Genomic DNA, 72,089 nt, shown 5'->3' on the forward strand with positions numbered 1-72,089 from the left:
TACAGTTTTAGTTAATTTAAATTATGTCTACAACTCGCGAAAACCGAAGAAAATATCATTTAAGAGTAAGATTAACACAGCACAGCACTAAAAAAATTACCAATTAATTGGTATTAATATAACTGATGTTATTGCTTTTTCGTTAATATTTTAGATATAATTGCGATTAAATGTTAATTCTTTGACTGCCATTTAGGTCACCGGTGATAATGTTAGGCACTTAGTAACAGAAATCAACATAATTGCATCAGTGCGCCGCGTAGGTCACCAGTGACCTACACGGCAGTCAAAGGGTTAAACAACATTTGTACAGAATAATGTGTGTTGTCTGGGTTCAAATTATAATCGTTTTCATTTGTGTTAATTTTTTACTTTAACACGTTGACCGCTAGTTGCCTGTAGGTCACCAGTGGCCTACAGGCGACGATTTTCTTACTTAGACACCGGAAGATCTAGTAGACTACGAGAAAGGCGAATCTGAAGATACTGAGAAATAATCTGTTTCTAAGATACCTAAGAAGGCCATGTTAGGCTATCCAGACGATTAGTAACAGAAATCGACATTATTACTTCAGTGCGCTACGTAGGGCACCCGTGACCTACCTGGGTAATGTGTTGAGCAATTTGGCTTTTTTGAAGAAGACGTACTGTCCAATGATAGCAGGTGTTGTATTCAGACAGGACGCCGCACGAGGTCACATGCGCCACAGAGGATTTCGTGTTAGGCATCCTCAGCTCTTTCCAGGAATTTCACCTTTTTCATTTCCTCAACCTAGTCGCTGGTAGCCAAAGAGGCTATTCCACTTGGACGGGTAGGTGAGCTCACGGGCTCAACCTGAGTAAATTTCTAACACAAGCTCAGCCAAAGCAGTGCTTCGTCGAATCTTCCACCGGATCGGAATCGCGACCCACTGAGAAGATCCGGCGAAAATAGTGACCAGTAATTGGAGAGCCTAAAAGCACCGAGAGTGGATCGGGAGGATCCTATAAGTTTAGGACTACATCGACTTTGCGTTGCCCCATCATCTGAGAGGGTTATCGTGACGCGCCGCTTTTTCAAAGAAGCGTTCTGACGCTGTCTTCAGATACGTACGTATCGGTTCTAATTCGAAGTCACCGTGAAGAACCTTCTCATATTCCACGGTGCTCCGGCTATCTTTCAGAAACTGGATTGGATTACGTAGAGAGTTTATGTACTTGCGGGCCCCGTGAGCGAAAACTACACTTGCGTATGTCCTTACGGAACATATTATGCAAGCTTTGTATGGTGTTTAGTGTCACCTTGTTGTGAAAATGTTACTATTAAACCATGTTCCCAAGTGACTTTAAACAAAAGATGGGGCGTTAAAACTAAAATTCTCGTCAATCGAATCTTATGTGCTTTGCGATTTGCAAAACCAATTTGCTTGTGATGGTAACACACATTCGGTTAACCAGAACAGAGGTCATCCCTTCCTAGAAAATATTTATTTAATAGCATATAGGTACGCTCTAACCTCTATTTCTAGAGGATTGATTTTCATTGCTCTTCCACTAGCCTATCATTTCATTAAGTTATTGAATCAGCAATCAACAGCGAAGGCAAGCTGATCGCTTCATACAAGGACATTGACCTTAGCCGATTCATTGAGCTATTTGTGTTACATTACGTGCTGTGCAAAAACGTTAGTAAAAGCTTTATTTGTTTTATTGATGGATGAATCAGTCGATCTGGTGTTAATTAGCTACCGGGGCCGGGGCACTTTGAGACATGAGGTCGAAATTTTAATTGTATAATGGCTGTCTCAAGGATATTGAAATGTATGACTGCTCGCGGCAGATATAAACAGGGTGGTACCTTACCATACCAGGCCTCTAATATTCCCAATAAAAGAACAATAATATATCTAATGTTAGCACATCAGAAAGCTTCAGTGTGTACCCTTGTCTTTGTGTATCGGAGGCTTCCTTTACGTCAGCTGTTATAAAGCTTACCTTAGAAATGTTACAATTTCCAAATAAGATTTCCAGACGATTGATATGAATATTTCTAACAATTATGACCTTCAGCTTTAGCTTCGTATTTAGAAGTTGTGCACAATTTGTAAAATATTAATTTTTTGAATCTAATTTAGAGAGAACACTTACACTAGTGTTGTTTGTATGTTGCAATTACATTATATTTATCTATTTTATTATATTTAAGTGGGTATGATAATTTTATTATTTTGCCAAAATGATCATTGGCATTTTGTGCTGTATTTTTAATAAAACTATGGAAGCAAATTTACAAAACAATATTTACAAAGATTTTCGTTGTTTTATTTTCATTCGTATTTCCCGACATTACAAAGTCGGAAATCCAAATATTTCAAATACATAATATGTTAGGATAATATTTCTTAAAATAAATCTCCTCTCTCCTGACTTACAATCTTCAGGATTGAAGCCTCAAGGTACCTTCTGTGATTTCGTGACTGCGTTTTTATTGTAGTAGAAAGGGGGAAGAGGTTGACCGAAGAAGACATGGATGGAGTGTGTCAATGACGATATGTGAGAGAGAGGAGTGAGTGTTGACGGCTGATAGAAGAGAATAGAAGAGAAAAGTCAGCTGTGCCGACCCCACCTAGTGGGATAAGGTGAAGAAAAAGAAGAAGATTTTTATTGTAGTAGATCGTTCAATAGAGCTTATTCTCACCTGATATTAAGTGATTAACGAAGCCCATAGATATCACATCGGGAATAATAACCATGGTCAAGTCACACACGGTTTTCTGCCCCCAAACTAAGATTCCCTGTCCCATACAAACCAGACTGATATACATATTTATATACGCTTAAATATATACATATATAAATACCAAACATCCAGATAAAGAGTAAACAAGCCTGTTCATTAGTTAGGATGGTGGTACCTACCCGTGCGGACACAAGACCATCAGTGACAGTATTGGTTAAAATGTAGAAAATTCTAGATGGTTGTGGATGGCCTTTAGCTCGTTTAAGAATCGATGTATGGAACCCCAGAAGCATTTGGCTTGGTTGATTAGAACGCTATATTCCTTTAGTCTGACAAGCACATGTCGCACGTGGGTCATATGAAGATTAAGTGACTCGGAAAAAAATAATAAATCGTCCATGAACCCGTAGCAGAAGTCGTTTAAGCCTGTGAGCACCTCATCAATAAACCGCTGAAAAGTTTGAGCTGCGTTTCTTAGACCAAATACCATGCAAGTACGGGAACTCAAACATGCCAATGAGTGCGGTGATAGCTGTTTTGGGTTTGTCGGAGGGATTTACGGGAATTTGATTGTATGCTTTAATAAGATAATTTTTTGAAAAGATAGTGCATCCGGAAAGCTGTTGAGTAAAGTCCTGAATAGGCATGATGGCGCACAGGGTTATTGATCGGGCACAGTACGAACGTTTAGTGCACGGTAGTCGCCACAGAAGCATTAAAAAAGTCAAGATAAAAACATGTCTGTAATTAGTAGGACAATTAAGCAAAACTATTTCTTTAACGAACCTAAATAAATTAACGACGAGTACGCTATCTATTTGAAGCGTTTTTGCCACAGCGCTAATCGAGTAAAATGGAAATTACGGAATCATTTAACGGTAGATAATAACAATACCTACTAGTCTACGTCAATGAATAATGGATAACGTTTATGTACAATTCAAACAATATTACAACTTAAGAAACTGATGTAAATATTATAATATCTTTACCTATAGAAACAACTTCAAATCCGATATAGAAAAGTCCAAATATGGGGGTGAGCTGGAATTCGTTATCTATACTAATTTAAAAATCTATAGTGGTTTTTACGGATGTTCCATTATAACTACTGAACCATGCATCCGATTGACTTGAAACTTGGTATCCATGTAGAAAATACATGTACTTAATGGATAGGCTAATATTTATATGAGTGTTGGACTCCCTACACCAGTTGCAGGGGCGTTAATGATGAGAGTCTTTGTGGGGGTGAGAAACAATAATGTTAATTTTAAATGCCCAGCGAAGCGGACGTGTGCAGCTAGTAGCGTATAAAAGCTGTAGTTTTCCATTTACACATAAACGAAGATCTTTACTCTGTTGACTGTCGTTTTGTATCCAAACAAATCTAGGGTCGATAAAACAACATCTCAAGACAAATTATCAGTACACGTTGCTTTTTTTTTTTTAACCCTGGGGAATCCATTTACGTATACCCGGTCCGGGGGGTAACGAACCGGGTTATGTCGGACTCCGGCGCCTCCTGAGAGGAAGAGGGGGACGAGGAGGGCCAAGGTCCTCCACCTCCCCGAATTCCTCGCAGGAGACTACGCCTTGAAAAAGGCGCGCGAAGCACTTGCCCCGCAGAACGACTACCGACTAAACCCCATCGAGATCCACCACACCGGCTACACCAGACCTACGGTACCGCAGTGCGCGCCGAAAGTCCGCCTTCGCCGGTACCCGTCCTGATGATAAGACGGGATTTCATCTCCGAGAAAATCCCGAAGGAAGTACATGCTGCTCTCGGAAATTTTCGAAATGACTAATCGATAAATTGTAAGCGAATACATATAAGTCGATATAAAAATCACATCGATAAATTCTCATAATGATTTTCATATAATACTCGTTCTTGAAGTACGAAGGAAATTAGGTTCTAAACGAAAAGGTTTAAAGGTGAAAATGCCACTGAAGAAATATTCTCGTAACGCTAAATATTTTCGAACAGGCTTGAAAACGCACGGATTTATATTACGTATGCTATTCGCATTAAAATGGTTTATGGTTCACAGTGCGTATGTTTCTGACTACTTTGAATGGCATAACAAGTGACGTTTATGGGTTTTATGGGAAACTGACGAACAGATTTCAACAGAATAGTACTTTTTTTGTTTTTTTTATTGCTTAAATGGATGGACGAGCTCACAGCCCACCTGGTGTTAAGTGGTTACTGAAGCCCATAGACATCTACAACGTAAATGTGCCACCCACCACCAGATATAAGTTCTAAGGTGTCAGTATAGTTACAACAGCTACCCCACCCTTCAAACCGAAACGCATTACTGCTTCACGGCGGAAATAGGCGGGGTGATGGTACCTACCCGTGCGGTAGAGGTCCTACCACCTAAAAATTATGTGTTCATGTTTGACAGAGAAACTTTTTGACAGATTCAGCTGTCAGTGAATATTGAATAGCAGTAGTTTGCCAGTTTTAAAAATACCCAATCCGTGTTCATATTTTTGTGCAACAGAAAAAATAGCGATTATTGTTCATTTAAATTGTTAACCGAAATCATAACTTTCAGATTTAATTAAATTATTTTCTCAATTCACCACAATGCTTAATGAATCAGAAAAAAAACTATTCAAGAGCGCCTAAAATGATTTAAAAAATAATGTAATCACATTGTCTTGTGATAATATTATTAGGTATATTCAGAGAACATAATCTTAATTTCAAGTTACAATTAATTTCAAATTACCACCAAAAAAAATTTTATTTATGATAACCAATTTTTATACTTTTACATAAAATTATTATACTGTAACAAGAAATACAACTCATAACTTTAATTTAGCTGTGAATAAAGTTGTATTTTCTTTGCATCATACTCGTACTTATACGATACCATCGTCTCGTTTAACCATCGCACCGCCCGCCATCGGAGTAGAGTTCATCCATACTACCTGGAGCCACTGCGTTCATCGACAGTGCGTTTCCAGAGATTTTTTTTGCCACGTACCATCCGGGTTTGGAATGAGCTCCACGGTGTTTCCCGAGCGCTATGACATGTCCTTCTTCAAACGAGGCTTGTGGAGAGTATTAAGCGGTAGGCAGCGGCTTGGCTTTGCTCCTGGCATTGCAAACGTCCATGAGCAACGGTAACCACTCACCACCAGATAGGCCGTATGCTCGTCTGCCTATAGCCATAAAAAAAACAACATTTTGGTCAAAAGACAAATTCGGCTAGCGCTCCAAGAAAATATCAATCCGTATGTTCCCATGTTCCCATGTACCTATATGTATATATATACAGAACTGTGGGCATTTCCGATGTCGTTGGTTAATTCTAACACTGGGACTGCCCATTTATCACCAAACGTCGAGGACAAATAAGCGTACGAAAGCTGCCCTCAATGGCCTCAAGATGTAGTCTCCGCACTAATGAGCGCCCATCATTCAGCAGGCCTCCGGGATAAACGTTGACAAATCTATAAAAGACACACTCATTATGATTTATAAGTGAAGAGTGTGTTTTGCTTGAATGAAACATATTTACGGTTAAGTGCACGTTCTTTTCGATAATAAGCGAATGGATGTTTGTAATAAATTCACTTATTACACGTGTGACTGATGAGGTCATCTTCTATTGGAGTCTCGTCTTATTGTTCTATATTTCAGTATCGCAATTGGCTTCTTGTGATGCCGTTGTTGTCAGTGTTGAGTTTATAAAAATCTTCAATTACTAAATGTATATGTAAAGATTCTGTTCCAACCAGACTCAAACGAGACTTGTGCACTGCTGGAGTCCATGGGCGACGGTAACTACTCACCATCAGGTGGACCGTATTTTTTTTTTTTATTGCTTAGGTAGGTGGACGAGCTCACAGCCCACCTGGTGTTAAGTGGTTACTGGAGCCCATAGACATCTACAATGTAAATGCGCCACCCACCTTGAGATATAAGTTCTAAGGTCTCAGTATAGTTACAACGGCTACCCCACCCTTCAAACCGAAACGCATTACTGCTTCACGGCAGAAATAGGCGGGGTGGTGGTACCTACCCGTGCGGACTCACAAGAGGTCCTACCACCACCGTATGCTCGTCTGCCTACAAGGGCAATAAAAAAAAACATATACATTATTAACCAACTTACATACGCCTTAGAGGAGAGGGTTCCGCATAAAACTGAGTCGTTTTCTACATTTTGCGAATTAATCACGGGCTCTTGGGCCCCACAGCCGCATCAAGCCCCATGTAAACACGTTAGGCGTATGCGAAACGAATCAAATCGATTCGGCCGTGTAAACATGCGCTACATTTCTTAGGGAAACGGCTTGTACAATTAAATCAGATTGGAAACGCGGGTAGTTTAATGAATAATATATTACCTACATTTAGTTAAATTGAAATGGGAATAAAAGACAAAAAAAGATAATTTTACTGGTGGTAGGACCTCATGTGAGTCCGCACGGGTAGGTATAACCACCCTGCCTATTTCTGCCGTGAAGCAGTGATGCGTTTCGATTTGCAGAGTGGGGTAGCCGTTGTAACTACACTAAGACTTAGAACTTATATCTCAAGGTGGGTGGCGCATTTACGTTGTAGATGTCTATGGGCTCCAGTAACCACTTAACACCAGGTGGGCTGTGAGCTCGTCTACCCATCTAAGTAATAAAAAAAACTAAAGAATTTTGTTACATTTTGTTATTTTTTAAATACATCTTAATGGCGATACGATTTGTAAATGAAATTGAGGGAGTTCATGTAGAGTCCCTTCTTTATTTCGCCGTAAAGTCGTGTTTTATGTAATTAACACCAAAGTTGGAACAATAGAAATTTTATTGTTGTAGTGGCATAAACAATTCTAAGTTATTATATTATATTAGTTACTTAATATTAAACACATAATAAATATTTTTTTACGTTTTAAATTTTCGGCGGTAAAAAGGTCCCGTGTCACAGACTATATTCTTTTTTTCCACCTCTCGTGCGTTCCGACTTACGCATCATAAAAAGGTGCGTTCTTAAACACCACAAAATGTTTGATGTTTTTCAAAATCAGTCGCTCTGTGAAGCTATTATAAAGCGATCGAAACAAACAAAATTTAACCAGCTTATTGAACTGATAGGTATACGAATATGTATTCACCGTTCCAACTAGCCGTAGCTATGCGACGCAATCAGGGTTAATACCACTAAATCATTCATCTAAACCTAGCTAGGGAGACGCAAGCACGTTCGCGAAATGACGTCATAATGTTAAAAACTTTCATATCTTCGAGTTTCAATTAACATACTAGAATTACTTATCTATATATTAATACGTGAAGCAAAAACTTTGTATCCCTTTTTACGAAAATTGCGCGGACGGAGGAGTATGAAATTTCCCACACTTAAAGAGAATATAGAGAAGAAGTGCACAATGCTATTTTTTTTTTAAATAATGCATAAAAGATACATTAAATCAATAAAGAAAACATTACACACACTACATACCATGTATTTGACGCACACACGCATGCATACTATTTATTGTCAAGCTTTTGTTCTTGACGTCTGCTGTCAAATTGAGAATAGATTAAATATTGTTTGTCTTTGTTAATATTTTTATAGTGTAGTCTTGGCAAAATTTGTGATAATAGAAGTATAAAATACAATCATAATAGTGTACAAACTTACAATTCCAATTAATTATAGTCGACTCTAGTTTAATTAGATTTGTGACGTTTTAAATTATAGGGCATTATTTACTATGTTTTCTTTGATGGCCCAAACTATTTTACGGACCATTTCGATGCCATATGGGCATCGACAGGTGGCACTCTCCGGGGCCTGTGGAACCACATGGCCTCGGATTTACTGAGCGCCACGTCGAGGCCCAATCTCCTGATTTTGCCGACGACATGCGCTACCCCAGCGGTGGCAAGACGAGCAGACTCAGCAAAGCTCCCTCCCCGGGCCACGACCAGCGTGTCGTCTGCGTAACATATTACGCTTAGGCCCGGGAGGAGGGCACCCCTCAGCACCCAGTCATACCCGATATTCCACAAAAGAGGGCCGAGTACCGACCCCTGTGGAACACCGCGCACGACCGGGAACCGATGTACGACCCCATCGTGTCCGGTACACGTGACCGATCTGTCCTCCAAGTAGGAGCCGACCAGCCGGCGAAGGTAGAGGGGCACTCCGTGTCTTTCCAGCGCCCCCCCTATCACGGACCAGGGCAGGGTGTTAAACGCATTGGCGATGTCGAGCGACACCGCCAAGGCCACCCCACCCCCACAGACGGCCTCCTCCGAGAGGGCCCGCACGCGAAGGATCGCGTCCACCGTTGAGCGGCCCTCTCGGAAGCCATACTGCTCCGCCGACAGATCGGGTCCCACCCCGATCAGATGCTGGATGATGCGGGCTGCCAGAATGCGTTCCAGCAGTTTGCCCACCTCATCCAACAACACGATGGGACGGTACCCGGCGGCAGTATCCGCCGGGCGCCCCTCCTTTCTCAATAGCACAAGTCTGCCCGTCCTCCACGATGAAGGAAACCGTCCCGACTCGAGGCAGGAGTTATAAAGCCTCAAGAGTCGGTCCCCTAGGGCACCAAGAGCCAAGGCCCAAACCCGGCCATGGACGCCGTCCGGGCCAGGTGCAGTGTCCTTTGCGCACATTTTGCGTACTGCCACACGGAGCTCCGCCCCTGTTATATGGGGCACCTCAGCAGGGGCGTCGCCGTCGTATTCCGGCGGCGCGCCCATAGCGGGAGCGACAAATCCCCCCTGCTCCTGCGGGAACAGCGCCGAGACGATGTCCCGCAGCTGCTGAGGCTGGAGACGCTCCGTGATTGGGGGGGGCCATGGGCGCATTTTATTGCGCACCATGTGATAGGGTCGCCCCCACGGATCCTCATCCAGCGTCTCCAGGAGACTCTCCATGTGTTGGTCCTTGGCTCTTCTGATGGCCAGCTGCAACGCCCTCTGTGCGACGCGAAATGCGCCGTACAGCTGGGCCTCTACCACCGCGAACGCCACCGGATCGTTGCGCCGCGGCAAGCGACGGCGGCGATGCCTCGCGCACTGGCGCCTTGCCCGAACGCACTCCACGCGGAGTTGCGCGATTTCGGGCGACCACCAGTACAACAAATAGAGTACTCTATTCAACAAATAGAGGCCGGTCACGTTCGCCCACCTCTCCAACAGCCTACCACGAGCGTCCGAGCGGGGGGAGCCCCATGCGACAGACTTCGCGTTGAGGTCCCCCGCGAGAATCACTGGACGAGGAGCGAGGCGGCGAGCAATCGCCCCGATCCCGTCCAGGAAATGCCCGAACTCGACAGTAGGCCTATTCGGAGAGAAGTACGCCCCGATCACGACGGTCCCTTCCAGCTGCACCGCGACGAACCCTTGGCCCCTGGTCACCATCGCCAAGGGGGGGATCGTCGCGTCTCTTCTTATGACTATGGCCGCCAGGCCGCCTTCGTCCCCGAACCAGCAATCATTTGCCGGGGGAACGAAGTACGGCTCGGCGACCACAGCCACGTCTATGGACCACTCCGCCATGCTCTGAGACAGCATGTCCTGAGCTCTGGCGGAGTGGTTCAGGTTTCCTTGGAGGAAGCGATAGGTGCGGTCCATTACTGTTGAACCACATCCATCGCCCCCTCCTCTTCACCGCTGCCCCCACCCTCCGGCACCGGCGCCGCAGCGGGGATTGCAACATTGGCCAGTGCTCCTCTGGCCAACCTTCTCTTCTGCCGGCGCCTTGATTTTCGGCGCCGGTTGCGTTCAGTATTAACACCGGACGGGAAGCAAGCCTTGCCTCCCGCCCGGTGGTTTGCCCTACGCCCAGCCGCAGCGCACAGAGCGCAGTGCGGGGCGGCCGTGCAGGACGCCGCTTTATGACCCGGTTGGCCGCAGCGGAAACATAGACCGCTGCGGTCAACTAAGCTGGTGCACCTAGCGAGGCCGTGCCCGGTGCTAAAGCACCGGAGGCATCGCCAGGCACGTGGTTCTTGGAGACGCACGTGGGCCGCTATCCAGCCCACGCGCAGTCTCCCCGGATCCCCCATTGACCTTCCCGGCGGAGGAGTAGCCAAGGAAGTGGCAGCCTCCACAGGGCAGCGCGCCCACGCTGACCTAGCTCCGGAGTATCCTGAGCGAAGTTCGCCCACGGTCACGCTCTCCAAGGCACATCCACCTTGGGCGGCTATCGCAGCTGCCACCTCCTCCTTGGTGGCGCAGTCGTCCAGGCCGGTGATCCTGATCTCGGCCATCCTCACCGGCCTGTGCACGCGCACCTCATTCTCCGGCAGCGCCACGCGGAGCGTCGCCACTAGTCTGTCTGCGACACCAGAACTATCCGCACCGGGACACTCCAGCAGCTTCGCTCCATTGGCGGTATGCCGGAAGCGGAGGCCTTCCTCTGCCCCGATTTCTGCTAAGTTGACGGCCTGGGCCATCACCTCATTATAGGTGAGGCCCTTTTCGGCGGCGGCTGGCAGCAACGTCACTACGACGGCAGCCGACCGCGCTGCGCGCGTCTTCTTCTTCTTGGCGTTCTGCTTCTTGTTGGTGGCCGGTGCTCGACTCTCGCGAGGAGCAGCCACGGCCACCAGCTCTGTGCTTCGGGCTGCAGCGGTCAGCGCTCGACCCCCTCTGGGAGCTGCCAGAGCCTCTGTCTGTTGCCTACCTTTCTTGCCCCGCTTCACCACTTCCGTCCAACCCTCGTCCATGCTTGACGGGGGAGGAGGAAGGGGACGGGGCTGGGATTTCAGGGCAGGATTTTGGGCACCCGTACCCCTGTTATTTTGATTGCGGCCTCCACGTCGTGCCAACCTTGTGGATGAGGTGGGGGTGGAGGTCGGCCGGGCGGCCTGGCCCCGCGGGACGGCGGCGTTTGTTGACGCCGGGACACAGTCTCCGGAGCCATTGGAGGAGCGGAGTATCTTCTCGAGGCTGGCAAAGTGCTTGCCAACCTCAACCGCCACCGCCCGCGAAATGCAGGCCACCATTTCCTCTCTGCTTGGGAGGGAGTGGTCTACTTCTTCCGTCCCAGCAGCCATGTTGTATGGCCTCTGTGACCCCGCAGCACGTGAGGGCGAAAGAGGCGGCTCTGCAGGCCTGGGCCGCGGTAGCGCTGGCCACTCATCCACCATCCTCGCCAGTGGCGAACGGATGTCCTCAGCCCGCGCTGGCGTAGGGTTTAGCTTTCCTCTACGTGCAGATGCAGGGGCGGCCGATATCCGCGGAGGTGGCGCAGGCCTTAGCTCAACCCTTCGTGGAGGGCGAGGGATCGCAGGAGTAGGCGCCAGCGAAACAGGGGCCTCGGAGGTGGGCTCTGGCATGGGTGCCACCGCACTCATCGCGGACCGCAAGTGCACAGTAGTATCCATCGCCCCCGCGGGGGGCCCAGGGCATGGCAGCGCGGGCCTCGGCAACAGGGGAGTCCCTCCCCGCAATGCCGGGGTGTCTCCCGGGATGTGACTCTCTCTGGAGTCAAACTGAGAGACGTGACCTTTGCTCTCCACCTCTCGGCTCGCTACCAAGTCATGGAGCTTGGACATGGTGGGGATCAGCCTCGTTTTAACCATGGCGGCTGCCTCCCGGAGTCTTTTCCGGTAACTGCTGCCTGGCTCGGCGCCCTTGGCAGCCACAGTCGACAGCAGCTTACCCAAATTAACAAGCGCAAGGTCGAGGTCCCGGAACGTCTCGTCCCCGCTAGCCAGGGACGCAGCCGACGTCGACATCGACTCCACCGACGTCGCCGGTGACACCGCGCCCCTCCTCCTTACTGGTGCCCACTGGGGAGCAGGCATCGCGTCTTCCGACGCAGCAGCAGACCCCGAAACCACCGGAGTCACCTCCTCGATGGCCATCGTCTTTTCCGGCACCTCAGTGCCGGAGGATGACGCGCTGCCGTCATTTGAAGATGGCAATGGGGTTTTTCTTCGCCCCCTCTTTTTCCCCACCGATGGTCTGGTGGGGTTGATTGCACCCGAGTCGCTGGCGAGCGCAGAGCGCATCGAGCCGGCGATCGGGGAGCGCCTCGGTTCGACGGGAATTCCGCTGCCCGTCGCACAGCCTCCTTCATCCTGACAATTGTTGCCCCCCCCAGAATACGTGGGGCAGCGTGCTTCCACTGAGGTGGAAGCACGGAGGGATTCTCCGCCCGACTCGCGGGCGGTACCCTCCTGGGGTACTAACTTTGCACAATTGTCCATCATGTCTATGAATTCCTTTTTTATTAACCAGGGGTTTGGTCCCCTGGGATCTACGACACCCTCGGGACTGGAAACCCTCCAGCCATACATCCCATCGCCGGGTGTCGAGCTTGGGATTGGGGCATTTTTGAAGAGGTTTGCATCCTCGCGGCTTCGACCAGTAAAGGCAGAAGCCCCCGTTCCCCATGACTGGGGTTTACGGTTTGGCCGACGGTGGCCGGAGCCTATCCATCGCCCACAACGCGGTGCGGAGCCACGCCGGCGAACCGGTACCTCCCATATCTGGAAGGCTTTCCCCTGTAGCCGAAGCCGGGGACATGGCAACCCGCAGCCGGAAGACACAAAAGTGCCACTGGCTCATCAGGCTCCCGAGAGCCAATCCCTCATCCCCAGAATGGCACCCTTTGCCAGTGCAAAGGGCGTGGAGAGGGTCCCTCGCTCTCTCTTAAGGTAGCCCCCACAGAATGCAGAGGCGTCCGAGGAGAGCTGGGTGCAGTTCTCTTTGTCGCGGCGTCCCACACAGATTCCTCTGCACGCGATTTTAGGGACGCACGCTTAAGCCCCACCGCCACGACAAGGCGGAACTGCATTCGGTGGGGGTGTTCCTAGTCTATAATAAAATTCAAAGATTGCTAAATATTAACGTAGTATTTTGTAGAAAAATTCAAGGACTAAACAAATATGACCGCCGTCAAACCGGGAAATATTATAATCCATTTTTAATTTCATTTTTTGACAGTTAGACCAGTTTTCGACCCACCTAGATAGAAATAAAATTGTAAATGATGCCACCCATCCTGAGAGATGGATTCAATCGAAGGAGTCTTTAGCCCATATAGCGGCAGTTTGCAATCATTACTCTAGTGCCCTTTTCGTAAGCGCGAGGTCAAAATAGGTGCACATGTCCTTACGAATCCATCAGATTAAATAACCCTTGCGTTATACGCCTTCAACTACAACACTAGGAGCAGACTTAGGGACACCAGTAACCATACTCGTCGAACTCGGCAAAGAGTTCGACGTACAACCTAACCTAAGTAAGCATCAGTCCACTGAGTCGCGGGATCTTCTCAGCGGGTCGCGACTTCGATCCGGTAGTAGATTCATTCACGAAGCAGCTGCCCTTGAGTTGTTAGGTCTCCTTTGGAGGCGCCCGGACTTGCTGTTAGCAAATCCCACCCCTCCTGGCTGAGCCTTTTCTCGCCCAACTGTCCTGGTGAAACTGAGGAGGCCTCCGGGCCGCCAGTAATAAAAAACTACTAAAAGAATAGGTACAAACAACAGGTTCATTGAAAATACTGGGGACAATGCCCCCTCATACTGTCACGTCCACACCCTGCACCTTAATCACAATATTATAAACAATTCGCGATAGGATTGTGACACTCAATCGTCTGATGTGAAAGCACACCAATACCACTAAATTAAAGTTGGAGACCAAAATAATGTGGTACAACACTCAGAGAACACTTCTGCTCATACTCTGGTATCATAGTCGTTTTCGCTTATACCTATAAAAAGAGTTAGAGCGGTACTATACATATAAGGGCCCACCGCACATACATATAAGGTAAGTACTAAACGTTGAAAAAGAATAAAAAATATTGTAACTCTAGATCTGGTAGGCCCGTAAACCCGTTTTTTATTTTATTTTATTTTTATTGCTTAGGTGGGTGGACGCTCACAGCCCGCCTGATGTTAAGTGGTTACTGGAGCCCATGGACATCTACAACGTAAATGCGCCACCCACCTTGAGATATAAGTTCTAAGATCTCAATATAGTTACAACGGCTGCTCCACCCTTCAAACCGAAACGCATTACTGCTTCACGACAGAAATAGGCAGGGCGGTGGTATCTACCCGCGCGGACTCACAAGAGGTCCTACAACCAGTAAACTCACCAGTTTACTCAAATACACAAAAAAAAGTTGAATTATAAATATATTTTATTTTATAATAATATATACTCGTATGGAACAGTAAAAGTTTATTCAGACATGTTTGAAAACTCTTGAAAACTTAAGAAAATACATAGTATGATATTTTCATTCTTAATGTCACGTATATTCAATTCTAGACGTAAAATTCTTTCTACTTATTTTTATTTTAGCATGTAGGTCAGATGATAAAATATAAGCAATATAAAGTATCTGATATTTGTCTTTAATGATAATATAAATTTCACTTTGATCAAAGTGTTAAATATTTATTAGAACGCGAAAGGAATTTAATATTTAAATGACGATAATTTCTCACAAGGATGATCTGCTAAAGAGCAGGATGTTATTGTCATAATATTTTTTAAGCATATATTGCATTTGGAATACTTCATATGAATAAACAACAAAAGACTTAATTGCGTTTTCTGTGATATAAATAAAAAAACAAGTCTTAAAGCCCTTAATCTTTTTTAAAATTAATATTGAAAGTTAAACAGTAAACAGTATTAACTAGAGGTCCCGCAGTAGTCGAAATTCGACTATAATTAATTGAAATTGTAAGTTTGTACACTATTATGATTGTATTTTATACTTCTATAATCACAAATTTCACCAAGACTATACTATAAAAATATTAACAAAGACAAACAATATTTAATCTATTCTCAATTTGACAACAGACGTCAAGAACAAAAGTTTGACAATGAATAGTATGCATGCGTGTGTGCGTCAAATACATGGTATGTAGTGTGTGTAATGTTTTCTTTTTGATTTAATGTATCTTTTATGCATTATTTTAAAAAAATATTAGCATTGTGCACTTCTTCTCTATATTCTCTATAAGTGTGGAAAATTTCATATTTCTCCGTCCGCGCAATTTTCGTAAAAAGGGATACAAAGTTTTTACTTCACGTATTAATATATAGATAAACTAAAAAAAACTAAACTCTCTTTTTACTGAATGACAGACTTCACTCCATGATACTGAAGAAAAATATTTTTTAATAACTAAAGAGTTTAAAATAATAAAGGTTTTTCTTAATACATATTTTTCGCTCTTCCTTCATTTGCGTTTTCACTATTTGTGGATTAAAAAAATACGACCCAAATCCTATATTCGCCAATAAAGATTTAATGATTGTGTACCTAATCGATATAATATTACATTGATAAAAAATTCCAATATCTAGATATGAAACCGAGTATCCTTTGTAAGCACGTCGTGAAATGGACTAATAAAAAGGTAACATAGACCTTATTGCAACTGCGCCTAAAGTGTGTTTTTAATTTGTCGCTAAGAAGTATCCCTATAATTCCCTATAACCCCTTTAATATAATATGTATGTCAATTACCATTTCATATCCACGGTTTCTGTATTCACGGCATATTTACGGAACATATATCGCGTATATAAAGAGCTTTTCCAAACTCTTTGGTTATTTCGCAAAATACTAAACCTCTTTGATAAACAATCACAAATAATATAACAATAAACAAAAAAAAAACGTGTGCAGCCGTGAGACCTCGTTAAGAACGAAATTCTTAACTTACGATGCTCTTTTTGAGGGTGAGCTTATTACCATTTCACTATTGTCTCTAATGCGCTCTATTATTAGCGTGATTATCATGAGTGTGCACGCATTCTTTGTATTCCAATGGGCTTGGGATTCATTGCTGTTCTTCCAGGTGCACGTGCAAACAATAATAATATAGAGGTGCGTCTTTAATACCACTCTTCTTCCGTTGAGCTCGACCCGTCCTTGTGAAGCCGGAAAGGCCTTCAGGAACCCAAACAAAACTAGACGAGCCGAGTACAATCGGAGCTCCACAGCGCGTCGTAGCTTGTGATGCCAATTTTAGACTTACAATGAGTTTTTTTTTGTGTACCTACTTAAGCTGATGGTTTTGAGGGACCTTTTCGGCGTGACCCTAACAAGTAGTTGAGCTCACAGGGCTCAAATCTGATGACGTTGCTAATTCTAAGCAAGAGCAGTGCTTCACAGAAACACGACCCATTGAGAAGATCCGGCGAGAAACTCGGTGAGCACGTGATCATAGCAATCCTTAGGATTATGCATGTAGCTTGTAGGCGACTGATTCAAAAACGATCAACACAGTATTGTACATACGAAAAAGCGTCATGTTTTTTGAATCATAAAGATGTAATTCAATTGACTGTAAGTAATGTTTTTCTTGATGACGCTCGAGCATTGGGCACAAGTATTTCACTAAGCCCGTCCACTGTGAGCGCGATCGCAATGAAAACCAACAACTGACGCAACACGGGCCAAACGTTAAAGACGTGATCATTCGAAGCGTCTAGGTCCTATCACGGTACACGAATTTGCACTCGGCTTATACGCCCACATACATGGTTCGTTTAGCATAGCTTTTACACAGCTTTTTGTGGACTAACTAGACGAAGAAATAGAATCGATTCCTTGTGACCAACAGTTACGGTCGTTTTAGGGGCTATCTATAGGCTTTTGCTATTTTTATTTTTTATTGCTTATATGGGTGGATGATCTCACGGCCCACCTTATGTAAACTGTTTACTGGAGCCCATAGACTCCTACAACGTAAATGCCGCCACCCATCTTGAGATCTAAGTTCCAAGGTCTCCGTTTTTACAGTACGACAGCCTCACCCTTCAAACCGAAACGCATTACTGCTTCACGACAGAAATAAGCAGGGTAGTGGTACCCACACGTGCGGACCCACAATACAACTAGTTCAACGGAAATGAATATTCCAGAAACCAAAAATAAACGTGCCATTTGTAAAACAATAATTAAATAAAACAGCCTACATAAAAAGCCGTCGTGAAGTGGAGGAACCACTGAGAAAATATTCGACGCAACGCCGCAGTCCCGTGCCAATAGAGTTTTACGATACCTCCTTATCTTGAGGTATAAGACGAATCAGACATTTACAATTCAAATATATTATACGCCTCTCGTAACCGTTTGTACACGCTGTTCCCTCAGAGGCTAGTTTCGTAATAAAGTATCTATCTATAACAAAATTTGATATTTTTTTGGAACATAAATAACATTACATCACGAAGTCACCTCACTCGATACGAAAACTTTAGGCATCCTCTACATTAGGCCTCCATAGAGACTTCATTCGTCTGGCAATCTACAACAATTAAAAAAATATATAGTTAAGCCTGTAAGGGTAACGCCATCTATCGTCGAATAGCAGAAACGAATATCAAAAGAGCTAGTAAAATCGAGAACGCTCGAGAAGTGCAATGCCATCTATTATCAAATAGCGGAAACACGTATCGAAACGACTGGGCCTTATCTACGATGCTCTCGATAATTCTAGGGATGTCGTATCGATTTTATAAGCGTTGCAGAGATGACACGAAGGCAGTTGGTAATCGGATCTACTTAATGCGAAACAGCGAACGGATCACCTGAAGCAAAGCGGAAGAAGTGAATTACAAATTGTTAAGTGTTCAGTAAGTGTTCTAAATGTTAAATAGAGTTTTAATTTGTAATTCGGTGGAAGTTTAATTTATACCGAACCCCAGCGCGTAACAATATAATATCTTAATCAATCTGAAGTAAAGGATTGCCTTTAATGGTGTAGTAGTTATTAATCCTGGGTACTTTATCACCGGTTACTCGTTCTCTTCCGAGGCGAAGTCCAAAATTTTGTTGTAGCTATATTTTGATAGTCCGGGTCTAGAAGCGCTTGTTTTTATATCTTAGGTATAATTAAGCAGGTATACAATATAAAATCATTCTTCATTTAATTTGTTCCTATTAAACATTCTACTGATTATCTAAATTTGGTTTTAATGCAAATAAGCATTTACATTCTTTAACAAGTATTTCTATTTCACAGTCAATTTAAATTCAGTTTTATAATCAATTAATAGTAATACTTAATTACTCTGCTTCTCCTTCGTGGTTATACTCTTGGCACTTGTGGTGAACATTCTGACACCGCGCCCGTTACGCATACAATGAGGCAATTCGTTACAGCTTTGATTAGGTCAGTCCACATCACAGGAAATCGGCAGTACCGTCTGACTTCTTTTAACACCTTGTCCTGCACTACCGGGCGTTCGATTGAAATTAATCCACACCTATAAAGTCCGTCCAGGACATATCTTAAGAGAGAAATACGAGAAATGGACTAAAATAATTACAGAGTGGTACCCACGTGATGGCTGTAGGAAAAAAGGAAGACAGCCAAAACGTTGGGAAGACGAAATAAAGAGTGTAGCCGGCCCGCATTGGAGTCGAATGGCCAAAAATAGAGAACATTGGCAATCTTTAGAGGAGGCCTTTGTAAAGAGACAAGCTGTTTTGAAAACCACACCGAACGCCGAACGGGATACTTGATTATAAGTTGTATTTAAATTTAATTTATTATTAAGTAATTTATTAATTTAGTAATTAGTAAGTAAAACAGCAATAAAGGCTTATTATTATTATTATGGGTTATGGATAAAAAAAAATTCTCAGCTAATGCTAGTAAATGTGAACCTAGCGCGGGCTTACGCCAAGTGAGTTCATTGAGTTCATTGTTCATGGTTCATTGTGTAGTGTTGTAGGGGTTTGAGTAGTGGATGTAAGGAATCGTCGCACTATGGAACAGGTGTCGATTATTACAGATTTTTGTAAAGCAATGTATGAATATTTATTAAGATCAAGTTCTGAGAGCGATGTTATTATTATATTATTATTATTATATAAAGTTCGTCGCTAGGTTTCAAGCATTTCATTTGTGAAACAGCTGACACGAGGTCTCCCGCTGAAGATTTATGGACGACGAAAGCCGATTCCATTCGAAATGCAACGCCGGAGGTAAACTAGCAGATTTCTCAAAAACTTACCTAACAAAAGTTAGGGGCGGGTGATTGAATGTGCTAGCATTTTATCTGAGCAGCAATTTATGGGGGAGGCGGCCCAATTGATAGGGTGCTAACCGTTGCCCAAGGGGCTGATAAGGATTATGGTCTTAGCGGAATGGCCGAAGGTTTTTCTTGACGCAAAAACTTTACGAAAGTAAGTTCGCGTCACGATCCAATGGCCTATGATAAGGGTTGAGTGATTGAAATTGTTTTTTGATTTGTACGAAGGGATCTTGACTCGTTAAAAGAGTCAAAGGTAACAGTCACACAGAATGTAGTGAACTCTTAGATTATAAGTTAGAACACACTTCATTCCACATCGTTGATCACGTAGGACTTGAAGGGTCAGATGACATTGAACTACTGAAGAACATTCAGAAGGGCACAGAATTGATTTCCTTGATCAAAAATCCCGTATTAGGCTTCTACTTGATCTACTGTCTTGACTATCTAATTTTGTCAGTTGTTTATAAAATTGAAATACAGAAATAAATATTTAATTGCTTAAATTTGGCTAAATCAGTTTCTAGCCGCTACATTTTATTTATTTATTTATTTCTAGTAGCTTAGATCAGGCTATAGGTATCATAACGTGAATACCACCAATCGCGATGAATGATAATGGCTGAAAAGTATATCGTTGTCCCAAACATCAAACATTCGAGGCAGAAATAGGCAGGACCGTGGTACCCACCCGAGCGAGCTTCTAATTCGCCCTACAACCAACAGCGTCTCTGTTTTACTTTCTTAGGCATAAATTAAGCAATCTGACTATTAGGAATTTTCTATAAATCACGAAATTTAAAAATGAAGGCGTCGTGGCCTAGAAAATAAGACGTACGGTGCATTCGTATGTAGCGATGCACCGGTGTTCGAATCCCGCAATCGGGTACCAATTTTTCTAATGAAATACGTACTTAACAAATGTTCACGATTGACTTCCACGGTAAAGGAATAGCATCGTGTAATAAAAATCAAATCCGCAAAATTTGAGTGAGTCAGCACGGCTGGTACCACCGCCCCGCCTATTTCTGCCGTGAAGCAGTGATAAAAAAAAAGGAAATTGTTCAATACCCCCGTCGTTTCCATTATAAAGCATAACATTCGCAAATAATATGAACATATTATAAATACTAAAAAGAGCAGGAGGGCGGGCAGTACGATTAAAATTTGAATAACAAAAGATGCAACATCACAGATTAATAAGAGTTCTGCAGCCATTGTCCTGTTTTGTTTTTTACGTTATGCTGTCTGGTTCTAATATTGCTGCGAGATATTACGGAGCTGTGCTTTCGAAAAATATTTTCATTTATTTATTTGTCTTTACAAATTGTGGGCATAAGCTCATCCCCCACTTGCTATTCACAACATGATAGACACCCACCTTGGTACATGAGGTCTCAACTGTCTACTGTCTCAACTGTATAATAAAATCGCGGTCCCATTATTGTACTTTTGCCCATTGTACCAATCATTGGATCAATGTTTTGTGATCATCATTTGGTTTATTTTTATTATTATTGCTAAAAAAAAAATTATTTAAAATTTCTGAAACTATTCTTCATTTAATAACTTTAAATTTACACGACTTTGGGCTCGAACATGACATTCGTGTGAGTTAACATAACATTGATGACCACGATCACTCTGCCAAGAGTACATACGACTGAAAAATAGAAAATTACCTGGTGGTAGGTGTGAGTCCGCACGGGTAGGTACCACCACCATGCGTTTCGGTTTGAAGGGTGGGGAGCTGTTGTAACTGTACTGAGACCTTAGAACTTGTATCTCAAGGTGGGCGGCGGCATTTACGTTATACATGTCTATGGACTCCGGTAACCACTTAACACCAGGTGGGCTGTGAGCTAGTCCACCCATCTATGCAATCAAAATAAATAAAAGAAGAATATTACATTTGTGTACAATAAAGCGTAATCACGATTAAACTCTCCGAGAGAATGACAACAACGTAATTGATGTAATTAACATTTACAATCAAAACTAATTTGATTACGCTAGGAATAATTTCGGGGAGGAAAAAAAACATAAAATATTTTAAGAAGCCATCTCCCAAATTGCTTCGCGCTACGGATGACCAGTTAATATCGCCTTTTTTAATCTACCCCCGGATCATCTTTCAGAATGACTAATCAGGAACTTAAGGAAGATATTTTGATTACATTACTCGTTTTCAAGATATTAATACTGGCTATTTGATTTAGTTGTTTTTTTTTATTATGAAAGATGCTCAGTTTAGCTGTTTTTTGTAAAAAACTTGAAATATGTTAATAAGTGCTCAGAAACCACGAAGCTTCACTTTTTTTTATTGCCTAGATTGGTGGACGAGCTCACAGCCCACCTGGTGTTAAGTGGCTTCACGGCAGAAATAGGCAGGGTGATGGTACCTACCCGCGTGAACTCACAAGAGGTCCTACCACCAGTAAAAACCACATGTAAATAAAATTGCTTTTTTATTATAATACTTATATGTACCATTTTTTAAACTTTTATTAACGTTAAGATAATTTGATATGGAAATAGTGCAATAGTGCTTTTTAACAGAAGACCTCAATCTACGTATGCTATTATTCTAACACTTACAAGGTTGGCAGCCACATCAGATCACCCTTTGCAGTATCTCCGACGAAGCTGGAGGAATGGCGAACCATGCCTGTTTGTTCCATCTACACCTATGAGACGAGGCTCTGGAGCAGAATGTTCCAAATCCCATGCATTCGAACCATAGCATTTATGCTTCCCAATTCAAATTTAAGTTTTCCTATTTTATTCTTCGAATTAGGTCTTGGTCTTTTTTGCCTCTTTAGGCATACGTCCCCCCTAATTAAGTAATTATCCTCGCTCAGGGACATCAGCAATGCCAAGGGCACAGCCAAGCCGCTGCTTACTGATGTTTAAATTTAGAGAAATCCTTACACTCTCAACTCACGACTCAACCTACTCCGAATAGACATGTCAAGCGTACCATCATGGTCCTTAAGTCAAAGATAAAGGCGTTCACGATGCTTAGAAGCTATTAGCACGAGTAACGAAAGAGATAGGCGAACGTGCACACTGAACCTATCACAACGAGTATGCCACCACTAACCATGAGATATGAGATCAAAATCTCACTTGCGTTACTTAACCGCTGCCGTACCCTTTAAATAGGAATCAACGATTGCTTCGCAGTTGAAATATGATAATGCTTCTGGATGATTTTACCTACCTAAGGATCTCTCATTTTGCCCTACCACCATTTACGCAAATACAATCCACAAAATGCCTTTATATTCTTATTACAGGCAAAGTTGAGGCCCATCTTTTACCGAACAAGCTCTAAGCCTCGTTCCGCGGGATACCTTAAAAGTTAAATTGGATAAGAGTCTTAAGAAATATTTCGGGATTTGCTTTATTTATTGGTAATCTCGCATTTGTTCTACGAAACTTACGTAAAAGTATGTTTTTTTTCTGGAGTTGGAACTTACGACGAAACTGCTCGGTCATACTTAAAATTCAATTAAGGAAATGCTTCGGAACGCACTTACCAACTTCTCGAATATTCTCGAGTACTCAAGATTAATAAATTTACGTATTTACTAGTGGTACCTAGGTCGTTTTGTAAATATGAACCTGGTATTATCCTACCTCTCTGCTGTTGCGAGGAATGTTTTTGTTATGTATGCATGTATATCGCATTATTAGTATTCATCATTCATCATCATTATTATTAGTATTCATCGCATTATCATCGCATTATTAGTATTCATCATCATTAGTATAAATCGGATCTTCATCTGGGGTCAGAGCTTGGGAAGAATAGGAAGTTTAAGGAGTCAACACTACAAGCAGGCGCCACCTCTAAGGTTGCCGACTGTCTTGAGCGATCGTTGACAACCACCGACGCTGGTCTCCGCAGTACGGTGACTCACCATCCTGCCATTACTTACATTGTTATTGTTCTTCTTCTTCTTCCAGTGCCTCTTCAATCCTGAAGGTTGGCCGTTAGCTTCCTGTATTCATTTCTGTCAGCAGCCAGCCGGAACAGCTGTTCAACGGAGGCAATACCGGTCCACTCCCGGATATTACATTAGTATATTACATTATAAACAAGAAGGTAGATGTAAAAATCAGCCTGCTTTGAATTTCCGGATTTAATTTGTGCACGCAACGGCTTTCAAACCTAGCATAAAGAAGGAAGGAATACCTTAAGAAACGGCAGTTATATTATGGCAAAAACGGGTCTGCGCTTTGGTTGAAGGCGTTGTTTTTGCATGTAGAATAATATAGGAAAAACTATCTTAATAAATCTACTTTGGATCCAAATAAAAGACACCAAGTTTGAATTCTGTTGGTTAATGAACCGAATTATTGTCTAGAAATCCATTTCAGATACCAGACAATAGAAGCGATTAATTGTAATGAAAGTGACATTAATTTAGACGGAAAATTGAGCAAAAAAGTAAAATTACATGCCTGTCTTTGGGGTGTAAGAGAACTAGTAATTTGTTTTTAAGTCAATTATGTCATCAACTATCTTGAAATACCTTAATAATAAGATGAGACAGATTTTTTATTTATTTATTTATTTATTTATTTGGGAAACAAACAGTACAATACAAAACATAAATATTTAAAAAATATATAGCTAAAACAATAACCAAATATGTTTCCACAATCAAAATCACATATAAGTAGACAGTGAACAAGAAGAGAAATTTAGAAATTTAAATTACAAAAAAACAAAAGCAACACAATACGCACATATCATTTTATACATTAACTTACACTATAAATAACTTACACTATTAATAAGCCATTTTCATTTTAAAACCTGACGCTATATTTTCATCCTGAAAGAATTTTAGCATACTTCAGAAAATTTGATCCCTGGCTCTAGGATTTGAACATCAGGGTAGCGGTATGATTTTATACTTACCACAGACGCAAAATATTTAATTTCAATATTAAAGAAAATTGAACAAAAGGAGATATTATCTGCGAAACCATAAAAATAACTTAAGAAAGTCCCGAAGAATAATTCAAACAAAAAACAAAGATTTATTGAACAATCGTAAATAGCATTCATATTTTTCTGCCGCCCTTAACGAAATCCATCAATTCTCATCGGTTGATATGATACTGTTAGGACGGGGTTAAGCAAAAAAGATTCAATCAGAAAGAAAATTTTTTTTTTTTCCAAAAGAGGTACGTCAAGTTTTGTTTGGTAGGATAAAGAGAGCCAAATAACGGATTGATGCAAGTTTGGAGAGAGAAGAATGTTGAGCTGTAGACGAGATTTATGTTGATAACTAAGCTTTGTTTGAGGCAGAACGAAGTGGATCGAGTCAGACCTACGTTTATAATTATTATTGCAGTCGTAACCATTCTCAAATAGAACTTCTTGAACTCGCTCTATAGCAATGTGCTGATAATATAATTTAACACCGGCATATCGTATCTACCTATACAATATTAATACGTGAAGCAAAAACTTTGTATCCCTTTTTACGAAAATTGCGCGGACGGAGGAGTATGAAATTTTCCACACTTATAGAGAATATAGAGAGCAAGTGCACAATGCTAATATTTTTTTAAAATAATGCATAAAAGATACATTAAATCAATAAAGAAAACATTACACACACTATATACCATGTATTTGACGCACACATGCATGCATACTATTTACTGTCAAACTTTTGTTCTTGACGTCTGTAGTCAAATTGAGAATAGATTAAATATTGTTCGTCTTTATTAATGTTTTTTTTTAATGTACTCTTGGCAAAATTTGTGATTATAGAAGTATAAAATACAATCATAATAGTGTACAAACTTACAATTCCAATTAATTATAGTCGAATTTCGACTACTGCGGGACTTCTAGTTCTTTTTAAATGTTATTCAGTCTTGCTATAAATTCGATCAACACGAAAAAAATATGTATACGCGTGAATGAAGTCATCTGCCTCGAGACGAGAAATTTAAGTCTGAAACATTGCATATAGTGTAAAGACTTTTCAATTCTTCAAATAGAACGCATTATTGTTTGGCAGCAACAATAGGCACGGTCTTAGGGCCAGTTAAGTTAACCCAAGTGCACCTAAGTTACATACATCTATGCAACAACAACAACAACAACAAGGACACTTGTACTACCGCCCTGCATATTTCTGCCGTGAAGCAGTAATACGTTTCGGTTTGAAGGGTGGGGCAGCCATTGTAACTATGCTGAGATCTTAGAACTCATATCTCAAGGTGGGTGGCGGCATTTACGTTGTAGATGTCTATGGGCTCCAGTAACTACCTAAAACCAGGTAAGTTCGTCCACCCAACTAAGTAATATCTATTTTATCTTTACATCTATCTACTCATACCTCGTTATAGTAGATTGTTCATTTAACAAAAGCAATGTCTGCGGCGGGCGATGTATGAATCGTGCATAAATTCAAACAGAAAATTTAATGGGCCATTCCTATGTTAGTTCCCCGATGTATACTCCATATATATATATTGAGACATATTGAGCACATAAGTAACTCAAAGCGTGCTTAGGAGAAGAATTCATGCCGATTGCTACAATAAAAATATTTTAGTTGTATGGGTATGAGTTGGGTATAAAGCCTTTGTTCTATCTACCTGCCTATAAAAACGTATTTTTATAGGTACGTAGCCTATAAAAACACTTGATAATCATTTGACACAATTTTTTAACACAATAGGGATGCGACTTCGATTTTTTGCAGCAAAGATACATAAAAATATCTTTATTACCGACGCGCCGTTTGTCTTTTTTCTTATTTCATCGAATTAACAAAGTGCTTGTTGGTTCACTCCTGCATAACAAGACCGTTTTATTTGTGTTTTTAACACAAAACATATAGCATTTGTTACGTAAATTTTCTACGTAACGTAACGAATAACGCAAAAGTACGTTAGTTACAAATAGCTTCTGTCGTGTTTGACAGGATGAAATAATATTGTGAGGGGAACTTGATTCGTGAGTATTGTGTGCGGAATGTAACTATTAGCAGACAAACTAATAGCTCACATTATAATGGACATATTAGGTAAGTAAGTACTGAATATTGGACATCTAAAACCAGCATTGAATGATACTACGGGCCTGCTTGGAAAGTAATCCTGGGCTTTAGTGGGCAGACACGAAGCAAGTTATAACTTGATGAACATGCCTTTACTCCTTATAAAATAAGGCTGACCTCATTGTATCCATCCATGATGGGTACTTAGTTTTTTTATTACGTAGACGAGAGGCCCACGGACCACTCAGTGGCAAGTGGCTATCGGAGCCCATAGACATCATCGCCACGTGAGTGCCGCAACCCACCTAGAGACTTAAGATAAAGCTTTATAAAGAGGAAGAGATAGACCTAAGAAGAAATGGATGGATTGCGTGAAAGACGATATGTGAAGAGGGGAGTGAGTAAAGAAATGGTATATGATAGAGGAGTATGGAAGGAGAAAACATGTTGCGCCGACCCCAGGTGACTGGGGGAAGGGCAGGAGAATGATGATGAAAGCCCGCGCGGTTATGTGCCGCGATTTATGTGGTGAAGGAATAACATCGGGTAATAAAAATCAAACCCGCAAAATTATAATTTGAGTAATTACTAGTGGTATAACGTCTTGTGAATCCGCACGGGTAGGTACCACCACTATTTATACGGTAAAGAAGTAATGCGTTTCAGTTTGAAGGGTGTGACACCCGTTGTGCTGTTAAAACCGGGACCTTACAACTCATGTCTCGAGGTGATTAGCGGCATTTACGTTGTAGATGTCTATGGGCTCCGGTTACCACTTAAGACCAGTTAGGCCGTGAGCTAGTCCAACCATCTAAGCTACAAAAAGAAATTCTCAGATTTTTCTACCTATCGAATTTCTATACGTCCCAAAACAGATTAAAAATTCCATCCTGTGTTTCGCGAGACCAGTATTTATAATTTGCTTACTATACGTAATGCAGTTGGTAGCTACATAAAGAAACTTACAGTCGTATACCATTGAACCTTTATTAAATGATAATAATATGTAATTGATTAGATCTATCATTTTATGATTTTAACGTATTATGAATGTAATTATGAAGAATGTCTTTATGACTATAATTTATGAATGTTATATTATAAATTAACATTTTAGTAATCTTCAATTAATTCAATATATTTATTTTTAATTAGCACACTTTTTATTCAAGTAAGAACATGCTGGAATGTTAAAATTTTACAATTCCATTATTAATGTCTCTGGCAAAAAATAATTTGAATTGAATTTACCGCACCGCCCGCCATCGGAGTAGAGTTCATCCATACTACCTGGAGCCACTACGTTCATCCACAGTGCGTTTCCAGAGATCTTTTTTGCCACGTACCATCCGGCTTTGGAATGAGCTTCCCTCCACGGTGTTTCCCGAGCGCTATGACTTGTCCTTCTTCACACGAGGCTTGTGGCGAGAATTAAACGGTAGGCAGCGGCTTGGTTCTGCTCGTGGCATTGCAGACATCCATGAGCGACGATGGACAACGGACACTAAGGCATGGCTCTTTCTCTTCTCCATTGTACGAAATATCCTGGGTCTGCATAGGCTTGGGATATACGCAGCTGTGTCCAGTCGACATATCACAGTGGACCATAACGGCATCATTCACATCCCCACCATTAGGATAGATCCAGTATTGACCTGATTGTAGAATAAACGGATCCAAGGATACGTTCATGTTCAGCTAATAATTTGTGTATGCAAAATCGAAATCGGCCTATTTGTTATATTGCTGTAGGTGAAGTGAATAAACTGGTGGTAGGACCTGTTGTGAGTCCGCACGGGTAGGTACCACCACCCACTCACCGTCCACTCACCATTAAATGGGCCGTATGCTCATCTGCCTATACGACAATAAAAAAATAAAATAAAAATTGAATTGAAACTCTTGCTGAGACGTTTGGGTAAAGGGCAATGTAAACCGACGGCTCGTAACAGCTGAACATAACAAAACCTTTGATCCCAACGCGATTGAATTTCACTATCACAAAAGGAACGTTGTACGCACAAAACCTTAAAGGGACGAAACGAGAGGTGTCAATATGGGATCGCAAAACCTAACACCTCATCGTATGGTAATCATAAATTGGTCCGCATTAGCTAAAACCCCTGTTTCGTATTCAGAACGCGAGGCCCTCCGGTCGAGGGTTCAGACCCTGTCAGGCCCACATTAACTGCTGCCCGTGAATTATGTGCTTCTATCAAAATATCTTCGGCTGAATGTGAAAGTATAAGATAGTCTAATCTGCGTATTTCGAATTCAGGTGACATGTTCGCTGATTATCGGGTTAGTTTTTGGAAATGGTGTTATAGGGTTTTGGTAAGCTCACACTTATAGGTGCCACCCTGTTAATTTCTGCTAAACACCAGGTAAACCTAGAGCTCTTTCACACATATAAACAAAAAAATAATTAAGACTAATATACATAATATTCTAAATGCTGTGTGTGCAATGCAAATGGTGCCAAACACCGTATGGTAAGTCCAAGGTATAGTTATGCCAATTAATTTGCAGATCTTCCTATAAAGTCAATGTGAGTAATTATATAAGTGCCAGAATCAACGCTCAAACAAATAACATGGACCGAATAATGATAATAATAATAATAATAATGGCGGTACGCAAGGAATGGCGGCGTCTGGTGAAGCGCACCACCACCCGAAATGATGACCACGAGTACACTGCCAAGAGTGCCAAGAGTGCAAACGAGTAAGAAGGCTTATAATACGTCCCAGTAGTGACAGGTGGACCAAAACTTGTCATTAGTGCTGCGTCTTGTGTGATCTCTGGTCGTACTGGCAAAACGATTTGCTTGTATATTTTATTCTCAATGTACATAACTGCGCATAAAGCTTAATATACAAATACATTATTATAATTAGTAAATAGCTTTAATATCGTTAGGGTTGAGCGGAGACGTTAATAAAAAAAAAACACGTGAACATCGATATATTTTATTAATACGTGAAGCAAAAACTTTGTATCCCTTTTTACGAAAATTGCGCGGACGGAGGAGCATGAAATTTTCCACACTTATAGAGAATATAGAGAAAAAGTGCACAATGCTAATTTTTTTTTAAATAATGCATAAAAGATACACTAAATCAATAAAAAAAACATTACACACACTACACACCATGTATTTGACGCACACACGCATGCACACTATTTATTGTGAAACTTTTGTTCTTGACGTCTGTTGTCAAATTGAGAATACCTAGATTAAATATTGTTTGTCTTTGTCAATATTATTTATAATGTAGTCTTGGCGAAATTTGTGATTATACAAGTATAAAATACAATCATAATAGTGTACAAACTTACAATTCCAATTAATTATAGTCGAATTTCGACTACTGCGGGACCTCTAGTAAATTCAATTCGTCAACATCGACTTCATATCTTAAAGTAGATGACATTCATATTGATTGTTATTGGCTACTTAACATCATGTTTATCGAAAATTCGTTAAAGATTATAAAAAAGTTGGTAGGAATTTACACAAGTCGCAAATCAATCACCCGCTGTACAAATAATGTAGTTGTAAACACGTAATATGTAGAGCAGGAAACAACAAATATATCTCTATCAAAAGATTTAATTACGAATTTGAAGTCGTCGTGGCCTAAAGGATAAGACGTCCGGTGCATTCGTATGTAGCGATGCACCGGTGTTCGAATCCCGCAGGCGGGTACCAATTTTTCTAATGAAATACGTACTTAACAAATGTTCACGATTGACTTACACGGTGAAGGAATAACATCGTGTAATAAAAATCAAATCCGCAAAATTATAACTTGCGTAATTACTGGAAAAGAGGCAGGCAACAAAAAAGATGGGATGATGATATCAGGCAGGTTGCGGGCATAACATGGAGTAGAGTAGCCAGAGAGAGATCAGAATGGAGTAGGTTAGAGGAGGCCTTTGCCAACTGGCAAACGGACTTACAGAGAGTAAACAAGCACCAAATACACTAATTTTAATTATCTAAAATACATTTATATAACATATATCAGTATAAGTGCAGTAATTTATGAAACTTAATTGTATATCTGTTTTCCGAATAAAGGGCCCTATTATTATATTATTATTATTATAATTACTGGTGGTAGGACCTCTTGTGAGTCCGCGCGGATAGGTACCACCACCCCACTTATTTCTGCCGCAAAGCAGTAATGAGTTTCGGTTAGAAGAGTGAGTGGGGGAGCCGTTGTAACTACTTGAGACCATAAAACTTATATCTCAAGGTGGGTGGCGCATTTACGTCGTAGATGTATATGGGCTCCAGTTAACCACTTAACACCAGGTGGGCTGTGAGCTCGTCCACCCATCTAAGTAATAAAAATAAAAAATCAATCACCTGCTGTGCAAATAATGTAGTTGTACAGTCGAAATATCTAGAGCAGGAAACAACAAATACTCATCTCTATCAAAAGATTTAATTACGAATATTCCAGAAAAAAAAAAATCAACGCGAAACGTCTGCACGAAAGAGCATTTCCATTATCCGAATTACAAAGTTGAGAATAATTTCAGTTAGGTTTTGTGGAAATTGTTTCAGATGCTCGAAGGCCTGGGGCGGTGCGCGATGCTCATATAATGTCTATACTCTTGTTAAGGATTCCGGAATTCGGACGTAAAAATTAAATAATAGATTCAAGCACAGCTGATGCAAGTCATCGCACGTTTGAAAGGTTTCAACTTCATATTTTATTTGTTTTTTTTATCGTCAATACTGATGATAGCGCATTTTGGAACCTTGTAAAAAACTGCCTCTTTTCGTTTCAAATCAAATCAAATCAAACCAAAACAAAACAAAAAAATTCAACATAAATGAAAGTACACACTTGTTGAACATCAAAAAGAACTACCGCCAATTTACAAAAACTAGCCTCCGTTCTGAGAAAAACTGGTAAGAAACTCAGCGGGCATGTCTTTTTTTTTTAAATTAGTTTTTTTTAAATATTCATTTTTACAGGAGATATTATAACGTAACAATTATTGCAATATTGAAATGCCCGGAGCGAGCAACTCACTTTGAATTGTGTGATAATGTATAATAATAATATTATAATTGGGAACAAATCAAGGACGACCATCCGGCCCCAATATAGGATTCCCTGTGCTATGGGTACCAGAGTTTGCCAAACCTACTTATAAACGTTCAAACATAATAATACACATATTATGTAGGTAATAAACACCCAAACCTAGAGCAAACAAATCTGCGCACCAAACAAAGTTTTCCCGGTGTGGGAACCGAACCTACGATCCTCGGCGCAAAAATCAGGGGCTCTAACACCACCGAATCAGTGACATATAACATAGATACTTCTATAACATGTCTCTTTCATAAACACAAGCAATTTCAATCTCAAATTCAACTGACATCAACGCGAATATCCAAACTAAATGATTATTATTATTGAATGTACAGCCGGCTTCAGACCATTACCTCGCGTAGGTGCAAAAGTTATTTAACCGATTAAATTTGGTCGATGTTTTAAATCAACGTATGTTTTACCAAAACTGTGCCAGTATTCCAAATTTATTTGGTGCGATATGAAATTTTCGAACAGCATTTTACATAGAGCAGAAGAAGTTTATTGTGACTGCCAATATTAATATACACTGTAGCCTCATTCTCCATTGGTGCTTTTAGGTACCACAAGCACCGGTCACCGTCCTCGTCGAACCCGTCGCTTGCGACGAAGGGCTCGACGAGCGAATGAACCCACAGACACAGCCCATTAAGTTTGTCGCCGGATCTTCTCAGTGGGTCGGGCGGTAGATTCTGCGAAGCACTGCTCTTGCTAGGGCCAGTGTAGCTACACATCCGGTTTGAGCCCCTTGAGCTCACCTACATGTTAGAGTGAAGCTGAAATAGCCTCTCAAGGCTATCAGCACAGGTAGGAAAAAAAATCTCCGTTATCGCTCTGGACAGAATCTGAATCTCTTGATCCATCAATCTGATCCAACGCTATAGTAATAAATTGTAAAAAATATCAAAGGACCAGTTTGCATCGGAATTGTGCCTCTCTGATATTTAACCAAAAGATAAATTCACTGTCCGCATTGCATTACTTCTTTACCAAAGCATATTGCATCATCAATTCAGCCTTATCCTGTACAGTATACCTTGAGACATAAAGGCCATTTATTATTGCCCTGATTCCTGAACGTACGTTTTTACATAGCTTTATGTTTTTTGGAAGTCTAGTTTCATTGCATAATGCGTATCATATGAAGAATCGTGAAGCTCATTTGCTCATGGCGCTGTTTAAAACATGTTTCTCGACGCGTAGTCAGACTAGAATGACGCTGTGTCTTTTGCTACGCGCTTCTGACTTTTAATCACCTGAACTTAGATGGCATTTCCTTACGAGGACATGGCTAATGTGAACCATTTCTTCTGATTATTTTATATTTGAGTTGTTGTTAGCTACTATGATGCTTTTGACCTTTTCATATTTGATATCCAAATCGCGTCTTGTTTGTTTTGGTTTACGCCATTTTACGTCATTTCACGTCATGTCACGTCACGTTGCGTCATTTAGTTGTTAATGTCGACCTTTTTAGCAGTCTATCAAGCAATCGTTCTTTCTGTTTATAGAGATTATTGATTTAGTAGGTAATTTCTTCGGTTTTTGAGAGTTGCAGACATAATTAGAACTTGTCGCGTTTCTTCTGAGTTCATTCACAATTAACGGAACAATCAATTATCAATGTGATAAAAAGGCGAGAAAAAGCCGTAATTACGGAATTAAAAGTAAATTATATAATAAAAAAATATATATTATAAAATGTAAAAGCAATTTAACATTGTTTTTTTTTAAGTGGAATTGAAACGGATGTGTTACAGGGCGGTTTTGGTGGTTGTAAGCTTCGATAAGCTTAACACCAGAAACTCCGGAAGTTTCATCGATTTATTTATCCTAATGAAACTTCATGTAAGAATTGTTAAGCTCAGACTCGACTCACAGACACGGGCAGATGTAAATTAGAATGTCCATGGAAATAAACAAGAAGAAACGTGTAAAGAGGTCGTCTGTCTTAATATTTAATTGATGGAGGCGTTCCTAAGTACTCCGAGACGTCTTAGACGGTGTCGCCTGAATGATAAATAGCTGTGCTCTTGGAATTCAAACGAAAAATTGAAGATTTTTAATATTTTCAACTAGTTTTACGTATATTTCCAGACGGTGACGTTTTTAGATGAATATTTTTTTTATTACTTAGATTTGTAGACGAGCTCCCGGCCGACCTGCCTATTTACAACATATATGCCGTCTCTCACTTTGAGATTTGAGTTCTAAGCCTCAGTTTTGACTGTACACGGGCGATTACAGCAATTCGTCAAAGCTTTTCTACTTCTGAAATCTATCTAGAGATGTTTTAATGTGATCGCATCGTTACAGAAACAACAGTTACCAAAAAAACCGGTATCATAATAGGAATTGCAAACGGAAAAATCTTCTTGGAAACATCCTAAATGATGGGCATGTACGTGCGATCAAAGCGTTTGGGGTACATAATATTTGTAATTTAACGCTCTCCTCCGAGAACGTTTATATAAATAAGCAATTCGAAAGTGGTCGTTTCTTGGTGATGTGTTGTATTTTTAGAGATTGTTGTATGTAAGCTGTTTTTCTCTCTCCGTTTATAAATGTCTTCTTCTGTATTCTTTTATTTGAAAACATAAGATCAGTAGCGATTCTTCATGCTAAAACTCGATTAGGTTTACAGTTTTATGATAATTCAATTCACACTTACACGACCCATTATTTTGTTCTGGTGGATGATTGGATGACACTGATAGCAAAGACACAAAACGCCGCTTACCCCGAGATATTTGACCAAGGAATCCCTTGCAATTAAATAATTATTGTTCTGCCCCGCGAAAAGTAAGATTGCTTCATAGCTGTATTAAGTTGGAGTTAAATTTTTACGTGACATACACATGATTAAAATTAAACCATATTTAATTGAAGTAATCATTTACTGGCACTTTTAAAGTGTCATATGTCATACTGTCGTATGTCATACGTCATAGTGGTGATTTATAATACTGCTTATCCATATAGAATGATTCACAAGAAACTCTGAGCTTGCGCTTTGGGAGATTTAACGACAGAGAGAAGATCTTCCACCGAGCGAGTGTAATTGCTCGGTAGACCGACGGTCCGAATCCTCCGAACTTGTATAAAATTGAAGTCGTCGTGGGTTGTGGCCTAAAGGATAAGACGTCCGGTCCATTCGTATGTAGCGATGCACCGGTGTTCGAATCCCGCAGGCGGGTACCAATTTTTCTAACGAAATATGTACTTAACAAATGTTCAAGATTGACTTCCACGGTGAAGGAATAACACCGTGTAATAAAAATGAAACCCGCAAAATTATATCTGCGTAATTACTGGTGGTAGGACCTCTTGTGAGTCCACACGGGTAGATACCACCACCATGTCTATTTCTGCCGTAAAGCAGTAGTGCGTTTCGGTTTCAAGGCTGGGGCAGCCGTTGTAACTATACTGAGACCTTAGAACTCATATCTCAAAGTGGGTGGCGCATTTACGTTGTAGATGTCTGTGGGCTTCAGTAACCACTTAACACCACGCTGTGAGCTCGTCCACCCATCTATGCAATAAAAAAAGGCTAGAGGCCGAAAAGAATGGGATGCATTTGAAGAAACCTACACTCAGCATAGGGTGGACAAGGTTTGAAGAAGAGAAATGGATCCAGTGCTATTCTACCTGCTTTAGTTTTACAAGGCAGCTTGTACGCAGTTTTGTAGGCAGCGGCTTGGCTTTGCCCCTAGCATTGCTGGCCTCCATGAGCGACGGTGATCACTTACCATCAGGTGGGCCGTATGCTCGTCTGCCTACAAAGGCAATAAAAATAATAATAATAATATATATGTAGGCACACGTCAGAGATGGCTGAACGGTAGTTTCCGTTATCACTCGTATTTGGTTGAACTCAGTTTATAAAAAGTCAATAAAACCTTTTGAATAATAATTATTGAAACTCAACACACACAACTTTCACAATGACAGGATAAACCGACAGTTTCGTTGCACATACCGACAGACCGACTGACTGACTGACTGACTGTCAGAGACTCACTGACTGAGACGGACGGAATGACTGTCTGACACGGAATGCCACGACTCTGTCCACGTACCGCCATTTTATACTGTGGCGTTACGGAGTCTACCCTTCATTTTGTGATATTTATCAAAACAACATTTCATCATTTAAAATAATAATCAAAACCACCGTCTTAATATTACCAAAAGTCGCCATCCACGACAACCAAAAATCGTTATCCACGACATATATAACTGACAATATTCACGTTGAAGGAATGACATACAAAAAAACAAATACTAACAGAAAAGTCAAACTAGAAAGAAAAAAAGCTGCTAAAATCGTTATCCTCACATCTTACGGACGCACTTTAAACTTTTCTCATTATAGGATCGTTAGCGAGGAGTTATCTAAGAGGTGAGAGAGCGAATAAACAAAAAATAGAAGAAAAAAAATCTCCCGAGGAATCTAATTAAAACAAGTTCGGTTCGCGTTTGTGTTTTCCGTGCTTTTTTTATTTTATTTTTATGTTTTTTTTCCGCTTCCTGCCGCCTTTTTGTTTTTACCGACGAGGACGTGGATAAATAAATTAAAAATGTAGAGACGGTGTCAGGATTATTGGAATGTACATAAGTGAGATAGAAAGACGGTATGTTGAGAATAGTGGAAAAATTGACAATAGTATTCATGAATTTTATGGGTGATGTTTTAGCTCATTGCAAGCATTAGGAAATATGAGGCGTATTGTGTACATGAGTAGGTAGTCATCGTTGGTTTAAAGTGTGTGTCACGTTTTATTCTACAACCAGTCTTTTGTTTTTTTTTCTGCCTATGCTGATGGCCTTGAGAGGCTATTTCAGCTTCTCCTTGACGTGTAGCCGGGAGTGTTGCTGGCCTTAGCACGAGCAGTGCTTCGCAGAATCTACTACCAGATCGGAAACGCGACCCACTGAGAATATCCAGCGAGAAACTCAGTAGGCTGTGTCTATGGGTTATTTTACCCGCCGAGCCCTTCTTCGCAAGCGACGGGTTCGACGAGGACGGTGACCGATGCTTGAGGTACCTATGGCAACCAGTGATTACGCAAACTTATGTAGCAAGTTTTATTTTTATTACACGACATTATTATTCATCGTGGAAGACTAATTACAATAATTACCCACCTGATTCTTTGAGCCCCATCAAACCTAGTCAATTACACTATAAGCGCTTCGCAATAGAAGACACTCTCAACGGTGGTGTCCAGTAAACCCATAAAACCAGTAGACAAGTAAGGAATACAAAAAGTTAGGAATCGCAAGATTCTTTAACGAAAATGCTGTATTCGGATGTGAACAAATCTGTATCGGGTTCCAATCTTTAGGCTGGTTCCGGTCCAGGGAAGTGTTCTGGGACACCAGCGGGACCACTTTGGGCGGCCTGACGAGTTGATGTACTATAGCCGACGCAGAGTTGTCGACTGTCACCTCGACGACTCTGTCTATTAGGCATCCTTGGCTAGATTTGCGCGTCTGATTGTAATATTGACCGCGAAATCCCCCGTAATATAAGGCTCTGTCTTAGGAGGGATCGGACATAGGGCGAGAGTGCAGGATAATCATTGAGCCTTTAACATCTTAAGCTTCGGCGTGTACTACCTGTTTTGAATTTAACTATGCTTGGGACTGAGAAAAGGATAAGTTTTAGGACTCACTCCGTAGTTCGTTGATGCACTATTCAATTTTCTCACTGGCGAGAGTTCTATGTGCTGATTGATCAATAAATCACAATTTTATCATTTTGGCACCGGAACCATGTTTTTGTTTTTTTAATACGCTTTTATTACCTTCAGACGTATGTTTGTTTGTAACGGAATCTTTGAACATGATTTTGGCTCCCGCTCGATCCTCCCGCGCTCGCTAATATCGAAGCATCAGTGTGCCGAATCTCACTGATGGGACACGCGCCGATCGTTATCGCGTCCGTTTATCTTCCACCGGATAAGATCGTTCTAAGCAGTGATATCGAGGCGCTGCTCGGTATGGGGAGCTCTGTCATTCTGGCGGGCGACCTAAATTGTAAACACATCAGGTGGAACTCACACACCACAACCCCGAATGGCAGGCGGCTTGACGCGTTAGTCGATGATCTCGCCTTCGATATCGTCGCTCCGCTAACCCCGACTCACTACCCGCTAAATATCGCGCATCGCCCGGATATACTCGACATAGCGTTATTAAAAAACGTAACTCTGCGCTTACACTCGATCGAAGTAGTTTCAGAGTTAGATTCAGACCACCGTCCCGTCGTTATGAAGCTCGGTCGCGCTCCCGATTCCGTTCCCGTCACGAGGACTGTGGTGCATTGGCACACGCTGGGCATCAGCCTGGCTGAATCTGATCCACCATCGCTCCCGTTTAACCCGGACTCTATCCCGTCTCCTCAGGATACCGCTGAAGCCATAGACATCTTAACGTCACACATCACTTCGACATTAGATAGGTCATCGAAACAAGTTGTAGCGGAGGACTTCCTTCACCGCTTCAAATTGTCCGACGATATTAGGGAACTCCTTAGAGCTCAGAACGCCTCGATACGCGCTTACGACAGGTATCCTACCGCGGAAAATCGTATTCGAATGCGTGCCCTACAACGCGACGTAAAGTCTCGCATCGCCGAAGTCCGAGATGCCAGATGGTCTGATTTCTTAGAAGGACTCGCGCCCTCCCAAAGGTTTTACTACCGCTTAGCTCGTACTCTCAAATCGGATACGGTAGTAACTATGCCCCCCCTCGTAGGCCCCTCAGGCCGACTCGCGGCGTTCGATGATGACGAAAAAGCAGAGCTGCTGGCCGATACATTGCAAACCCAGTGCACGCCCAGCACTCAATCCGTGGACCCTGTTCATGTAGAATTAGTAGACAGTGAGGTAGAACGCAGAGCCTCCTTGCCACCATCGGATGCGTTACCACCCGTCACCCCGATAGAAGTTAAAGACTTGATCAAAGACCTACGTCCTCGCAAGGCTCCCGGTTCCGACGGTATATCTAACCGCGTTATTAAACTTCTACCCGTCCAACTCATCGTGATGTTGGCATCTATTTTCAATGCCGCTATGGCGAACTGTATCTTTCCCGCGGTGTGGAAAGAAGCGGACATTATCGGCATACATAAACCCGGTAAACCAAAAAATCATCCGACGAGCTACCGCCCGATTAGCCTCCTCATGTCTCTAGGCAAACTGTATGAGCGTCTGCTCTACAAACGCCTCAGAGACTTCGTCTCATCCAAGGGCATTCACATCGATGAACAATTCGGATTCCGTACAAATCACTCATGCGTTCAACAGGTGCACCGCCTCACGGAGCACATTCTTGTGGGGCTTAATCGACCAAAACCGTTATACACGGGAGCTCTCTTCTTCGACGTCGCAAAAGCGTTCGACAAAGTCTGGCACAATGGTTTGATTTTCAAACTATTCAACATGGGCGTGCCGGATAGTCTCGTGCTCATCATACGGGACTTCTTGTCGAACCGCTCTTTTCGATATCGAGTCGAGGGAACCCGCTCCTCCCCACGACCTCTCACAGCTGGAGTCCCGCAAGGCTCTGTCCTCTCACCCCTCCTATTTAGCTTATTCGTCAACGATATTCCCCGGTCGCCGCCGACCCATTTAGCTTTATTCGCCGACGACACGACTGTTTACTATTCTAGTAGAAATAAGTCCCTAATCGCGAAGAAGCTTCAGAGCGCAGCCCTAGTCCTAGGACAGTGGTTCCGAAAATGGCGCATAGACATCAACCCAGCGAAAAGTACTGCGGTGCTATTTCAGAGGGGAAGCTCCACACGGATTTCCTCCCGGATTAGGAGGAGGAATCTCACACCCCCGATTACTTTCTTTAGACAACCCATACCCTGGGCTAGGAAGGTCAAGTACCTGGGCGTTACCCTGGATGCATAGATGACATTCCGCCCGCATATAAAATCAGTCCGTGACCGTGCCGCGTTTATTCTCGGTAGACTCTACCCCATGATCTGTAAGCGGAGTAAAATGTCCCTTCGGAACAAGGTGACACTTTACAAAACTTGCATAAGGCCCGTCATGACTTACGCGAGTGTGGTGTTCGCTCACGCGGCCCGCACACACATAGACACCCTCCAATCCCTACAATCCCGCTTTTGCAGGTTAGCTGTCGGGGCTCCGTGGTTCGTGAGGAACGTTGACTTACACGACGACCTGGGCCTCGAATCAATTCGGAAATACATGAAGTCAGCGTCGGAACGATACTTCGATAAGGCTATGCGTCATGATAATCGCCTTATCGTTGCCGCCGCTGACTACTCCCCGAATCCTGATCATGCAGGAGCCAGTCACCGTCGACGCCCTAGACACGTCCTTACGAATCCATCAGATCCAATAACCTTTGCATTAGATGCCTTCAGCTCTAATACTAGGGGCAGGCTTAGGGACCCCGGTAACCGTACTCGTCGAACTCGACAAAGAGGTCGACGTGCAACCTAACCCATGCATCAGCCCGCTGAGTTTCTCGCCGAATCTTCTCAGCGGGTCGCGATTCCGATCCGGTAGTAGATTCATTCGCGAAACAATTGCTCTTGAGTTGTTAGGTCTTCTTCGGAGGCGCTCGGGCAGTTGTTAGCAAATCCCACCCCTCTTGGCTGAGCCTTTGCTCGCCCACCTGTCCTGGTGAAACTGGAAAGGCCTTCGGGCCACCAGTAAACTCTCAATCATAAAAAAAAAAAAAACATGATTTTGGCCCCGACTAAAGATTTGGTATGCTTGTTAAGGACCGATGACAATATTATTACACACACTTTTCGCGCCGTTTTCACACGCGTAGTTTTTATTGTAGTGTCAACAGATGGCGTGGATAGCGGATTGAGGAAGAAATAAGGAAAAAGAAGTCCCAACAACATCGTCGGCCATCGAGTCCCACACTCCCGTGCCCCCTAAGCGCAGAAAGCTCATAGTAGGTGCGGCCCTGACCCGAATGAAATAAAAACAACGATGTACCTTCCTCGACTACTTATAATACTGAAGTAGTTTCTTGCTTGTGGACGATTTTTTTTTATTGCTTAGATGGGTGGACGAGCTCACAGCCCACCTGGTGTTAAGTGGTCACTGGAGCCCATAGACATCTACAACGTAAATGCGCCACCCAAGTTCTTAGGTCTCAAGTATAGTTGCAACGGCTGCCCCACCCTTCAAACCGAAACGCACTACTGCTTCACGGCAGAAATAGGCAGGGTAGCTGGTACGTACCCGTGCGGACTCCCAAGAGGTCCTACCACCAGTAAAAGTTTGCTTAAAATCTCAATACCAAGTTTATCCCCAATTCTGATTAATAGCGTCTATTGATCATAGCCACTACTAACATCCTTTACGCCTCTCCGCGCGGATTCCGCGTATAATTTCACAAATCCATGACTAGTTTCATTACGGCCCCCTCGACGCTCACAACGTTTCCGGGAAAATGAAAGTCAAAAAAGTTTTCAATTTTCCCTGCGTTACGCTGCACCGCTTCAAAATCGCGTGTTTATTTTTAGTGCTTTGTGTTTTGTTGTTATAGAAAAAAAACGGTTTTGTTTTGAGCGCGAAACAATCGATTGCAGGCGGGTACCAATTTCTCAAATGAAATACGTACATAACAATTGTTCACGATTGGCTTCCACAGTGAAGGAATAACATCGTGTAATAAAAATGGAACCCGCGAATTATAATTTGCGTAATTACTGGTGGTAGGACCTCTTGTGAGTCCGCACGGGTAGGTACCACCACCCTGCCCATTTCTGCCGTGAAGCAGTAATGCTCGGTTTGGAGGGCGGAGCGGCCGTTGTACTGTTACAAGCGAGACCTTAGAACTCATGTCTCAAGGTGGGTAACCACTCCACACCCGGTGAGCCGTGAGCATGTCCACCCATCTAAACAATAAAAAAAAGTTAGAAAAATTTTGGTGTCATCACACGTAAGCTTAAGTTAGTAGAAAGGCCTCATAATCATAAAGTATATTTGGCAGCATCCTAAAGCTACAGGAGCGAAGTCTCAGTTCTGCAGATACAAGCTCTTTCCTAATATTGTAACCGGATTGCATAACCATTTCATTGCGGAAACAAGCAGAACCGTGATTCCACCAAGGTGAGCTTGTACCAAACCTACTCAACATTCTAAAACAAATGCCTCTAAGCTCAAGAATCTCCTACCGCAAATCCTATTAAGTATAAATTTCAACAAAATAATTTAGATATAATTTGAATTTCAAAACAGCACCTGAAACATTTTACTTGTAAAATATAGTTTTTATGTTAATACCCGGCTTATCTGGCTCATTGGAGCGGTTAATATCATACTTAATCCTTGGGATAGCCGGTTAATCTACAGTAATGAGGTTTAGGCTTGGATGCTGATGCAATGGATTCATCCGCTTTTTCAGGAGGTTACTTTTTGTGGTCCTGTGATGTCAGATGTGGTTTCCATCCATCGCGGCACTAGATAATATGCAACGTAGTTTTAGGTATTTTAATCATGATATTAACGTACAAATTTCTCATAATTATAGAACCCAACATGGTCGTCGTTTGAATAATAAATTGAAACCATGAGATTACTTACATAGCACAGGTATAGTATGACTGAGCATGAATTAAACGAAGATTCATTACGAATTATAATATACTAGCTGACCCGGCATACTTCGTAGTGCCTCAATCGCTAAATAAAAGACCTAAACTTTTGTATAAAATAAACTTAAAACAAACAAAACGAATCCGTCCGACGGGGGGACACATCAAAGGAAAAACAAAATTCTTTGTCTATATCTATACTTAATATTATAAAGAGGAAAGATTTGTTTGTTTGTTTGTTTCGAATAGGCTCCGAAACTACTGGACCGATTTGAAAAATTCTTTTTCCATTAGAAGCCGACATTGTCCCCGATGAACATAGGCTACTTTTTTTTAATTTTTTTTTATTTTATTTTTTTGGTTTCATGTGCGTTTTAATGTTTCCGAAGCGAAGCGAGGGCGGGTCGCTAGTTTTTAATAATTCCGAGCATTTTCATATTTTTTCACCTTTTAAACCTTCTCTGGACTTCCACGAATAATTCAAGACCAAAATTAGCCAAATCGGTTCAGCCGTTCTCGAGTTTTAGCGAGACTAAGGAACAGCATTTCATTTTTATATACCTATATAAAATATAGATACTCGTAGAAGATTTGACTAGTAAAATAAATGTTTCAATGGAATTGTTAACAATGTTAGCGCGTCGTATGTTAGTGATTACATTGTCTATATTTACGAGAACAATTTTGCTGTTATTACACGATGCTATTCTTTCATCGTGGAAGTAATTCGCGTGAACGTGAGTTAAGTGCGTATGTCATTAGAAAAATTATTTCCTGCCTGTGGAATTTGAACATGATATCGATGTGTCGCATCGCGCGATACCTATACCTCAGATTTCTTATCATTTAGGTCACGAAACATCTTTTTTATTAAATTGTAATCACGGTCCGTAATTGTTAAATGGAGTGAAAATATCTCGCCTATCTTGAGTCGAAGCAACTGTGCCATACTGTGAGTGAGGAAATGCGAGATTTCCTTTCAGTTCGCTATAACGAACTATTCAGCTAAAACGAAACTATATCGCTATAACGAATATATTCAGTTTTGTTGATGACTTTTTTCAGACGAGCATACGGCCCACCTGATTACTGTTAGTGTTAGAGTGGTTACCGTTGCCCATGGACTTCAGCAATGCCAGGGGTAGAGCCAAGACACTGCCTACACAACATATTGCCTTATTTTTAGATTATTAGATGCCTAGATTAGCTTAGGCATCTTTCGCCTAGAAGTTGTATGTAATCGACAAAAGAAAAACAATAAGCTTAGCAAATTTACTTTCTCATTCTGTCAGGGAAAAGGGAAAAGTACAGGTCCGGCTTCGCGTGGAGTGCTGCTCCCATCTCTGGGCCGGGACTCCCAAATTCCAGCTTCTTCCATTTGACTCCATACAGAGGAGGGCCGTTCGGATTGACGATAATCTCATTCTCTCGGATCGTTTGGAACCCCTGGGGGTCTGCGGAGGGACTTCGGTTCCCTCTGTATTTTGTACCGTATGTTCCATGGGAAATGTTCTGAGGAATTGTTCGAGATGATACCGGCATCTCGTTTTTACCATCGCACCGCCCGCCACCGGAGTAGAGTTCATCCATACTACTTGGAGCCACTGCGGTCATCCACAGTGCGTTTCCAGAGATCTTTTTTGCCACGTACCATCCGGCTATGGATTGAGCTCCCCTCCACGGTGTTTCCCGAGCGCTATGACATGTCCTTCTTCAAACGAGGCTTGTGGAGAGTATTGAGCGGTAGGCCGCGGCTTGGCTCTGCCCTTGGCATTGCTGAAGTCCATGGGCGACGGTAATCACTCACCATCAGGTGGGCCGTATGCCCGTCTGCCTACAAAGGCAATAAAAAAAAGGGGGAAACAAAATTCTGAAAAATAAATAAAAAGATAGCAATAATAGTAACCGAATATTTTGCGAACTACCATCTCATCAACGGATTGTAAAAATAACAGACAAATTTGATCTACAGTCTTGTTTACGTGGTGAATGTTAGGTCATTTTCGACTTTTTTACTACTGTGTAGACAGACGAGCAGACGGCTTATCTTACTATAAGTCGTCACCGTCACTCATAAGCATATTAAGAAATGTCAGGTGCATAGCCAATGGCTGGGCTCACGGCTGCGGACTCTCTTCAAAAAATTGTGAATGATCTGTGATATGAAATTTTTTTTTTGTTTTTTTTTATTGCTTAGATGAGTGGACGAGCTCACAGCCCACCTCGTGTGAAGTAGTTACTGGAGCCTATAGACATCTACGACGTAAATGCGCCACCCACCTTGAGATATAGGTTCTAAGGTTTCAAGTATATTTACAACGACTGCCTTATCCTTCAAACCGAAACGCATTAGTGCTTCGTGGCAGAATTAGACAGGATGGTGGTGCCTACCCGCGCGAACACACAAGAGGTCCTACCACCAGTAATTACCCAAATTATAATTTTGCGGGTTTGATTTTTATAACACGATGTTATTCCTTCACCGTGGAAGTCAATCGTAAACATTCGTTGAGTACGTGTTTCATAAGAAAAATTGGGACCCGCCTGGGATCCGAACACCGTTGCATCGTCAGATACGACGAATGCACCGAACGTCTTATCCTTTAGGCCACGACGACTTCAGACAATCTATATATTAATACGTGAAGCAAAAACTTTGTATCCTTTTTTACGAAAATTGCGCGGACGGAGGAGTATGAAATTTTCCACACTTATAGAGAATGTAGAGAAGAAGTGCACAATGCTAATATTTTTTTTTAAATAATGCATAAAAGATACATTAAATCAATAAAGAAAACATTACACACACTACATACCATGTATTTGACACACACACGCATGCATACTATTTATTGTCAAATTTTTGTTATTCACGTCTGTTGTCAAATTGAGAATACATTAAATATTGTTTGTCTTTATTAATATTTTTTATAGTGTAGTCTTGGCGTTTGTGATTATATAAGTATAAAATACAATCATAATAGTGTACAAACTTACAATTCCAATTAATTATAGTCGAATTTCGACTACTGCGGGACCTCTAGTGTAGTTAATAGCACAATGTCCCAGAGCAGCCAAAATTTATGAGCCGATTTTGGCAGTTTCGACATTTAACAAAAAGCATGACCCTGGAAACCGAATGACGATAATCAGCACGCGTCATCGCGAAGGACGAACGTTTCGAACAATGACAAAAAAGAAAAACAACGAGAAACAAAAGTTCCGAATCTTTCAGTTGGGGGCATTTCAAGAATAATATTTACAGGATTCAAAGAAAAAGAAATTCTTTTAGTATCATTAGCAATTCATCAGACATTACAGTTTCCGAGTGCCAAGTAACGGCAGATCGGCTCGCAGGGCGCTGTCGCAGCTAGAGATTTTATCGGTATAGACGAGCAGAACATCTCACGACTCACCTGACTTTGAACTATTACTATAAGTAACTAAGTATCGAACTAAGTCGTCGTGGCCTAAAGGATAAAGACGTCCGGTGCATTCGTGTTGAGCGATGCACCAGTGTTCGAATCCCAGGCGGGTACCAATTTTTCTAATGAAATATGTATTCAACAAATGTTCACGATTGACTTCCATGGTGAAGGAATAACATCGTGTAATAAAAATCAAACCCGCAACATTATAATTTGTGTAATTACTGGTGGTAGGACCTCTTGTGAGTCCGCGCGGGTAGGTACCACCGCCCTGCCTATTTCTGCCGTGAAGCAGTAATGCGTTTTGATTTGAAGGGTAGGGCAGCCGTTGTAACTATACTGAGATCTTAGAACTTATATCTCAAGGTGGGTGGCGCATTTGCGTTGTAGATGTCTATAGGCTCCAGTAACCGCTTAACACCAGGTGGGCTGTGAACTCGTTCATCCGTTTAAGCAATAAAAAAAAACTACTATTGCACAGGACTACAGCTGTCCTTCAAGCTTCGGTAGAAATAGGTTTTGTAATGTTGCCCCTTGTCCTTTGTACATGGAGCAATCGTGGGATTCTATCAATCACATAAGGTACAAATCGCGCAATTTCGTCATGGCCCGTTCGTTCTCAAATTTTTTGTCCACAATAACATCTAAGTCTACATTCGAGAAAAGCCTGTAGCGGTGTCAAGAATATTCTGGAAACTCCAGCTAAAGCATCTCGTTTATACTTTTGGTTTACAATTTATATGAGAGCCCGCTAACTTCCAACCGCAACAAACACGTAGGAGCCGCAACGTTCCACTAAATCCAACTAAGAAACAACTGAACTGCGCACCTCAAACAACTTTATACACGTGCATACTTGAAACTAAATTGAGAGCATTTATGATTACGAGCGTACGACTTCCCACCTAATTGGTTCCTAAGTTTGTAATGACTCGTGTAGCATGCAAGAGTGCATTGATCTAAAATATCAGTAGCTGCATATTTTTCGTTTTTCAACTGTTATTTCTGTAACTTACGTTAACGGATGAAAGAGCTCGGGCCCAGTTTATGGGAGTGTTTTTTTTATTTATTGCTTAGATGGGTGGACGAGCTCACAGCCCACCTGGTGTTAAGTGGTTACTGGAGCCCATAGACATTTACAACGCAAATGCGCCACCCACCTTGAGATATAAGTTCTAAGGTCTCAAGTATATTTACAACGGCTGCCCCACCCTTCAAACCGAAACGCATTACTACTTCACGACAGAAATAGGCAGGGTAGTGGTACCCACCCGCGCGGACTCACAAGAGGTCCTACCACCAGTAAACCTTTCAAATTAAAACCAATACCTGCTATAATAATTACATTTTAGTATTGGCTTACGAAACGTCAGCAAGTCGCCAGTACATCAACAAGACCACGATATTTCTAAATGAATACGCAATAAGAGAAAAAAAAGCTAAAAAAGAAACGAGAATAGCCAAGGTTCATTAACAATTCTCATTGTTCCCGGGTTGCCATAAAAGAAATAATTAATTTACTTGACCTAAAAACAGAAAAGTTTGATTGGGCAGTGATCTGTTGTAACCAAAATAAGACGTTGGAATATGGCCAGTCAGCCTTCAGAAATCGCCCGAGTAACGCCATTAGAATTTTCAATAGATTTTCGTGTACTGAAAACCAAAAGTGCTTTTTTAATAAGCTTGTTAAGTGGTTACTGGAGCCCTTAGACATCTAGAACCACCCACCTTGAGATATAAGTTCTAAGGTCTCAAGTATAGTTACAACGGCTACTCCACCCTTCAAACCGAAACGCAATACTGCTTCACGGCAGAAATAGGCGGGGTGGTGGTACCTACCCGTGCGGACTCACAAGAGTTCCTACCACTAGTAATTACGCAAATGATAATTTTGCGGGTTTGATTTTTATTACACGATGTTATTCCTTCACCGTGGAAGTCAATCGTGAACATTTGTTAAGTACGTATTTCATTACAAAAATTGGTACCTGCAGGCGGGATTCGAACACCGGTGCATCGCTACACACGAATGCACCGGACGTCTTATCCTTTAGACTTTAGGCCATGACGACTTCAAGCTTTAGCAAGCATTAGCTTCAGACGTATGTATTATAATATTATATGTTTGTAACAGAATCTTGGAACATGATTTTGATCCCCTTCAAAACGTGGAATTTGGTATACTTATTAAGGACCGATGACAATTCAATACACAAAAAAATAATAGAAAAAAAATTTGAAAAAATTAAAATATAACTAAAAAATGAAAAATAAATAATAGTTTAAAAAAACTAACAAAATACGCTTTTATTGAAAATCCAACTAAACACACTAAAATAAAATAATATTTTTTTCTTACACTATTTTTAATTCAAATTTATTAAAATTTATTTCTATTTTTTAGTTGGATTTTCTATAAAAGCGAATTTTTTTAGTTTTTTTAAACTATTATTTATTATAATTCCGTTGACTAGTAAATAAGCTCATAGTAGTCTAGTAACTAAAGCTCACAAAACAAACTGCCAAACGTCGAAATAAATCTGACATGCCAAAGTTAAGCAAGCTCTTTGAAAAATCTTTCTTGCGGATAAGCTAATGCTACTGGCACTGTTTTTATTACCTTCATGGATAGACGAACACACAGTTCACCTGATGGTTACTGTTACTTATGGACATCAGCGATCCTAAGCTCACAGCCAAGCTACCACCTACTTTTCAGGAACCTTCAAGCCCCATATAAGTGAATAACTAATATAAAATATAATATAAACATGTTGTTTGTTTTTTTACCACTAGTGGCCCCGCAGTAGTCGAGATTTGACTATAATTAATTGAAATTTAATTTAAACATTATTATGGTTATATTGTCAAACACTATTATATTATAATTGGATAATATAATCACAGTATTCGCCAAAACTGCATTATAGATCAATAATATTAATGACAAACAATATTAATCTATTTTCAATTCGACCACAGATTTTAAAAAATAACAAAAGTTTCCCAATTAAAGACAACACAGTAAACTAAGAGTACATTTTTATGTATGTGTTGTGTCAAATACATGGTAGTGTGCGTAATGTTTTCTTTATTGATTTAATGCATATTTTATGCATTATTTTAAAAAAAATTTAGAATTGTGCACTTCTCTATATTCTCTATAAGTGTGGAAAATTTCATACTTCTCCGTCCGCGCAATTTTCGTAAAAAGGGATACAAAGTTTTTGCTTCACGTATTAATACATAAATATGTATACACAATAACAAATCAAAATTGTTACAATTGTTGTCTATATAGACCAATAACTTAATTCTTAATGCGACGCTATTATTTGCGATCAAATCGTTTATCCACAACTTAAACGATATTGTTAACGGAAAAAAGAGAAGAAAAATAATTTAACGCTAAATGAAGCGAGCAAGAGAGGCCCGCTAAGAAACTCAGAATTTAAGTAAAGTATATTTTTCATAAATCAAAACCGACGGAGGCGCGAGGATCGACGCAAGGCAAACAGAGAAAAAAAAAACTTTTCCCATTAAAAACTCAATTTAACGGGCGAATTTTCAAAAGAGGCACCTCGGAAAACAAAAGAGGATTCTGTTACCAATCAAACGTTTGACAATTGAATAAGAATCCGATCGGAGTTTCGTTTATAAGGATTTTAAAGTAAATTGAAAATTTGAATGTTGAAGTTGAAAAACGTTCATCGTTGTAATAATATCATTCAAAATATAATTTTGAGTATTGCTCACTAACAAGCCAGGACATGTAACATTATGTTTATAGTTTTTTTAACGCGATACAGCATTTTCGACTCACTCGGTGGTGCAGTAGATAACGCTCCTGACTATTGCGCCGAGGGTCGTGGGTTCGATTCTCACATCGGGAAAACATTCGTGTGATAAAACATGTTTGTTTACGCTTTGTCTGGGTGTTTATTATCTATATATGTATATGTTGGCGCAACATCATTATTTGAATTAAAAATAGTTAAAGAACTGTTTCCTTAACGTTACGCATGCCAACAGCTGTTTAAGACGGTATTCAAAATAATTCATGGCTAAGCTACCCCCACTTTCTACTATAAATACAAGTGACTATTGTTGATCAAAGCAAAAAAAATATATATTAAGGTGAGAAGCGGCCGCCCCGAAGAAGACAGAAGATTGAAGAGAAGAGACGAAGAAAGAAGTCGATCCCACCTATCAACCTCAAGCCTGGCTGATACACCATCCAGCAGCGCATCACCCCTGCCTCGTTAGGCAGGCAGTTACATGCCGAAGTTACGCTCCGCGCCTCCACAAGGGGACGCGACGACCCCACGATGGCGATGGTCAAAGCATTCCGACTCGAGCAGCCAACTAAGGCGGAGCTCTCTGCTTTTATCGTTGTACACTTGAAGTGTTATGCAGAGCCCTGAAACTGCGATACTTCAAGAGAAATATTTTTTGTATGGAAACTAGCGATATTTTGCACCGGATGCCCCTAAACTTGTATGTTGTTAAAGTGAAGGCATTTAATTGTTGTATAACTAAACACAGAAAATAAAAATAAAAAAATCATACAAGTCTTTATTTGCTATAGATAAAATTGATTAAATGTGTGGTTTCTGAAAATTTACAAAGTCCTTCATTAAAAATAAACTAAAGGATAGGTACCTAGTTAATTTGTTACTGCCATCTATCTACAGGAGCAATGAGAAACTAATCGAAGCGAAGACATCTAGTGGCCGACGCCCGTAAACATCTTTGTTGAGTGGTTGAGTTGTTTATCTATAACTAATTTATGTGTACTATCTATGATGTTATAAATGGCATTGGAAGAGTGAGTCTTAATTACTGTCACTATGGTAGGCAACGATAATGATGAAGCAACACTGAACTCATCATTTTAAAAACACCATGAAACCAGTCCTTTCCGTCATATATATTTAAATGTATATAAGTATATACTCAGTCTCTACCTATACCTATACCTATAATATAACACAGGGAATCCTAATTGGGGACCGGGTGACCATGCGTGATTTGTTCCCAGCTATTTAATAATATTATTACTTTTACTGCGTAAATGGGCAGTCCAGTTTACGGCTACATGACATTAAGTTGTTATCTAAGCTCATAGATGTCATAACGCCGCCCACTTCGGAACGTGAGGTCGATTTCTAAATTGTGTCGCATTACAACTGCCCCACCCTTCAAACTGGAATGCCTGACTGCTTCCCGCCAAAAATAGGCAGGATGCCGGTACCTACCCGTGCCGATTAACAATAAGCCTTAGCTCTAATAAAGCCAGGTGGTGATCGCAGTAAGCTGGTAAAATACCGCGCTGGATCTTATCAGTGGGTCCCGATTCAGATCCTATGGTAGTTTCGGTGAAGCCTTGTTTTCACTAAGGCAGATATTAGCCAACTCTCTCAGGCTGAGCTCCATGAGCTCGCCGACTGGTCACGGGGAAGTCAGATTAGCCTCTTGAAGCTTTTGGCATATTGTAGGTAGATAAAGAAACAGACACCCAAGGTATAACATGAAATTATGCCAAACTAGGCTTACACCTTCATAAGGGATCTTTTAAGGAAGCTCAGTGTCACGCAGCGACTTATGGAGAGGGCTATGCTTGGTATTTCTCTACGAAACCGAATCAAAAATGAGGAGATCCGTAGAAGAACCAAAGTTGTTTATATAGCCCGTAGGATTAGCACGCTGAAGTAACAACAGTGGGCCGGCCACATAGCGCAAAGATCGGACGGCCGATGGGCAGAAGGATCCTCGAGTGGAGACCACGTACTGGCAAGCGCAGAGTGGGACGGCCACCAACGAGATGAACCGACGACCTGGTAAGAATCGCTAGGTCACGTTGGATGCAGGTGGCAACAGACCAGCCACACTGGAGATCAGTTGGAGAAGTCTATGTTCAGCAGTGGACAGTGGACAGACTGAGATAATAGGCTTACACCCGAAGCATTTAATATTAGTCACTGTCTTTGTAGCCATTAACTGAGTTACTGCCAGTATTAAATGAAATGTATTTCAAAAACAAAGTATCAATGTAAAGTGGTCCTTATGGGAGCTACACGTAATCCGCAGACGTTCTATCCCAACTAAATTACTAGATTACGCGCGAAATCGTAGCCGGAAGTGCGTAATGATTGCGTAATTAGATGTAGAGCCGCACTAATGGATTAGTTTTTCCTTTGTTATTTCCCCTTTTATTAATTATCTTACAATTCTTTTTGTAAACAAATTGAGCGCGATAAATTTATGTTGCGTTATTAATATTTTTGGGCTTTGTTATCTTGCGACCATTATTTGGAGAGGCGTATGTTGAGCAGTGGACAGGCTGAGATGATAATATGATGACAGCCGCTATACAATTCATGCTTCAAAGTCATATCTCAAGGTAGATGATCATTATTCACGTGGTCAATGAGCTCCGGTAACTGTTTAGCACCTCATAGACGGTAAACACGTTCATTCGTCTGTCGCAATTAAAATACCTGATCAGTTAGTCGAAAAATCGAAACAGATTATTATGATTTGTAAAAAAAAAATCCCACTACTACAACAAAAGCAGTATTTTAAACTGCTTGTCTGTGAATGTGCTTATTTCGAACGGTCTGTAGGTCAGACTCGATCCAAGGCGAATCGTTTGGTAGGTAGGACCCTAAAAGATCCTTGGGCTCCAGTCTGCTCCCAACATCTGCAGACTGTCAAGTCCCACATACCCCGCGTGTCCCCTAAATGCAGATATCTCGTATGAGGTTCGGCACCCTGCCCGAAAAAAAAAGGTCAATCTCAATAGATCTTAACTTTACACCATAAGAAAATGAGTACATTATTTCAAAATTCCATTCTCTCGGATCGTTTGGAACCTCTGGGTCTGCGGAGGGACTTCGGATCCCTCTGTATTTTGTACCGTATGTTCCATGGGGAGTGCTCTGAGGAATTGTTCGAGATAATACCGGCATCTCGTTTTTACCATCGCACCGCCCGCCACCGGAGTAGAGTTCATCCATACTACCTGGAGCCACTGCGGTCATCCATAGTGCGTTTCCAGATATCTTTTTTGCCACGTACCATCCGGCTATGATGTTTCCCGGGCGCTATGACATGTCCTTCTTCAAACGAGGCTTGTGAAGAGTATTAAGCGGTAGGCAGCGGCTTGGCTCTGCTCCTGGCATTGCTGAAGTCCACAGGCGACGGTAACCACTCACCATCAGGTGGGTCGTATGCTCTTCTGCCTACAAGCGCAATAAAAAAAAAGCGTCTGCAAATCAATTTCAAATGAGAGCTACTTTTTCATTATTCGTTGATATGGGCAGTAGAACTTACGGCTACTAGTGAGACGCGACAAAGAATACAGCGCCTTAATCAAATTAGCAATAGTATTCTAATGGTTTACTTTCGGAGGGATCTTTTCACGCTATAATATGTAGCACAGTAACAGCCTGGCCACGGGACATTCGCCGATGCGAATATTCGCGCGGTGCGAACGGCGAAGCGTCTAGCGACTAAAACAAGCGCATAGAAATGTACCTAACAAGCCACGCGCACCGGCGACCGGCGAAGCGACCGGCGAAATGTACCGAGCGAATCGCGCGATGCGGCGGGCGAGCAAAACAAATGCATGAATACGGACGGCGCGAGCCACGGAGTCGAGCGGTAGTCGCGGGGAATAGTACAGTGATTAAATGAGTTTAGTTGTTTTCGCCGCGAAAAATTAACGCCGAAATTTTTATATTTTTTATTTATTTTTTATTTTATATTTTTAAAGTCGTCGTGGCCTAACGGACGTCCGGTGCAATCGTGTTGAGCGATGCACCGGTGTTCGAATATCAGGCGGGTACCAATTTTTGTAATGAAATACGTACTCAACAAATGTTCACGATTGATTTCCACGGTGAAGGAATAACATCGTGTAATAAAAATGAAATCCTCAAAATTATAATTTGCGTAATTACTGGTGGTAGGACCTCTTCTGAGTCCACACGGGTGGGTACTACCACCCTGCCTATTTCTGCCGTGAAGTAGTAATGCGTTTCGGTTTGAAGGGTGAGGCAGCCATTATAACTATACTTGAGACCTTAGAACTTATATCTCAAGGTGGGTGGCGCATTTACGTTGTGGATGTCTATGGGCTCCAGTAACCACTTAACACAAGGTGGGCTGTGAGCTCGTCCACCCATCTAAGCAATAAAAAATTTTTAGCTGAAATACTAGCTAGACCAGCTATTTGGAAGTCTAGCCACCCAAAGTATTTCTCGTACTTCTTGTGGAATTCTCCATCTATAGGTATACTCCGATTCTTATTCAAATCATGTACTTCACAATCTTTTCCAAATAATAGGTCCTGAACCAAAAAACTATTAATTTGTAAGCAATATCGAGATAATTTCGATATAGACATTTCGCTGTCGGACTTCCTTACTAGTCGCGGCGGCGAACGTGAGTACCCGTGGCCTGCAAACGGTGCTGCGCGAATGGTCGCCTCGTCCACCGCTTCGCTGTTCGCACCGCCGATCCCCGTGGCCAGGCCGTAACACCATCTCTTGATAACGTACCCTCAACTCAAATCCTTTAACTTCAAGCCGAAAATTATTATTTATATCAAGACATCATAAGCCACATGCCACTAATTGTATGAGAATACAAAATAAAATTAAACTTTTCTCGATACTGGCTTTTGAAATCGGCAGCTAATTTCGAAATATTATAAAATGTGTGTTCATGTTAAAGCAATGTACATTACATTCCATTTCAGTGTAGTGCAGTGTGTCCGTTGATTCCGATGATTTAAATCGTTTATCCATCATCGATAAATATCGATCAATACATAATGAATTCTCTTCATTTTATTATCTTCAGTGTTGACTATTTTCGTCTGCTTTGGTTTTCAGAAGAAGCATTGCGGTGAGCTACCAAACAGTTATAAAAAAGAAGGAATGTAAAATCACTTCCGTTTTTATTCGAATTCGGTGGAACATCTCATTCACACACGAATTCCGGTTCCCTTAATATTTTCTGTCAAATGCTCGCACATGCGCTCCGAATCGTCGCGCGTTAAAAGACGCGTTTGTAGTACCACAACACTCGTATTATTAAGCATTATTACTAACGTAATAAATATTCTAAATGTCATTTTATTCTTTACATCGTTGGATATTTTACATTAAATAGGCGATAGCTTAGTAACATCAAGCTAGACAAATTAATCTAAAAATGGCATCATGATGTGTTCATGGTAATAGTGGGTATGTTTGGACAAACATTCTTATTCTTGAACGTTCGGAATTACATAAATAAAGCAGTATATTTAGAAAAAGCACATGCCGAAAATCTATTTAACGTACATGCATAAGTTGGTTATATTAGTCTTTTATTCACGCTGTACAGGGAATCATAGTTTGAGACCGTAGGTGACTTATTCCCGGCTATTTTGAGCATTATCTATTTGTATGTTTCGATATTTGTATCTAAATTATGATATTTTGATACAAACGCCCCAACCAATGAAGGCCTCTAGCACACGGCGTATTTAAAACGCGCAGATGATGTATGTTTCATGAACGCGCGTCGTCTGCGCTGTATATACCGATTTTTGTGTTTGTATAAATTCAAACTCGCGTCAAATCCGATACAAACGCGTGATTGAAGCACTTACGAATGGGCGGCGGAGGAGTTTCTCACCAAAGCTACGAGCGACTACAACTCGTCTGTACCGCTGTACTTGCGCGTGTACGCTCAGTAGACGCGCGCTTCATGATCACCGCGTGTGCTTAGGGTTAGAAAGTTAGTTTGAACCTAGTTCGAAGAAGATGCCTAAGAATTGCTATTACTAACAGCATGCTTTAATCTTACTTTTTCTGCTAGTCGGGTAAAAACGCGAAGTATATTATGGTAAAACGAAGAATCCCATCAATCTATCACTATCTTCGCAACGAACGAAGTCTTGAATTGCATGAGACATACGTATATTTTTAAATACAAACTCTGGTGCTTCGATAAAAAAAAACGCAACGCCAGTGAGTATCATATGTGGCCGGCCGCCACCGTCCGTACGGGTACTTCGTGGAATCCTCGGACACCGGCGTACCGGGGATAGTTGACGGAAATATTTGCCCGACGCGACTACCGAACGACGAGTGCCGCATTACTGCGATTTGAGTTGAAAATAAAAACGTTTTTTTTTATTGCTTATGGGTGGACCAGCTGACAGCCCACCTGGTACTAAGTGGTTACTGGAGCCCATAGACATCTACAACGTAAATGCCGCCACCCACCTTGAGATATGAGTTCTGAGGTCTCAGTATAGTTACAACGGCTGCCCCACCCTTCAAACCGAAACGCATTACTACTTCACAGCAGAAATAGGCGGGGTTTGATTTTTATTAGACGATGTTATTCCTTCACCGTGGAAGTCAATCGTGAACATTTGTTAAGTACGTATTTCATAAACAAAAATTGGTACCCGCCTGCGGGATTCGAACACCGCGTTGCATCGCTAGATACGAATGGCAAAAGTGATTTTCGGAGGCTTACTATGAAAAACCCTAACGAAATTCCTCACAGTACTTCTCGTGTACCATTTATCATATACCATACAAAACCATTGAGGTTTCAATGGGTTCCATGACCCATCTGGTATTGAGAGGCTACCGGAACACATAGACCTGCGCCCGTCTTGAAACACCAGATCTCATTATCAGTTTTATAGCTGACGACTCTAAAAACGGGCAAGGTTGTAAGACCTATTGGCATAAATATGCCCCGTCCCACCAGTTATACGACCTGAGACTAAAGGAAACAGTACCAAGACGATTCAAGATTCTACTCCTAAGTACTAAGGCTTTTTTTTTAATTGCCTTTGTAGGCAGACGAGCATACGGCCCACCTGATGGTAATTCATGGGAAGTGGTCACCGTCGCTCATGGACGTCAGCAATGCCAGGGGCAGAGCCAAGCCGCTGCTTATTGTATTTGTATTTGAGCCTGGACTAAAACTCTTCCGAACTTATAACGGCTCACATACTTAATTCCTACACAAGCAATAATATTATTACCGAAACATTAGCTAAACAATAATATTCCTCAGAACAATTATTTGCTTTGCTATTACATATTGGTTAGAAGCAAGAATAATATTTACGGCAAGTTCCAAACGCATCAATAATAATATGATATTCGAGACGGTTTATTTTTGTAATTATGTTTAGTTATTTGCACATAAATAAATGGATATGATATTGTTAATTGGCATGTATATTATGGTCTGGGCTCTGAAGATCTGTACCTACTATTGGCTAATTGTATGAATTTCCCTTCTTAGAGTTTCCTGGGCGCTGTTTTTCTTCACACGAGGTTTGCAGAGAGCACACAGGGGTAGGCAGTGGCTTGACAATGCCCTTGGCATTGTTGACGTCCATGGGCGGCGATAATCCATCCAAACCATCAGGCGGGCCGTAAGCTCGTCTGCCTAAAGACGTCGATAAGACGTCCGGTGCATTCGTATTGAGCGATGCACCGGTGTTCGTATCCCAAGCGGGTACCAATTTTACTAATGAAATACGTACTTAACAAACGTTCACGATTGACTTCCACGGTACAGAAATAACATCGTGTATTAAAAATCAAACTCGCAAAATTATAATTTGCGTAATTACTGGTGGTAGGACCTCTTGTCAGTCCGCGCGGGTAGGTGCGTTTCGGTTTTAATGGTGGGGCAGCCGTTGCAACTATACTTGAGACCTTAGAACTTATATCTCAAGGTGGGTGGCGCATTTACGTTGTAAATTCTATGGGCTCCAGTAACCACTTAACACCAGGTGGGCTGTGAGCTCGTCCACATATCTAAGCAATAAAAAAAAAGATTATTGAACAGTTTTTTGTAAATACCACGAAAACTTCTTCTATATACCTAAACAACTCTATTTTAGTTTTCCTAGAGGTAAATAAGAAATTACCTGATTTCACTTGAAAATATTCACAGTTTCTCATTACAAAATTGCTTCAGTGCTAGTACTGCCGTGTCCTAGAGTATACGTAGTGTCAATTCAAACAGTTCGTTAGCCTCACGATAACACGGAGCTCATGTTGATACACTCTTGACTGCCGACGTTCAGTTTCATATTATATCGCCCTACGTTGTACAAGTAACCTGATAATTATACCGAGCAAGTGTGTTGAAATTATACCGAAAAGGACGATGTAACATTAATTTAATTAACATAATTATATGGTATTATCTTTCATGTCAATACAATAAAAAATAACATTGACAAATTTTTTACTTAATTCAAATTTAATTATTTTACTCATGCTGTAGGTTCCGATAGACCGATTTCACACCAAATCTATTATTATAACTAGCTGACCCGACGGACTTCGTACCTAGTGCCTCAATCGATAAATAAAAGACCTAAACTTTGTATAAAATAAAAAGTGAATCCGTCTGACACATCAAAGGAAAAACAAAATTGTTATTATATTTTTATTTAATTCCGACCATTTTCATATTTATTTACTTTTTAAACCTTCTCTGGACTTCCACAAATAATTCAAGACCAAAATTCGGCAAATCTGCCCAGCCGTTCTCGAGTTTTAGCGAGACTAACGAACAGCAATTCATTTTTATATATACCTATATAGATAGATTAAAACTTATAATTTTCTATATAAATATACAGAACTCAATGTATATGTGTGCATGATACCTTCGAAACGATTGGAAAGATTTCGATAAAAACATAAAAAGAAATTAGATTATTATTTATTTAGAACTTAAAAATACATTAAAGCAAAAGAAGTACTAGACCACTAGGTAACTCCACGGCCTTTAAAAGCCAAGTAGACTTCAGGTGATCATGACAGCGTTTTAACAAAATAATTCATTGGAATGTTTATTTGGCTTCGCTAAATTATGAAAAGTTTGCAGAAATGTAATTGGAGTTAAAATTAAGTGTAGTCAGGCAATAACATAACTTTATATAAAATTAGTCAATGGCCCATAAGCCCCGTGCTATTTACCACTCCACTCCATAAGCAATTCAGCTCCGGGCGAACAGTTTCAATTCAGCAAAAGCAGCATAAAGATACTTATCTCATGCTCAACAGTAATTAGTCTGATTTATTTAATTACTTTAATTCGTCCTGAAAGGGGATGAGATTAGACCTACGTATTTAAAGGGTTGGAAGCCATTTTCGGCTTAACTCTGTCAGAGAGAGGGTACATTGTGCCTTTGCGACTATAAAAATTAAGCCAGTGCAAAGTTGCTCGCTCCTTTGTGATGAACGGGTGAACTGGTTTGTAAAAACAGCCTTGATCGGAAACCGTTGGACAACTTAAGTCGTCCAGTATTTTGGCCGAAAAATAAAACTTCACATCTGGTCCCATTTTAGGTAACAATCTTATGGCCTTATTGAAGCCTTTGCAATCATAGGGCACAGTCATAAAATCTTTTAAAAATTAATTCGATGGCAAAGGGTTAAAGCGGTACATGTAGTAAGGCACACCTTGAGATAATAGATACAGGGATGCATCTGCTTTAAGCAAGGGGCAGAGCCAAGCCGTTGTCTACAGCTTAATACTATCTACTTCCTAAAAACCCCTAAGATCAATAAAAAAAAGCCATTTTTAACACACAATAAATCATTATCCCATTATTAAAAAGAAACATTACTGGAAAGTGTAAAAAAAGTCATGAATAAAAAACAGAGTCACGCCCACTCAGGATTATCATGTATCAAAAGGAAGTGTTCAGAGGACATGATAATTTATAAGTCGCCCTACGGCCCTATAAAAATATAACACGCCCTTAGAGTCTATTCATCATTCGAAGGTCGACTTTTCGACGTCCGAACCCTACCGTGAAAGTTAACTTTGTTCTATTATTCCATAGCGGAAACTGAGGTTTACATCTAATCTTGGGAATTTTATTCTCAGCCTGATCATAGACCTATTGCATGCGCCTTATTTCAGACTAGCGACCCGCCCTCGCTTCGCTTCGGAAACTGTAATTTATTATTGATTTCTCCACTATTTAATGGATGTTATTATACCTATAAACTTTCCTCTTCAATCACTCTATCTATTAAAAAATCCGTTGCGTAGTTTTAAAGATATACATAGGGACAGAGAGATATGGGGACAGAGAAAGCGACTTTGTTTTATACTGTGTAGTGCGATGTATCCAATTTATCTTTGGATATTTCTAAGTGCTCTAAGTGCTAGTAATTCTGGATTTGTTGTTAGTGAACCTGGCTCTTCTATTATGGATCTAGATTCTCAAATTTCGATTAATCAGTTCCATAGTAGTAGTAGTACCTAGAATGTTATTTGGTATTCAAGCTTTAGGAGAGTTTATTTTTTTGACAATTTTATACATGTGTAAGATTAGAAGCAAATACGACCCATTTACCTAATAGGTGGAAATAATAAATAGTATATAATTTGGACTCCACGTTTCATTAGAATCGCCCGACGCCTATCTAACATAGCGTGACCAAAGTGGCTCCTTGCTATATTGATCGATAGCTTTACTTTCAGAGGAAGTAACCATGAGCGGACATTTACTTCAAGAATATTATAATGCGCTCTCTATATCCTTCTCCAAACGAAGCTTGTGGAAAGTACTTAACGGTAGGCAGCGGCTTAGCTCTGCCTCTGGCATTGCTGATGTCCATGGGCGAGGGTAACCACTCACCATCAGGTGGACCGTATGCTCGTCTGCCTACATGGGCAATACATTTTTTAACAAAAAGTGTATCTAGTTAAATCTTAGGTCTAATTAAAACTACTAACTACTTCCAAGTCATCGGTAATCGCGAAAACTTCAAGTATTGGAAATTTCGGGAATTATAATAATATATTGACAATAAAAAAACATTAAATTAAAGTAGTTTTAATCAATTTTAATCCTTTCCTGTGATTAATATGATTTTGAATTTGTCTGGGTCTTTAAGTTACTTACTTGTACTATCGTTTATTTATTCTTTCTATTCAATTTCTATGAATCGATATGTCATTGATACTATTAATGTTTTTTTAAAAGTCGTATCCGGGCCATTGAGAACTTATAAAGTAAACTTATCATAAAGGTCCAATAATGTCAATATCGTCAGCTCATTTTTTATTTATTTATTTATAACATTAACAAACCAAACGACTCGTACAAACACGCATCAATACAGATCGACCTGTGTCGTACTGGCCACAAAACAATAAAAACATATCCGATACTCTAATAAAAACAAAAAAACAAAAAAAAACAATTCGTGTACCCTCGCATGAAACCTCAAACAAATCAAGCATTCCGAAACTTTTCCTTTTCCGAGAGCACGGAGTTACATACACAATTACTGGATGAGATTATTTGAAGCAAACACGTTTTTAGACAGAGACGAACTAAACATGTACGTTTGTGCTCTTCTAACTGTCGTATCCAGATTTTATTAATATATACTCTATGTCTGGAAGTTATTTTGACAAAACAAGACTTAACTTTGCCGGTAAATCCGCTCCGTCAGATGTGTGTCGTAAAATAACATTGAATTTACCTATTTTGTTGTTTTTGACGACAACACGGAAAAACTTCGTCAGCTTTGTTCTCTTCATATCTAGTTTCAAACATTACTAAGACAATAATTACTGTTCAGAAAGAAAACGAAAACATTTATCTAAAAAAATCTATATATACATAGTCAGGTCATAAGTATTGTCACACAGTAAAAACTCTTCTTTTAGAATGCTGGCCACAAAAAAGTTTATTGAATTCGAATTTCAAATTGTACATGAAAATAATAAATGTATACTTTTAGAATTTTACTCATTTTTAAATATGGTGTGGACGCTTAAAGAAGACCGTGTTGCAGTTATTGCGTTGCATCGTTGCGGTTACGCGCCAATTCAGATTTTTAATATACTGAAAAATTTGAATATAACCAAATGATTCGTTTATCGTACCATCAAACGATACAATGAAGACTCTAGTGTAGATGACAGGTCAAGAAGTGGTCGCCCTCGGTCTGTTAGGACTCCAGCAGTGATAAAAGCTGTAAAGGCGCGAATTCAAAGAAATCCCAAACGTAAGCAGAAACTGTTGGCCCTTCAGATGGGGTTAAGCAGAACCACGGTGAAAAGGGTGTTAAATGAAGACTTAGGGCTTCGGGCATATCGAAGAAAAACAGGACATCGTTTGAATGCTCGTCTAATGGACCTGAGACTGAAGAGATGCCGCGCTTTGTTGAAGCGGTACGCGGGAAAAAAATATCGGGAAATTCTTTTTTCGGATGAAAAATTTTTACCGTAGAAGAGAGCTACAACAAACAAAATGATAAGGTGTACGCACACAGTAGTGAAGAAGCGAGCAACCGTATTCCGCGTGTCCAACGAGGTCATTTTCCATCCTCGCTTATGGTATGGTTGGGAGTTTCTTATTGGGGCTTAACAGAGGTACATTTTTGTGAGAAAGGTGTAAAAACGAATGCAGTTGTGTATCAAAATACAGTTCTGACGAACCTTGTGGAACCTGTTTCTCATACCATGTTCAATAACAGGTACTGGGTATTCCAACAAGATTCGGCGCCAGCTCATAGAGCGATGAGCACACAAGACTGGCTGGCGGCGCGTGAAATCGACTTCATCCGGCACGAAGACTGGCCCTCCTCCAGTCCAGATTTGAATCCGTTAGATTACAAGATATGACAACACTTGGAGGAAAAGGCGTGCTCAAAGCCTCATCCCTATTTGGAGTCACTCAAGACATCCTTGATTAAGGCAGCCGCCGATATTGACATGGACCTCGTTCGTGCTGCGATAGACGACTGGCCGCGCAGATTGTAGGCCTGTATTCAAAATCTCGGAGGTCAATTTGAATACCAGACCATCATATTATGATGGTCTAAATAAAAAAAAAACGTTCATGCAACCCACAAAATTATAATTTTCGAAATTACTGGTGGTAGGACCACTTGTGAGCCGCACGGGTAGATACCACCACCCTGCCTATTTCTGCCATGTAACAATAATGCGTTCGGTTTGAAGGGTGGGGTAGCCGTTGTAACTATACTGAGACCTTAGAACTTATATCTCAAGGTATAGATAGTTTTAAGGACTCGGTATAGTTACCATTGAAACCGAAACGCATGACTGCTTCACGGCAGAAATAGGCAGGGTGGTGGCACCTACCCGTGCGGACTCACAAGAGGTCCTACCACCAGTAATTACGCAAACTAAAAAAAAAACTATTTTAACTGGCCACAGTCGTCCTCGGAACAGCCAAGCATGAGCAAAGTCTCGAGGCTAACCACTTAACACCAGAAAGACAGTGAAGTCGTGAGCACACTGAAACGCAATAAATAAAATTAAAAAAGCACATTTACTTCAGCTGATAACATTGCGTGCTTCACAGAATTTCTAAGATCGACTGTCAGTCAAAGTTATGTTCTACGTAGTTATTCTAGGAAACCTTGAAACGTTCTCATAATAGGTTCTCATTAGGTAAACAGTCACAAGCAGTGCTAATATGGCAAATTCAACAGAGCGTTCAAACTTTACGTGTCAATATAGTGCAGTACTTCTGAGAACCCACTACCCTCCTGGCTGAGCCTTTGCTCGCCCACCTGTCCTGGTGAAACTGGAAAGGCCTCCGGGCCACCAGTAATACATAAATCATAAAAAAAAAAAAAACAAAAAAAAAAATTGAACCCAATTGAAATTTCAGCCTCATGTCGTGTTTATGGGCTTCTTAAGTCACTTTAGGGCAGATGAGCTTTAAGCTCGTTCATCCAAACAAAATACCTACCTAGCCAAGAAACGTTCGAAGCGCAGTATATCGCTCGTTTTACACACACATACAAACACAGACCCACACGTCCTCACGGAGCTTGTTACGTTAATTTATTGAGGCCATTAATTGCCTGCTTGAAGCTAAGTCGACGTTTGTTAACCAAGTTCAAGTAAATTGTTTTGCGCCAAATACTCAAGCGTATTTCTTCATTGCATTCGTAGGGCCGACGAATCAGGGTACGAGATTATTGACACTAGGACGTGAATTCCGCACCTACATGTACTATAAATAGGGGCGGAATTCCTATACTACAAGGCGGAAGCTTCTTTGGATGCTCCGCGGCACTACTGCCACTGCAAACTCACAATAAACTCAACTGCCAGTTGAGTTCTTTTGCCACTGCGACCCGCTACAAGTACTTCCCACCCATGAACATCAGCAATGCCAGGGTCACCCCAAATCTATACGGTAGTCAGCGGTTTGGCATTGCTAAAGTCCATGGGCGACGGTAACCACTCACTATCAGGTGGGCCATATTCTCGTCTGCCTACAAGGGCAATAAAAGAAAACCACTGCTGCCTAAATATTGAGTTCAATTCAGCACCTAAGACGCTAAATTTATCTACACACAAAAAAACACATACTTGTATTTCAGCATAGTATAGTGGTGACTCTAAGATATGCCTTGTGTAGCATGGCATGCGCTTGAAAGCTCTATGCTAATTATCGCTACGTCATAGCGTTTTGTCTCTAAAGCTAATACGATCTGTTCTCATTCGCACTTGCATTGTACTTTTAAGCTTTTTATAATTTTAACACACAATGTACGCTTAAGAAAATAAATTAAGATTCGTATGAAATTTCGATAGACCTAAAATTCAAAATTCAAAATTCAAAATCATTTATTTCAACTTAGATGTCAGTATGACACACTTGTTGAATGTCAAAATACAAATAACAATGTTAACTCTACCACCGGTTCCAAAAAAAAGCCACAGTCCTGAGAAGAACCGGCGAAACAAACTCAGCGGGCTTTTTTTTTTTTGTTTTTTCTCAAATATTTTCTTTTTTTTTAAATAAATAGAAATATTCACAATAAAAGAAAAAACAAGTCAAAAAAATACAATTAAAAAAAAAAAAAAATAATAAAAATAATAATAATAATAATAATGAAAACAGATGAAGAAATAATCGCAAATGCTGAGTTAACAATCGAATTTAAGTCAAAGTAGGTCTCGACTTTCTCATTCGCCACTGCAGACGTCCAATTCAGATTTGCAAATATTCCAGTATCTAATTCCGAGGATGGTTTTTAGAAGAGTTACTTACTCGTATATGTGTGCGCGCTAGGAGAAATAGTTGAACCATTTAAGAGATAAGTTAATGTTTGCATCATTGGAGGGTGATTTGCTTCACATAACGAAGTCGTCGTGGCCTAAAGGATAAGACGTCCGGTACATTCGTGTTGAGCGATGCACCGGTGTTCGAATCTCGCAGGCGAGTACCAATTTTTCTAATGAAATAAGTACTCAACAAATGTTCACAATTGACTTCCACGGTGAAGGGATAACATCGTGTAATAAAAATCAAACCCGCAAAAATTATAATTTGCGTAATTACTGGTGGTAGGACCTTTTGAAAGTCCGCGCGGGTAGGTACCACCACCCTGCTTATTTCTGCCGTGAAGTAGTAATGCGTTTCGGTTTGAAGGGTGGGGCAGCCGTTGTAACTATATCTGAGACCTTAGAACGTTTTTTTTTATTGCTTAGATTGATGGACGAGCTCACAGCCCACCTGGTGTTAAGTGGTTACTGGAGCCCATAAACATCCACAACGTAAATACGCCACCCACCTTGAGATATAAGTTCAAAGGTCTCAAGCTTATGTCCACTAACGGTGCTTTTAGGTACCCCAAGCACCGGACATCGTTCTCGTCAAACCCATCGTTTGCGACGAAGGGCTCGGCGAGTAAATTAAGACGCAGCCCACTGAGTTTCTCGCCGGATCTTCTCAGTGGGTCGCGTTTCCGATCCGGTGGTAGATTCTGCGAAGCACGGCTCTTGTTAGGGTTCGTGTTAGCAACATCATCAGGTTTGAGCCCCGTGAGCTCACCTACTAGTTAAGGGTACGCTGATATGGTCTCTCTAGAACAACAGCCTAGGTAGGAAAAAAGAAGGCCATAGTCATCGTAACGTGAGTTTCAAAATTGAGATGATTTAAAGCACAAAAATGGTATTACTGCAACGACTGTTTCATTCATAAAATACAAGTTTGCCATTCGACAGAAGTTAAGATGAATGTGCCCATTCGTGGCAATTTATAACTGTAACATAACGTGCGAAAGTGACAGTAAAAATGAAAAAGACAAAAAAGCGAACAACCGTCTTGATCTCCAAGTCAACTGACAAGAGATGACGTCGATTAAATTCATCTGTTACTAAGCAACGGGAGTACTGACAACAAAGAATTTAATTTCACAGAAACAATCATAAGACACACACAGTGAGCTTACCGTTTTCTTTTTGGCATATCCCATCCACAAATTCAGTCAGAACGGAATACAAGGAAAAGGTTTTAATAGGCGACGCCTTCACGATTCCTCGAAGGCAGGCAAAACGAATTTCGCTGAGAACTTTTTCCCTTTCACTAAAAACGCTTTTTGCTAGTGACGGTGACGCGGACATCAAAGAACTTCGGTACAGTCGAGAACAAATGGATCTAAATCGAAAAATATTTTACTACTTCTAACTTTTTAACGATGTTTCTGAAATCACAATTTTGTTACAATTTTTTTTATCTTCATTTGTTTTTTCTTTTAAGTAATTCAAAAAATACGCTTTCCACATATAACAAAGCTTTAAATAATTTTTTTGACAATTCTTTTCTATAATGCAATAAAACACGCGTCTTTCTTTTTTTTATATTGCCAATACATTTGCCTAGCCAAAACAGATGGCTGCGTAGCAGCTTTAGACAAAGCTAATGGCCATATGTATGTATACTTATTTATCTCTCCCATTGCCATTCAAACTAGACGAGTTATTAAGTATCATATAACACTCATGAGTTTTGCAGAATAATTGTTATGACACCGTCACAAAACTCCTTCAAGAACAAAGCAATCAAATATCTAATCTGTAGGAAAAAGCATAAAGAATTTCTTATTAAGAAAAAAAAATGAAAATGGGTTATTTTAATTTTCACGTTTCACCAAACATTTTGTACGCAAGTGTTCTCTTAGTTCCTTGCTTTGCACTTTGATGTCTGCCGCCTGTATTGTTGCGGCTCGCTACTTATGTGTGTGACTTTTCCTCATTCGTGATTACCGTATCACTGACGTGTCTCAAAACAGGACTAAATAAAGGCTTATTTTGTCTGTAATTTGATTTATTTGGCTTAGTATTCATACGCACATTGGCCCCAACAATTGTGACCAAATGTTTGCCAAACATCAGGAATGTATACCGAGCTGCTATTAGCATCTTGTCTATTTGCCAATACATTTGCCTAGCGAAAACAGATGGCTGCGTAGCAGCTTTAGACAAAGGTAATGGCCATATGTATGTATACTTATTTATCCTCCCATTGCCATTCAAACTAGACGAGCTTATTAACTATCATATAACACTCATGAGTTTTGCAGAATAATTGTTATGACACCGACACAAAACTCCTTCAAGATCAAAGCAATCAAATATCTAATCTAAGGAAAAGCATAAAGAATTTCTTACTAAAAAATAAAAATAAAAATGAAAATGGGTTATTTTAATTTTCACGTTTCACCAAACATTTTGTACGCAAGTGTTCTCTTAGTTCCTTGCTTTGCACTTTGATGTCTGCCGCCTGTATTGTTGCGGCTCGCTACTTATGTGTGTGACTTTTCCTCATTCGTGATTACCGTATCACTGACGTGTCTCAAAACAGGACTAAATAAAGGCTTATTTTGTCTGTAACTTGATTTATTTGGCTTAGTATTCATACGCGCATTGGCCCCAACATTTGCGACCAAATGTTTGCCAAATATCAGGAATGTATACCGAGCTGCTATTAGCATCTTGTCTATTTATGACACGAAGCAATTAAACGCCCCAAACAGCTTACAAGTTAACAGCCTAATTGAAGACGATTACAGTAATTATCACAATTATCTTTACGAATATAGATACTTAGTATATACTTAGTAATATTTCACTGGTGGTAGAACCTCTTAGGAGTCAGCACGGGTAGGTACCACCACCCCGCCTATTTCCGCCGTGAAGCAGTAATGCGTTTCGGTTCGAAGGGTGGGGTAGCCGTTGTAACTATACTGAGATCTTAGAACTTATATCTCGAGATGGGTGACGCATTTACGTTGTAGATGTCTATGGGCTCCAGTAAATACTTAACACCAGGTGGGCTGTGAGCTCGTCCATCCATCTAAGCAATAAAAATAAAATAAAATAAAAAACTTAGGGAGTGCTCTGAGGAACTGTTCGAGATGATACCGGCATCTCGTTTTTACCATCGCACCGCCCGCCACCGGAGTAGAGTTAGTTCATCCGTACTACCTGGAGCCACTGCGGCTATCCACAGTGCGTTTCCAGAGGTCTTTTTTGCTACGTACTATCCGGCTATGGAATGAGCCCCCTCCACGGTGTTTCCCGAGCGCTATGACATGTCCTTCTTCAAACGAGGCTTGTGGAGAGTATTAAGCGGTAGGCAGCGGCTTGGCTCTGCCCCTGGCATTGCTGAAGTCCATGGGCGACAGTAATCACTCACCATCAGGTGGACCGCATGCTCGTCTGCCTACAAGGGCAATAAAAAAAAAAAAACTTAGTTATTTTGTGTGTCTGTACCGATTTTGTTGGTTTTTATGCTTCAGCCCAGGGTTGCTTAGATTCGGATTGAAGATAGTTTTTTTTTTAATTTAAATCCGCGTCTCTATTCCGCCAAACTGCGATCAGACACGATCAGACCACATTTTGTTTATTACATCCGTAAGTTAGCTACAATATTCGCAATCAGTTAAGTATACAAGAGTTACGTCCACGTTTGACCCCCGGGGCAGTGTGGTGCAAGCGCTTGGAGAACGGCCAGTAAAAATATACATGTTTGGTCCAAGTTATAAAACAAAAACAAATTATCTAAGTATCTAACTCCAATAAAGTGTATCTCGCTATTAATCAGTAGACACAAATATACAAATTCAAATTCAAATTCAAATTCAAATATGGATTAACGATCCTAAGTCACACAGATTTGAATTTTGTTTAAGAAATACTCATATAGTACATATACAGTAGAGACATTTAACTTGTAAATGAAAATATAAATTAAAATTGAATTATACACTCCTTCGATCGTTCGTAAATTTGTAGTCGAAATTTTCAGCTATTTCACAATTTACCAATAGCCACCAGTAACCACTTAACACCAGGTGGACTGTGAGCTCGTTCACACATCTAAGCAAAATTACATTTCGGCGAAGATCTGATATCATATATCGGGGCAGACAAATTACGACTGACCGAAATCGCTGTCTCTTGTGGCGAACACCAAACACGTCCGTTGATTAGATTGGCGTGGACTACGTGCCCTCGGACGTAACCGATCTTATTGTCTCTAGAAGCAGTAAGGTTTCTCAAATCGAATATGCTCTTCAATTGTGCTCTGTTAAGGTTTTTATATCGATTTCACTTCGCTTAATGGCATCTGATAAGTGTCAACGTTTTGTCTGGTTCATTGCACCTTGAACAGTTTAGCTAAATCTTTTTTTTTTACCGGCGTCCCGAAGTGGAGGGTGATGGGAGAGATGTGCTCCGCACTAAACGCTTCACTTTCCCCCCTCTGCCTCTTCATGAGTTCTGTCTCATGCGAGGTTTGGATGTTGGTTGTTGAGCGACAGGAGGTTTTAGTCAGTTTGACTCTGACATGCCCCGCCCTCCATCCCCAGTGGAGGGCGGAAGTCCGGCGATTTGCTATCATTTTTTAGGTTTTTTTTGTTGCCTTTATAGACAGACCATACGGCCCGCCTGATGGTGAGTGGTTACTGTCGCCCATGGACTTCAGCAATGTCACGGGCAGAGCCAAGCCGCTGCCTACCGGTAGATAAAATAGTTTGCAATTCGAATTGCTATTAACCTAATGGACTATCGATTTCACGGCCTGCTTGATTTTAAGTGATTAATGGAGTGACCATACACCTCATTACGTGAAAACCTAAACTCACCTAGACCTAGATGAAGTCAAAGATTCAATTACATTGCATAACTACTGGTCCTACCTTCAAACTGGAATGACTGCTTCATGGCTTAAATATATATATATTTTTTTTTATTGCCGTTGTAGGCAGACAAGCATATGGCCCACCTAATGGTGAGTGGTTACCGTCGCCCATGGACTTCAGCAATGCCAGGGGCAGAGCCAAGCCGCTGCCTACCGAATACTGGATTTAATATACTGGATTTGCAATTGAACCTTGCCATGCGCTCTTACAAATTCTATCAAGTCAAAGCGTGGTATTGTCGTCTAGTTCAAAATCTCGTGAATAAAATTTCAATCTATGTATGAAGTTGCAGTAACAGTAACAAATAATCGGGGAAACAAATCACACACGATACTGTACTATGGGAACAGGGAACAAGTGACTAATATATAAATTATATGTCGCATTTTTTTTTCCAACCTATGCTGATAGCCTTAGGAGGCTATTTCAGCTTCACCCTGACATGTAGGTGAGATGCCATTTTACACTTCCCAACCAGCCTTCTTGAAGAGCGATGCCTCCGTCCTAAGAACTGTCATTCGTTTTCATTGCTAACATCAAGAGAAGACTTCTAAATTGTTCTAAGACAACAAAACATATTTCTCTTAACTCGATCACCTTATTCGCCCCTATGATGTCTGACGATGGTGTTAATAATGCGGTTTCTCCAACATATATATTACGTTAAACATCCAATTAAGCAAACAAACCTGTTCGTCTCACGAATGTCCCCTATAGTAAAATTCTTGGAAACCAAAAGTCTTCTGGCAATCAAAATCGATCCTTATACATACCCACAAGCGATAACTCTAAATACTGTAAGCATTAACTTTCTCCCGATATCCCGGGGCGTCGTCCCGTGGTTTCGACTCGGGAATTTAACTTTCCTTATTCTCCGTGGAGATTTACACAATGACTTTTAATAGAAAAGATGTAGATAGGTACTATACAAATATTGAAAGGTAAAGTGCTTTAGGATATGGTATACCATCAAAAGATCCATTTGAAACAAAATATTATAACAATAATAGGGTACTAAACAGTGGCTAATTTGTCACGCATACTTCTTCATTAACGGTGACGTCATTTGGGGCAAAAAGTTTACGGCAGACAAACCGTGTGTTATATACAAAACGATTAGAAACAAAGTTACATTGATAAATACAAACATATCTAAGTAATACAATTAATAATACAATAATAATAAAAAATAAAACACCATTATTTTTAAATAAATGAGCTTTTTAATTTAAGAAAATTCGTATGTTAAAGCTACAGAATAAATTAAATGTATTTTAATTCTCATGAATAGTGTTAGTGTTGAATGATTTTTTTTTTCATACCTATCCTGATAGCCTTGAGAGGGATTCCGATAGAGGCACCCGTCACGTGCGGACGTGCTCATCGTCCACTCGATCGCCCGGTCTTTGTTCGCCCGGCTTTTGTTAGCCCGGCCATTGTTCGCGCGGCCTGTGTTTGTGGTACATCTGCCGACTAAGTGCTCTTTCTGGAAGTTTTTATTTGTTTTGTTTCCTTTTGTTGTTTCTGTGTTCGTGGTACATCTGCCGACAAAGTGGTTTCCTGCAAGTATTTATTTGTTTTGTTTCTTTTCGTAATTTCTGTTTTGTTGTGCTTTTTCTTTGTCCTGTAGTAATCGCGCCGCATTGCCACCTGTGTTCAATAGAACCGCTCAGGTCCGAGAAGTTGGGGCCTCGCCGCAAGGCGAGTGTTTTCAAGACCCGGGGCCGCCCCACCTGGGTACTCAGCGATCATGGACGCTGTATTCGCGGAATTCCTCCGACTTCGCCACCCACAGCTCGCCTCGGAGTTTTTGGCCTTCAAGGCCAATCACACTGCGAGCCCTCTCGAGGACTCCGCCGCGCTCGCTGCTCCTGCGTCGCCTGTACCTGCGTGCAGAGCTTCTGCATTGAGCACCGCAGCCTCTGTCGTGCCTGCCGCTCCCGTGTCGCCTATACTGGCGAGAAAAGCTGCTGCGTCGTCCGCCGTGACCATCGTTTCAGCTGAGCGATCATCCGCGGCCTCCGTCGCGCCCTCTAAAACACCTACACTTGCTCGTAGGTCGCCTGCACCCGCCTCCTCGTGCTCCGACTCTGACTCGGACATGGAGGTCGACCTC

General features: G+C 41.0%; 2 protein-coding genes and 1 long non-coding RNA gene across 4 annotated transcripts in view; 1 reads left to right on the forward strand and 2 right to left on the reverse strand.

Moving 5' to 3' along the window:
- Positions 1-2,289, forward strand: part of LOC101737062 (ras-related protein Rab-18) — a 5,702-nt gene extending 3,413 nt beyond the window's left edge. For both annotated transcript variants that reach the window (XM_012690942.4, XM_038011642.2), the window contains one exon: positions 1-2,289. This exon is cut by the window's left edge and continues 271 nt beyond it. The gene's annotated coding sequence lies outside the window, so the exon portion shown is untranslated.
- Positions 2,290-4,763: 2,474 nt separating this feature from the next.
- LOC134199100 (serine/arginine repetitive matrix protein 1-like) lies at positions 4,764-12,723 on the reverse strand. The gene is made up of 3 exons (XM_062669248.1): positions 11,236-12,723; positions 10,981-11,151; positions 4,764-4,838 (listed from the first exon to the last, which is right to left on the reverse strand). Exons 1-3 carry the CDS (start codon positions 12,721-12,723, stop codon positions 4,764-4,766), a joined length of 1,734 nt encoding a protein of 577 aa, XP_062525232.1.
- Positions 12,724-24,301: 11,578 nt separating this feature from the next.
- LOC134199095 (uncharacterized) lies at positions 24,302-34,869 on the reverse strand. The gene is made up of 5 exons (XR_009973453.1): positions 34,633-34,869; positions 26,110-26,308; positions 25,573-25,722; positions 24,672-24,730; positions 24,302-24,585 (listed from the first exon to the last, which is right to left on the reverse strand). It is a non-coding gene; the product is annotated as an uncharacterized LOC134199095 (long non-coding RNA).
- Between the last annotated feature and the right edge of the window lie 37,220 nt (positions 34,870-72,089).

The sequence above is a fragment of the Bombyx mori genome, chromosome 6 (assembly GCF_030269925.1).
Source record: "Bombyx mori chromosome 6, ASM3026992v2".
NCBI lineage: Eukaryota > Metazoa > Arthropoda > Insecta > Lepidoptera > Bombycidae > Bombyx > Bombyx mori.

Excerpts from the sequence above, each read along its gene's own strand:
- LOC134199100 (XM_062669248.1), bottom strand. The coding sequence starts at position 12,723 with ATGCGCTCTGCGCTCGCCAGCGACTCGGGTGCAATCAACCCCACCAGA. Across the intron at positions 11,152-11,235 it reads CCAAGAAGAAGAAGACGCGC|GCCGTCAACTTAGCAGAAAT; the intron begins GCAGCGCGGTCG and ends GTGATGGCCCAG. Across the intron at positions 4,839-10,980 it reads AGGTGCGCGTGCACAGGCCG|TTTCCCATAAAACCCATAAA; the intron begins GTGAGGATGGCC and ends TCTGTTCGTCAG.